Source organism: Eptatretus burgeri, chromosome 2 (assembly GCF_056783735.1).
Source record: "Eptatretus burgeri isolate ZD-2024b chromosome 2, Ebu_testis_v1, whole genome shotgun sequence".
Taxonomy (NCBI): Eukaryota; Metazoa; Chordata; class Myxini; order Myxiniformes; family Myxinidae; genus Eptatretus; species Eptatretus burgeri.
This window is the reverse complement of record NC_140962.1, coordinates 128,637,428-128,709,516: the sequence shown is the minus strand read 5'-3', so window position 1 is coordinate 128,709,516 and position 72,089 is coordinate 128,637,428. Positions and strand designations below refer to the sequence as shown.

Here is a 72,089-nt window from a genome sequence, read left to right as displayed (position 1 = left end):
TCCTTCCTGTCTTGATCCTTTTTTTGAAATTCAAAATCAAGTAATTGTAAACAAAACAAATATAATTAATCAAAATTGAAAATATTAAATATTCATTTGCGAGAATGTATAATCTTTCCCAGCAATCTTCTTCAGATGTCTTGTGATTTCAAAACTCAGACACCATATTCTGTTTTGAAACAAAAAGTGGATAATAATTAGGTTTTATAAAGATAATTACATGGTAATATGAGTAAGCCTGGTGTTGGTTCTAAGTTCAAGCCTCGTTGACCACTGAATTAACACACCAGGAGGCCGACTCAGCCTGTCATCCTTCCAAGGTCAATAAAATGAATTCCAGTGTACTGGCAAAACCGCGTCCAAACTAATGATGCAACCAACATAAGGCGACATTCCAAAGAGAGAGTGATATTAATAAAAGAATAAATAAACAAATAACTAAATAATAATTCAGAAACATTTACCTCCAGAAAATCATGTGTTGTACCAGATTGCTTCAACAGCTTATGTTGTGTGATCAAGCTGAAAAAAAATTAATAATAATGAGTCAAGGGTATAGATGGAGAGACAGACAGAGAGAGGTAGGTAGAAAGACAGACAGAGAGATATACAAAGAGACAGACAGGGAGAGATAGAGAGAGACAAACAGACAGGGAAAGAGACACACACACACACACACACACACACACACACACACACACACACACACACACACACACACACACACACACACACACACACACACACACACACACACACACACACGTCTCACCATTGGTTTAATTCATTCGAGATCAGAGGCCGTGATAAGACTTCGTACCAGTCATTATAAATGTTTTTCAATTCTCTTCTAAAATCATTGACCTCTTCAATAAGACCATTCATTTGATGCACCTCATCGTGATATGTAAACTCCACTTCTTCCAAGGACCTGCCAGGAAAAAATATATATTTTCGCATTATCACGATTTAATTTATAATCAATTGCTTCATCGTTCAAAGAGGAAACCATACACAAACTTACCAACTTTGTAGGGAGCTGTTATCTTCATCGGAAGAGAGTGAGTCCATGTCTCAGTTTTTTTTTACCATTGGTACAAGATGGCAAAAAGATCAGAGGCCGTGATAAGACGTCGTGTCAGTCATTAAAAATGTTTTTCAATTCTCTTCTAAGATGAGTGACCTCTTCAATAAGAGCATTAATTTCATGCACCTCGTCATGATATGTAAACTGCTCTTCTTCCAAGGACCTGCCAAGAAAAAAAAAATCAGAATTATCACGATTTAATTTATAATCAATTGCTTCATCGTTCAAAGAGGAACCTATACACAGGCTTACCAACTTTGTGTTGAGCTGTTTTGTTCGCGGAAGAAAGATCGCTCATGTCTCAGTTGTAAAAATGAAAATCCCGTCTGGCAGAAACTTTGTCTGGCGAATCACTTATAAGGCAACGATGAGGAGATTGCTTAATCATTGGGTGTGGCCACAGGAAATGACGCTTTGAGCGAGACAGCTTGGAAAATAACTGGGCGATATATTCTCAAATTGTATGAATCATTTTTAAAACATACTTAAAATGCCCTAAAATGATTTTGATTAAACTTATGTTGAAAAACCTGTTCTTGTTCTGAGATAAAATATAAACACGAGACCTTGTCTCACAGAATAGTTCCTATTTTTTCACAGCATGACTGTCCAAAAACACTTCCTCATTCACACAGCACGACCGTGTCAAAAAAAACACTTCCTCATTTTCATGGCACGAACTGAAAACATTTGAAACAAAACTTTTTTATGGCGTGGTTTATTTTATGGCGTGGTTTTATGGCGTGGTTTATTTGCAACTCGGGCGGTGGCCAGATGAGATCATTAAGAGAAGTTTATCATTTCGTAATGGCACAAAAGGGGTATCTTAAAAAATATAAAGATTCAAATGTTTTGTTTTTCAATATTTTAGATGGGGATTATTGTGTAAAGAAAATTAAACTATTGAAGGAATTTGAGAAGGAACAAATCTTTATAGGTTCAATAAGTGAGCTAAACAATATGCATCGGTTATTTGATAAAGAGTGTCCCGAGGCTTAGACGTTTCAGATATTTCTTTCGAATCACCTTTAACAAATCACATTACCACTTTAGTACTTGAACAAATCTTTATCTTATTGCATGGATTATTTGAAAAAGAAAAAGTGTCCCCAGGTTAAAAGGGGAGACAAATAAATATACCTTGGGATAAAAAGGGGGTTTATTTTTAGGGAAAAAGAAATATGAATCGCTGAAAATCCCCCATTCATTTACATGGGGAAAAGTGAGCCAGAACCAGTATATTCACCCTACTGTCTTGAATGGAATGTTGCTCTTTGTCACTGCAAATTCTGCAGATACTAACCTACCCCATATATTAGGATGCATTTCTCCTGACGCATATGCTTGTGCCAGAAACTCCATGATATTCTGCGCATAGTCCATGCGATTATATGCGAAGAAATATGTAGCCATATCTTCAAGGGATGCCAAGTAGAGGACGAAATTGGGCTCACGTATGGATCGGTGGAATTGGAGCAGAGTCTCAACCTGTTGCATATAAATACGGAACCATCTAGAAAAAGGGAATTGAATGTGGCTCTCATGATGCACCTTGAATTGCATCTCAAGATTCATGCTCTTAAGCTGTAGAAGAAGCTCTTGATGAGCTTCCTTGATAAGTATATTGTTCTGCTGATGTTGTATATATCAGAAACTTTGCTGATACTGTCAGTTTGAATGTTCAAAACATCGGGGTGCTCTGCAAAAAAAAAGAGTCAAACCAAAGATCTAACAACACTTGAAGTGTGATCTCATGTGCTTCGACTGCACGCCTATAGTGACTACCATTTATTATTTGATTGACTACAACTAAACTGTACAGCTTGGCATCAATTCATACACTTGGAAGACCACTGTTTTCAATAGTCTTTCCAAGACATCTTATTCCACAGAGGCTTGTATGAAATGCTCCTGGAACTAACCACCACTTTCCTTTGTATTCAGTATCAAGAAACTCTAGCTTAAGAGCCCTCTTGTACAAATCCATGTCATTGGTCATAAGTACTGGATCAGCACTGTCAGGACAAGCTAGCCTATTTATCTTGTATGCACCATCCATTGCTGTTACGATTGTCTGCCACTCGTGGGCTGGTGCATTAATGATGGGTATTGTATGTGGCTTCTCTAGTGGCTTCCAATGAATGATTGCAGATGATATTGCCGAATTATAGGGTCGCCAAACTGGTATGGTTTGAGACTGATCATTTGAGCTTGTTGAAGCCACTCTTTCTGGTTCCTGTCGCTGTATGTAACGTGCAAGTAACCATGCTGTATCAGTTTGATGAGCATGGTCAACCTCGTGCCTGTATTTGACCAGCTTAAAATTTTTCCTAGTGAGGACTTGAGGAAGGCTTGAGTGTTCCAGTAATTCTACATGGATTCATCTTCACAACTGTTGCAGGTGCATACTTGATATTTACTGGTGTATTTCAGTTCTGGTGTTAAATCATAATTTAACAAAACTCTTAAAATAACATTATATTATCAAAATGGTAGCCATTTTGGATTTTTAGTGCCCTGCTATAATGTAATGATTCGGAAATCATGTTTAACATTATATAGATTTTATTTCTAACTGATGTCAGGTGCATTTTTAATCTAATGTAAGTTTTTAATGTCAAGAAACATTTAATATTAGTGAGGATATTGAAAAAAAATGGTGGCCATTTTGAAATTGCTGGTGACCACTCTTGTGCATGAAAAAAAAAAGATGTAGCAAATACTTTTCTGATTCTCCTGTGTCGACTCTACATCATATCAAATTTTTCCAAATCTAGCAAAAAAAAATGCAACCTTCCAAATAGCTACATAATGTCGAGACTATAATATCCTTTCATTTCATGGAAAAGCACATTGATTTATTTTAATGTTGTTGTTATAATGATTATTGCAAGATATATGATTGCCCTGAGATGGCACTATAAAATATTCTCACCTTCGGTTTGCTCCACAATAAATGCTTACAAACTCCATAAATATTCTTATGTTAGTGTTAAAGCTTGACATTTGTATTATTATACAAATGAGTTCAGGATATTAAAATATTCATCGTAATTCTTGTTTATAGTCATCATAATCTATATATTACTATAACTCTCATCTTGTATATATATATATATATATATATATATATATATATATATATATATATATGTATGTTCCCAAAATACAGTCAAAACGTTACACGATAGCACAAAAATTTTAGGGCCACCTTACTTACCATTCGCCTGCGGTGTGCAGTATCAAGTTTCGTTCAAATCGGGCAATGAAAAAACTCATTCAAAAATCAATTCCCTATTCAGTCAAGTACTCTTTGGGAGTATAGTTCGCGGTACATCCTCAGCGGTTTAGTTCGCTGGAGCTATCTTTTTTTGTTTCAAGAAGTCTTGGAAGATCAAGAGCCTGAACCTCATCTCCAATAGCTGACTTTGGAAATACATAATGTATGTGTGTTCATTTGACAATCCTTCCGGAATAGAAGACATGTTCCATTTGTCAGATCGGCATCTATGCAATTCCATGAGATCAGCAAAGTGCAGCTTCTGTTTTCATGTTGATAGGATGGAGACTAAATCAACTACTGAGGTTCACATCACCTTCAGGATGACCTTTGGAATGCAGCCACCATCAAGAAAAACGATTTGAGAGTGGCACAAAAAACGATTTGAGAGAGAGAGAGACTGATAGCATCCTGCAGGGAAATGGAACAGGACAGCCAAGCACAACTTTATCTTTTAATCGAAATCGCCCTACACAAGACATAAAGCCACTTTTTGTGAAAGGCTAAAAGTGGGTGGTGAGGATGTTGAACACATTTGTGTGAGTCGTTTGAGTGCAATCCCCATAATTCCATTCGGATTTGGACAATGACCTTGCCAAATCTTAATAATAAAACTTTGGGAAATGTTCTTTCACATGCATTCTTCAACAAGCTGCACCATTGTGTCCCAGTTCATTATTTTTTTATGATTTCAAATTGGAATGGTAATTTGCAGACATCCTGCTTTGAGGAATAAGACTGGGTTTCCAACAAGACACTGCCTTTGGGCACTGCAGCCTCAAATGCACAGGAGTGCATGTAATAGATTGCAATGCTTGGACTGGAAGAATTGAGGAATTCAGAAATCCAGGCATAAGGCATCTTTTATGTCACATTGAACAAGCTTGGTAAGCATGTCAGGATGCCAGTCTGCATTGAATGCCTCATTTGTATCCAGAGAGACTATTGTGTGCTTTCGTTTGAGATTAATGGCATTCAACCACTGATGAGAAAGAAGCAGCAAGATGTCTGCAGTTGACCGACTCTGGCGAAAGACCAACCGATGTACAGTGATCAGGATATTTGAAAGGAGGAAAGGCTGTCAGCAGTGGTGACGGATTGTACGACTTTGCATTTAATGAAATTAAGCTTACTACACAAGACTTGAGAAGGCTTTTTATACCCTCCATAAGAATCGGAGTGACGGCAGCTGATTTCAAATGATTGCAACAACCAAAGATTTTGATTCATAGCAATATATTGATCATGCTAAAGAATTTGAGATAAATAATTCAAGTTGAGCTAAAGAATTGGAATGTTTATATACTGTGTAATGTTTCATTAAAAGGCAATTCTCATAAATGCCGGTTCATATTACTCAGTGTTAAACAGTCAAAAGATCTCCCAAAACAGCTCTTAGACAACAGTTACAACTCAAAGCAAATCAAATGGAAAGGCACATCCAAAACAATAGTCAACAAAAGAACATCGAGCAATCAAGACATTGGGTCTCATAATGGAAACATTCAGCCTTTGTTGGATACCTTTTTCCTGTGTCATTTTAGTTCAGGTGTTTTGCAATTACTGTGCTTCAGATGATGTATATGTTACAACACTGGCTTTCATTTGGCAATTCCACACTCAATCCAATCCTCTACTCTCAGAGTCCTAATTTTCTTGCCGCATACAAGCAGGTGCTGTGCTTTCAACGACGTGTGCAGAAGGGAAAACCCCAAATATGAATCGGTTTTTTTCGTTGAATACAATCTATTCCAGATTTATTGGTTTGGCTTCATAACAGTCATAAATGCTCTTGTGTTGAAATACTTTCAGGTGTTCAATTCTTGAAAGGTATTTTTGTGAAATAAAAATCTATTTGATGACGTGCAATCATTTTCGGCATTGCATTTTACCATTTTACTCACTTTATTTGAGTAATTATGAAATTTAGAATTGCTGGACAAAATTAAATTTTGCAATGTGGTATTCATGATGATGTATAGATTTCCCATGCATCATGCGAGGTTGGAGATTACTTGAATAATGCACAGGAAAACGAGCTGCTCAACCCCAGTTGAATGATTTATAAATTATCTCAAATTTGAAAACACAAGAATAATTCGAACTTAAAAATATTCATCCAGAAAGTTAAGGTGATGATTTCCGTGGATCCTGAATCTCCCTCATATATTTTTTTGCATACCGTGTCGAGGAGGAGCAAGAATACAGAACATGTCATAAAGTAACAAAAAGATCGGGAAGGATCAGAAAGATCAGAAATTAGAAAGGGTGGGGTGTGGGGTGGACCAACAGCAGAGTTGAGGGACAAATAAGAGGGAGACTTGGAGAGATAAAAAATGTGGGGGAGAATGAGGGCTAGGGAAGAACATGGGGTGAACAAGTTGAATGCAGCCACAAACTCTCAATCACAGAAGTGGAAGGAAAAACTGGAAACTCAGAAGTAGGTGGGGCTTGGGGTGAGGGGGAGGGGGTTGTTGAGGGTAATACAGACTATGGTTGTGGATGTGGGTTGTGTATGGTCTATATTACCTGACATTGTTAATGAAGAGATGTATTGAGATTCTAGACTAACTAGAGGGCAGAAGGGACACACCTGAAGGGACACCATTGAAAAACTGAGTAAGTTGGTTGGAGGTGGGCATTAAGTCTGGATTTTGGGCATTGCACCAGAAGGGGTTACTGATGGACCACATAAACAATTTCTTTCACTATCATCACACGCAATTAATTTGGATCCACATTCACCCAATCACATCCACCACTCATTCCTCCACCCATCCCTAATCTCAATGGGATGAGAGAAGGAAGGAGGTGGAACACACTCTTCTATCCAAGTCATCAAATTGAAATCCAAATTCATTCATCCATAATTTGAGCTTTATAATTATCCAATTATCTGTTAACACTCAATTTTAAAACGTCAATTTAAAGGAAAGGGAGACATCTCTTCTTCTTCTTTCGGCTGCTCCCGTTAGGGGTCGCTACAGCGGATCATCCGTATGATCCGCATAGTGATTTGGCACATGTTTTACGCCGGATGCCCTTTCTGACGCAACCCTGGTCGCCTCTTACGACACAGGGATATGGTACACCTATTTTAACCAGGGTATACACCAGCCCAGTACACTGGTACTCACTTTGCCGACCTCGGAAGGATGACAGGCTGAGTCAACCCCCTGGTGTATTAATTCAGTGGCCCAACGGGACTTGAACTCAGGACCTTTTGGATCCCAAGCCACTGCCCTAACCACTGCGCCAACACCAGGCTTTGAAAGGGAGACATCCAACAATGCAAAAACTACTGAGGAGTTAAACTCCCAACACATACTACTAATATATGGGAGAGAGAGTTATAGATCAGTGATCGAGAAAAATCGTGTAAATCCCTTAAGGTCATTTCGGATGAATGCCTGGAAGAAGGACCACGGATGCCATTTTTGGTTTGAGACATCTTCGTTTATATGCAGCACAAGGCTGTGGGGTAGCATCATTCGCTGAGGGTGTGGCTATGCTGCTGATGCAATGCCCTCTGCTGGTTAGGGCAGGAATTTGGAATTTGGCCATGATGCTGGCAATAACTCACCTAATCTTCACAAAGGACAGCGTGGGATCTTTATCATCCACAACTAATGCTGGCAGAAGGGACACCCATTTAACATCCATCTAAGATTTTATCCTAAGGGATGGTGCACATATTGATGAATCAACCTGCCTGTGAAACGCCGGGATGATACTTTATAGCTGGGTCGGGATTCAAACCCAGGTTAGACAATTTAGAAGCTAATTTGCACACCGGTAGGCCAGGGGTTCCAAACCTGGAGTCCTTCGACCCATAGGGGTCCATGGAAAATTAAATATATGTTTTAATTGAAAGTATCTCCTGAAAAACATAACTTGTAATCACACACATTCGTCACACAAACAAATTGGTAGCTGTGGTGTACTGTACTTCATTCATTACTTTGTTGCGGTCAAGACAATGTAAGCTTGTCTTCTCGGCTCTCCGCCAGATGTCAACACCGATAATGCGGTAGCGAGTCAGTTTCAGTTACCATCTGGATGCCGACCAGAGAATATTGCATTCACCCTGCTCCATTGCTCCATGTATGGAATTATTGTTAATTCAAGTCACTAATACGTGTAACCTGTTCGGCAAGTGAAGCTCATGAAGTCATTGAGTGTGACACATGGAAGTCGAGATAGATTTCAGCCCTTGGCAGCCCTCAGCTACTGGGCAACCGGCAATTTTGGAAGAAAAATTCAAATATGAAAAGCAATAAAAAAAAAATTGTGAATTAGACATTCCAAAAACTTGTTATTCATATTACATGCCTAAATTTATTCCGATTTTTGTAAATGTTGCCAAAATTTGCCATGATTTGCAATTGTAATTATAGATTCACTTATTTGACTTAATATATTCACCATATTTCGTATACCCCACTCTATAAATGTGTATAAGATGACTTGTTCGATGTATTGTAAAAAGTGAAATTTCATTCCGGGAAAATAACCAGTTTGTAGCAATCAAGAATTCAAAATAAATTTTCACTTCAGATCCTGACAGATGATTGAACTCGTAAAATATATCAAAGAAGTGGGATCTGACCATGAAAGGTAAGGTTGTGAAAATCTTGTGATGTTGCGCACGGCTCCAGTGACTTTGCCGACGCTCCACTGCATTGGTTGTGCTTGATGCCATAATTTAGCGACAGGATTTCAGCCTTCTCGCTGCTGCCCGTACACCGTGCTCATGAGTCTAGTTTTGGTGTACTATTTATCTTATCTCAATGAGCTATAAAACTCAGCTGTAATTCATCTCAGCAGGAAAAAAAGGTATCATAAGAAGAAATTATGCTCGCGATTTGGTGATTCACAGGTTCAAAAAAATTAAAAACCACTGCTCTAGGCCATCCTGTCAGCCCTGGAGGCAAGTGATGGAGAAATACCAGTCATGTCAAAGTCACATCAAGTTTGTATTCATTAAAATCGAGAAAGCTTTTGACCGAGTGCCTCGGGAGGAGGTTTGGGGATGTAAAAGGATTTGTGGAGTCCCTGAGAAGTTTGCATGGCAACAAAAGGACACTCTGACAACTAAAGGACAAAGGTTGATCACTCTTCTCTTCAATATAGGCCAAACGTCAGCAACTTCGGTGAGATTTCTAAAATTGTCAATTTTCATCCGATTGACTTGAAATTTGAAGAGGATTTATATTTCTGATGACTGAATTCAAGGAGACAATTATTTTCGAGATCAACATCGGCCAAAAGGACAACATAGGCCGAATTTCTAAAATTGTCAATTTTCATCCAATTGAATTGAAATTTGAATAGGAGTTGTGTATTTGGTCATTGAATTCAACCCCCAATTATTTTTGAGGTCAAACTTTTTTCAATGGATTTTGGAAGTGTCGTGCTCTGCACGAGGTCTTCTTCTTTTTTTGTTTGGCAATCTCCTACAGGTCACAATTCTAAACTGATCGTCATGAAACTTTTCTAAGTTGTGGAGGTAGTCTCAACTGAGAAGCTATTCATTCTAAGGTCAAAGGTCAAAGGTCATCTTCAGGTCAAATTTCTAAAAGCGCCATTTTTCATCCAATTGACTTGAGAGTTGAAAAGTATTTGCATGTTGTGTCACTGAATTGGGAAACCATCTATTTTTGGGATCAAAAGGTAAAAAGTCATCTCAAGGGCAAACATCTAAAATCATCAATTTTCAACTGAAAAATCATCAATTTACATCCTATTTACTTGAAAATGAAGCAGCAATTGCACAGTGCATCACTGAATTTGGAAACTAACTATATTTGAGCTCAAAAGGTCCAAGGTCAACTCAAGGTCAAATTTCTAAAATCATACATGTCAATCTGAAAAAAGAATAAATTCTTATCTGATTGGCCTGAGCCTGCATTAAGATTGTTAATTTTCATCTTAATAAAATGGACAATTTGATGTATTCATGGCAACCTTTGGAGAGAGGGTGGGGGAGTGGATTTTGCAAGTATCGTGCCTGGCATGACATCTTTTTCTTGATATTCTGTCTGCTTGTCTGCACAGAACTTTGGTGTTTTTCTCCACAAACGCTTGTGAGAACGAGAAGAAATTTTCATCATCAGAGCGCCGACTCAAGCAGAATGTTTAATTAGTATTTATGACGTCATAGGTCATGTGGTGTGGCAGCCATTTTGGAAACACGGAAATCTTTGAACCGCTATCTCTGAAACCGCAATACAAAAAATTGGTACTTGGCACATGGCAAATACTCCTCATGGGGAATAAGTGATTATTGATGACATCATAGGTGCCTTCATTATGACGTCATAATTGGATATGGAGAACGATTCATCTTATCAGTGTGAAAATTTTTGAAGGTCATCTAGGGACAAAATGGTCCACAGAAGAAGAAGAAAAAAATGACATCATTTGTCATGTGATTCGGCAGCCATATTGTTGTTGTTTTTTAATCTTTAAAAAATCTTCTTCTCTGAAGTGGCACAACAGATCGAGGCGAAACTTTACACGTATAATAGCCTCTCCAAGTGGAACAAAAGATTCACTCATATGACATCATGGGTCACATGTTTTGGCAGCCATATTGGATTTACCCGAAAACCAATAAAAATTTTCTTCTCCAGAACAGCTGGACAGGTCGAGGGGAAATGTCACACAAATGCTCCCCAGCCTTTGGGATACCAGAGTATTCACGAATAATTGATGACACATGATCTGGTAGCCATATTGGATTGAGCAAAAATCTTAAAATATAATTATTTCTCTTGAATCGCTTGATCAATCGACGCGAATCTTCACATTTATGATCTCGTCCTGATGGGGAATATAAGTTTAAATTTCAACCTGATCGGACGTGTGGTCTGGCGGCCAGAATGCTTTAATTTTTCTTGATCCGGTATCTTTTTGATTTTTTTTTATTTTTCAACATGGCTCACTTGGTTGTGTCTGGAGGGTTTTGAGGGTAGAGGAGTACCAGCTGAAATGTGAATCTTATCCATGTTCCTCCTGATTAATTAATATTTGCTTTATCTTTGTTTGGGCTCCCACTGATTACTCCAATGCAGGACTGTACCTATTTCGTCTTCCATTTGATTTGAATTGAATCGATTTTAATCCCTTTCTAAATTAAATTGATTAAAAATAAACGTCATGGGTCAGCTGTCCGATTGAACTGGGTTGCATCAAAGGGGGATGACTTGGTACCCGGTCATCACTGCAGCATTTATAAAGTGGCAGTTCCAGTTATGTCTACTTTTATTTGCAGAACACACCAGCACACAAACTCCACACAAAATACACCACTCAAAACTACAGAAACACCTCACAAAAGAAGACCTGGCGAGGGTCTGCAATCTCTGATTGCTCTTTTTCTTGTTCTGGCGTATTTTAGGAATTGTTTGGCTGGAATTCTAGCAGATGGCTGGCAAAGTAACTTAGACATATATGCACTTACCATTGAGCTATCTAACTGTGGTTTGAATTTTCTTCCAGCTATAAACTGTCACCATTATATTTCACCGGCAGACTGCAACGTCAATGGGTGCACAATCCATCTTCAGGATTTTCAGTTGGAAATACCATTTGAGAGTCCCATTTTGCTGATGATAAATACCTCATGGTATATTTGACCAAGAGTAGGTGATTTTATTGCTTTTATGCTGGCCAAATTTTGAGTTGCTGTCACCTTTGGTCTCACATCAAGCAGATCGATTTGCTTCATTAATTACTTTGACAAAAAACTTCCAATAAGATGGTGGGAATAAATATTCCCACAAAAGATTGGAAATAATGGAGGCTGTTAAAAATGTAGCATTCCTCAGAGATAATAAGCAGCTCGACATCAGGTATATAAATTTAAAAAGTGAATTTCAGATGATTTCTTCCACCATTGCTTCAGGAAATTTCACATTTATAAACGGATTGACGACGCTTAGTTCATTGACTGTCGTTGTGATTCTTTCCATTTTGGCATTTATGACCACTATCGGTAATATAGTGGTACTTGGAGCTGCAGCAACTTCTGAGCATCTGAAGCAGAAGAAGAGCATGGCCTTCATCATCTCACTGGCATATACCGATCTGATGATGGGAGAGGGATAATGCCACTTTACATCTCGACACATCATGGGATTACATTTTTTTTATTATTATTACCACGATCAACCTTACTCGAGGTTTTAAACAGTCATTTTTTCACAATTCATAACTTATAAACACATAAACCACCATCTTTCACGGGGAAGGGCTGTTGGTCCAGAGGGAGGTGAGGTGGGAGGAGGGACCCGGCATTGCCCGGCAACACTCTGTAGATTTTCTGGTATATCGGTATATATTTATTTGTATATAGTATGTGTGTGAGAGAATTTATTGCAGTGTTACGGATCAACAAAGTTGTTATTGTAGTTCGTGTTTTCATGTTATAGATTCCAATAAATATTTCAAGGTTTTTGTGAATTTGGAGGAAAAATCAAACCAAGTGATTATGATAATAGTAAATACATAAAAGCAAATGTTGAAGCAATGGCTTTGGGAAACCAAACAGTGGATCCTTCTGGCTGGTACGTTACTTCGTATAATATCATATTATCGCTCATCGTCACTCTCACCATTGGTGGAAATTTTCTCGTTCTAGTCACTATAGTTTGCTACCAACAGCTCATGCATGGCGTGATGAGCATTTTTATTTCCTCGCTCGTTTGCTCCGACTTGCTCATCGGGACAGTGGTTATGCCTTTAACAAGAATAGATAAGTGGCCCTTCGGACGTCAGGTTTGCAACTTTAGGATCATAATGGATGTCACAAGTGTAACTGCGAGCATCAACAGTCTGTGTGTGATCGCCATCGACCGTTACATCGCCATCACGAGGCCACTGAGATACCCTTCCCTCGTTACACGCTGTCGGGCAACATGCGCCGTACTTGCTGTTTGGATCCTATCCATCACGATGACCTTCTTTCCTGTTCAATTCAACTGGTACCGCTCAAAAAGTCCTGAAGCCTTGGTTTGCTACGAAAACCCAAACTGCTGTAGTTTTGAACCTTCTAAAGAGTATGCTGTAATCTCGAGCATTATCTCCTTCCACCTGCCGGCTGCATTGATGATCTTCGTCTACTCACAGGTGTTGAAAGAAGCCACTCGGCAGGTAAGAATGTGTTTTGGTTTTCCATACTTTCATTGTAATCGCGATTTTATCAAAAGAATAAACCTGGTGTTGGCTTATCGGTTAAGGTGGCTGGTTTAAAATCTTAAGGTCTTGAGTTGGAGCTCCTGTCGTTCTGTTGAAACAACACCAGGTGGGTTGACTCAGCCTGTCATCCTTCCGAGGTGGGAAAAATGAATACCAGCTTATTGGTAACAGGGGCACTGCATCAGCGGTTTCAGCTCTGCTTCCAGAAATGATGCAGCCAGCAGCCACAGGCTGCAGATGAAAACAATTACGTCAAAATCAATTGTCGAGATGAAAAAAATAATCGGTGTTTGTGTGTCCACGTCTGTGCATTTCCTCAATGTTATAACTTGCACTATTGTTGTTATTATTATCATCCTTTTTATAATTCAACGGCCACAATTATTTCCACCTTGTTGTGGGGTGGGCCCCAGAAAAATTCAACGAATGAAGCATTCAAACAATATTGCCCAATTAGCAGATGTTAAAAATTTAAATGTGCATTAATCTTTTTCAGATTTGATAAAGCCTCATGAACATGGGTTTTGGCATCTTAATTGAATCCAAAGCCCATGGTGCTTGGGTGTAGATCATTAATTTTGCTCATTCACAATAGTCAATTCAATATGTAATTCCTAAATTGCATCTCCCTTTGAGAGGATTTTCAGAAGAACTTCAGGTTGCTATAGTTGGACTTAAATGAATGCTTCAGAATCTGCTGACTGTTGTGAGTTTTTTGAAAGGTACCGTGGATGGAACATCTGATAAGAAGGGGGTGCCCTGCATGCAAAGTCTGCGAGATATAACGGAGAGTGTGACATCAGTGATTTTAGTTGAAGTGTATGGTGTGCTCAGACCAGCTGGCTGGGAGAAAGTTGTCTGTCTTTGGTGTTAACGCTAACACATCAAAGGAAGGTGGAAGTTGCATGCCTGAGTTTTGTTTGGCGTTTAAAATTATGTTTTGATAACATGTTTTCATGGGAATTGAATAAAGAAAGTAAATATGCTTATTACTGTTGAAGGAAAAGGTTATCATGTGCTGGATTTAATGTCATGATCCAGAGAGCTTGACACCTTTTGCCATAATTTGCTTTTGTAAGTTCTGGAAGTGCTGTCGAGTTTAAAAAGAAAAAGAAAAAAAATAGAAAAGCAAATCAAAAACTAATGCACAGAAGTCAGTTTTAAACTGCCAAAGTTGGATTCCTCTTTATTTTATTTTAACTAAGTTGGATTCCTGAACTGATGATAAAATGTCATCTTGATGCTTATCCAAGGTCTTTCGAAAGTGACGTTCAGCCATATGTCAGGCATTCATTCACTGGTGAATGTGAAAATTATACATTGCCTGTCAAAATGGGTTGTGCAGGTATCCTTGCCAAATTTTAAACATGTTTATTGAGACAGTCAGAAAAACAACAGTTTCTATGTCTGCACAGTATATCTATCGTTAATCCAGTTTCAAAAGTGTGAAATGTGGAGGTGTTTTATGGTTCGTTATTTTAACTTGAGGTGTTACTCTTCAGAAGACTCAATAATGACTGATATAATTAGTTTAAGTTTCATGATTGTTGTGATTGAGGATTTTAAGATGAGTATTATCCACTATAATAAATAGAAGTTGTGTCACCATATTCACTCATCACTGATGCAGCACTGTCCAATTTGTTGTGCCTGTTGTTCCCTTCACTCGCCGATTGGTCACGGAACTGACCAAATGGATGTGACCGTTTTCCTCAGCATCATTGTTCACTCGTTGAATGGTCGCAGCACTGACCAAATGGGTGTGACCATTTTTCCCTTCAATCATCGATTGGCCGCGACATTGACCAATTGGGTGTGACCTTTTTTTCCCAGCATCGTTATTACCTCCGCCACTGAAGGTGAAGGAGGTTATGTTTTCACCCCTTTCTGTTTGTTTGTGTGCAAGATATTTCAAAAACTTGTAATCGGATCCAGCCGAAATTTTGTGGACAGGTTGGGTGTGTGACAGGGAAGAATTGCTTCAATTTTGGTGAAGAACCGAATCCGGATTCGGATCCGGATCTGATCATCTTTGTAAGTGATTCTTCAACATTGAGAGATAGGGCCAAAAACGATACCTTGCACGATATTTCAAAAATGGCTTGGGCCAGATATGTTCTCATGGATCTGGCATTATGTAGCGGAGGCATGTGCCCTACCGAGTGCTCTTCTAGTGCTTTTCTATTGTTATCGCGTCGATCCTCCTCAGCAAACAACGTTGGCAAATAAAGGTCCATCTAAGTGTTGCAGCAAATCACACACATTCCTCACCTCGTGTTACCCCACCTCTCACAGTGGTGATCACAGTATTGGTGATTATGGTGCTATATTGGTGAATGCGGTATGGCGTCTTCATCACGTGCTTTCCTCACCTCATGACTAATCCTGGTGATTACTATTTTGATTATGTTGCTGTCCTTGATAATTTTATGTTTCTTTGACTCCCTGGACACTAAGCGGTCATTCTTGTCACCAACAAAAATTTTGCTTTGTTGCGATCAACAAAATTTTTTTTAACATGTTGTGATGTGATCAATATAATAATAATACATTGTGATCAATAAAAAGCAATTAAATTACATTTGTGATCAATAAAATTCCTTTCAAAAACTATCAAGTGCATTTCCAAGACTGCCACAGCATATTGCTCACTGAAGGTGGACCGACACGGGTACTCCTACCTGGAAGGCAGGGATGCTCTCTCGTAATAATAATAATAATAACAACAACAATAATATATTTTTATCTTCGTTAAATTATTGTTTTAATTTAATTTAAATTTATTTATTTCTTCATCTGATATTGTCTAGTTTATTGAAAAAAGAATATTAAATAATTATTTCTGCTAAGTCAACTGAAGAAACGTATCAACTGGTATTTATCATCATGGTGTACCTTCTTACATTTGAAGGAAGGCTGTCATGACCTACTTTGGCATCCTTATTTATTAATTGAGGGCAAGGTGTTGTGTTAAACCACCAGAACTACAACAAGTCATAGTATGCATGAATTGTGTGGCGTAATTTTTGTTCAAAAGGAATGACTACTGGTAGATGGGTCCCCAGATTAATGTCCAGTCTGAAGGACAGCACACATTTTGAGACAATACTCTGACAATTTATCGTCAGGTTGAGAATCAAATTTGGATTTGTCAGTTCAAAGGAAAGTGGGCTACCTTAGCATCTTCCTATGAGATCACTGTCATTTGCAATTGTCAAAAGGGTTTTCTCAATGTTATGACTTGATGACAGCTTGAGTTTATACACTAGCTGATGCAGACCTGCCGATGAGTAAGATTGTGTTGCTTTTTCGATACTCTCAGAAAAGACGTCACCTGTTGTTTCCTTTTCAGGCACAAAAGATGAATTTGAATGAGTTGGGGGAGGAAAGAGTTGGTGGAGGTGTGCGAGGTGCAGAGAAGAACCAGATCAGACACATAATATCTGCAAAAGAGAGAAGAGCTTTGAAAACCCTAAGTCTCATTATGGGTGTATTTTTGTTCTGCTGGTTACCTTTCTTCATTATCAATCCCACACAGGCATTATGTGGATTCTGTTTGGATGGTTTTTATAATCTTGTCTTTTTATGGTTGGGTTATATTAATTCAATATTTAACCCCCTTCTCTATTCCCGAAATCCAGAGTTCATGGCGGCATACAGACGTCTGCTTTGCTGTGACGCTGGAAAATTGCGGTTGTTGAGAAAATCGAGACCAGCTTTGTAGTGAAGTTCAACTGCTCTTTTCTGTTCATACATGTAAATACAATTCGAATATTATCCTTCGTAAAGCAAGGAATCCATTAAAACTGGTGTAAATATTAATTGCAAAACAAGTCTTCAGGGCCAGGCCAACTGCAACGGAATTGCAAAAGCAAAAAAAAGGATAATTTCAATATTAATGTGTAAATGTAACCAAATGACTAATCCTGTGGAAGTGAGCACCTCAAAATTCCATGTGGGAATGCAGCCACCACTGTAATTCAGTGAAGGATTTGGCTGCTCATCCTTAATCAAAACTTCACAACTTCAAAATAGGACTGATGTGTTTAAAGTTGAAGCAACTCTCACAGCTCTTGACTCACAAGCCACGAGATCCATCACGTACGATTTCCACTTGCTATTACAGTGCAATCAGTCTCTGATTTTTGGATATTGGCATAAAATTGCCTCTCCAACACTCACTTCAGCACACGAATTGAACAGCCTCCATAATCAAGGAGCTCAATCCACCATCAACAATGAACCCTGAGCTCCCACTCAATGACATGACACATGCAACCCTATTCTCATATATGGCAAGCTGACAGTCACCAGCATGACTAGATTAGAGAGAGTAGGGATTGGAGGAATAGTATGATACTGAGAGGGTGTTGCTATAGGTTTCTTGATATAGGGAAGAGCAGGATAGAGGGGTTCATGAAGAATTCATAAAGGCATGTGATAAGGGAGCAGTAATTATGAGTAGGAATTTAAATTTTCCTGAGATAGATTACATCCAGTTGATCCTACTTGCAGGCCACACTCATGGAGTCTATATAATTTCTCTTGCATACTTTGCTTGGTGTCTGATATGAAACAGATGTCATCTGCAAAGCTGAGCAACTCCAAATGGTGATCTTGAGCTTAGTCTATTTTATATCTGGCATGCTGTGTCGTCTTCCTTAATACTCAGTCCAATACAAGTAGAAACAGTAGTGGAGACATCAGGCATCGCTGTCTGACTCCTGTTGTGACTTAAAATTCTGTCGACCTCTTTCCATTGAAAACAAAATGCCAAAAAAGAATAAAAAAAGATAAGTGATTAAGTCTTGGGCTTGGTAATCCTCCAAAAAAGTAAACTCTAGTGATGTCATTGATGCAAATGCTAAGAATTAGGAGCAAACAAAAATACACTTAGCTGATGAATTACTTAACCAACTATAACGGCACTCAGTCGAGTGCATACCTCCACCAGGCTGAACAGTTTACATTTAGTATCCCACTGATAGGCCAGATCTACATTCGGACTTTAACTAAAATGCAATTGGTTTATTGTTGTAACCCACCCAACTCATCCACCAAGTTTTGTCGTAAACCGTTCACAACTTTTTGAAATACAGTGCTGTATATCATTTTCTCCCAATCTCCCAATTGTGAGGAATCACTTAAAAAAAAAAATTAAATCTTCTTATCCGGATCTGGATCTTCTCCCAAATCAAATCAATTTGTCCTTGAAAAACATTCAACCTGTCCACCAAGTTTTTCATTTAATTTCATTTATTATTTTGCAGGTATTATTATGCGCTTTCTCCAAACACCAATGCAAGTGCACCAATTACCCAGAGGGGGTAGCATGGCAGCAAAGCTTATATCTATTGTTTAACAGGTGAAACCAATGCATGACATGAAACAGAACCAACCAACCAACCAACCATTGGGACCACACTCTGTGCAGAGTGTTGGTGCTGCTTAAGCAGTCTCCTTGGCTATTTGACACAATCCTGAACAGGTCGCTACTCCGACACAGGATACCAGCAAGCTGGCACTCATTTTGCCAACCTCAGAAGGATGACAGGCAGAGTCATCCCCACCTGGTATTAACTCAACAGCTAAGCAGGATTTGAACTCAGGACTCGAGGATCCCAAGCCCACCATACCAGGCATATGAAACAGAAATATATTTAATAAGTAATTTATTATTCCCTACTGTCTACCTTTCAAACACTAATATCATTGAATAGCTTCCCATAACAATTATTTTTAAGAGAAACACTCAATGCTTTTAAAGCTCCCCAAAGTTACACACATAACAGGCTTCAATGCAGTTTTGAATCAAGTCATGACTTTCAAGTCGGCAACTTATCTCATTTACCCAGTTCTTAATAAAAACCCCAGAAGGATACGAATTGATGTCAAAGTCACTTGTGGTCACGTTCAAAGCGAAGCAGACTTGCCCCGTTGAGTGTGCACAGGTTGAAGACTGACCGGCCAGTCGCGCTGCAAGTCCCCAGAGGGTAATCTTCACATCACCGATGCAAACAGATAAATCTGAGTCCACTACTTGCATTTACGGACCACAATGTAGACCGACAGTGCTGTGGAGTGAGAGGGAGAACACAGGCCCTTTGCGTTTTCTGTAATGACCAGAGAGGAATTGCCTGCTTGGATGTTGTCTCCAAGACACCAGCAAAGCGGTGGGTTCATCGAGAACCCAACCGGCCAGCAGATAAGATCGACCAGCATCTGCAGCGATGCAGCTGATTCTTGAGTCAGGGATTGGGAGTTGCAGCACCAGTCGTGGTGAGCATGCAACACTCTAAATACCCTCTTTTCTGTTTGAGCCGTTTTGTAAAATGAACTTGGCCACAGGACATGCTGCAGCTGTTCCTTCTCTCACAGGTCACATCGTGTCCTCCCCAAAATTTTGACACTTGGTTGGCTATTTTATGGTCGTGTGATACATGGTCACTCAGAGTTGAGGTATCTGCATGCCATTGTGTCTTCAAAGACTCTCCATAATAACTCTTTCTCTCAGTCTGTTTCTCTTTCAAATGGGAGTATGCATTGGACAGTACTCGGATGAATTAGCCTAAACACAGCTTTGTACAGAGTGATTTCTTCAGCTCCTCCTTCTTATCAGTAACCTTGACAGTCCATTACTTCTACACTCTTTAGTGCCCAGCCTGACAGCCTGCAGCTGCACGAGTGCCTTCACACAGTAACCACAATACTTATTTAATTTGAGTTGCCTTTTAACATAGTATATACCTTTACACCGTTTCCAAATATGTGGTATATATTATTGATCTGTAACAGTACACCAAGGCATACAATGCACCCCTTCAGGATTGCCCACCCCCCCTCCCCAACACCTCTCCCCTCATAACATATAACCCATCCAGTTGTTGCTGACTTTAAGTCCAGCTTGCAGTCATCCAAATCCATCCATAACTTTTTCTAGATATTGTGCCCTGCATCATTTTTGGCTAGGCTATCTCTGAATAGTGAAGACTCACTATAAAAATTCCAGTGTCTGGATCCAGATTCGGATCTTCCCCCAAATCTAAACAATTCATCCTTCTCCCACACCCAACCTGTCCACCAAATTTTGGCCAAATCCATCCTTAACTTTTCGAGATATCCTGCTCACACACAGACAGACAAACAAACATGTGAAAAACATAACCTCTGCCCACCTTCAGTGGTGAAGGTAATAATTACAAAGTGGAAAAGAAAGGAGGTTTATTCAAAAGTAGTTAATAAGATGTGGTCAAGCAACATAATTAAACTAAAAAACTTATGAACTCATGCTCTAACCATGATCAATTTAAATCCAGATATATGCATAGGTGGTTATTTTGAAAAACAAAGAAAGTGTTAGTCTTATGGATGCTTTTATAAAAAAAAAATTTAAGAAAAGCAAAAGGAAGCAAAATGAACGATGGAATGATGAAGTAACAGAGTTTTATTTCAGTATATTTATCAATTTTTCTTTGAGATAATACTCTTACATTATACAGTACTTATAATGAAGGAAAGGCAGTTTCAACTGAGCATTTTAATTGTACTTTGAGAGAAAGACTTTTTAATAACATCCCCTGAATTAGGACATCAGAAATGGGTTTATATTATTCCAGGATGTGTACACACTCACAATGTCATGTACATTCCTCAACAAAAGTAAAACGATCAAAACAATTTACAATATTCGAATATGAAAAAGATTAACCTGAGAAAGCCAAAATTTAAAGTGGGTGATATTCTTAAAATTCATAAATGGAAATCTCATTTAAAAAAAGATTTTACAAAAAGATAGACAAGTGAGTCTTTTAGAATTGATGTTATTTTTGATACAGTTTCCTGGACTTATAAATAATATGACTTGAACAGAGAGGAGATTTTAAGGTTATTTTATGCACAATTACTGGGGTACCCAGCATTGTGTGTTGCTGTTCTAATCCTATTGGCATATTGAAGAAATCAATTTTTGATTTTTTTTCTTTTTTTTTGTGGTGAGACAAAAACACTTCACTACATCCACGAAGGAATGGGGCTGGGGATCATTTATTATTACCTTTCACGTTAGGCTTAGGAAACAAAGGCTTAGGCACTATTTTTTTTCCAAATTACATTTTTTTCCCTAAAACTCCCTGACACTCACTGATGAACCTCTGAAAGTTAACAAAGTTCTGTTTGGTCATCTCTGAGAAAAATGGCAAAGAAAAAACTTTGTGAGAAAAAGAAATGTGGACAGCTTTTATAGTTATAGGTAATTACTGACATCAACTAGATGGTATTCAGAGAATACATACCCACCCAGTCCTATGAAGGACTCGGTGTGAGCCAACTCTTGTTTGTTAAGGATTTTTTTCTTTGATCCAATTTGGCTGCCAGACCATGTGACCGATGATGTCACCTTTATCAAACCACATTTCCAATGGGTAGTTGATCAATTGGTTAAATTTTGCATTTATCGCTGAAGCCTTGTCAGCTTCCAGTTCTGGGTTTGTATCAACGGCAACTTCTCTCAGGGGTCTCTGCCGACTTTCTCAAAGTTAAGTTTCCGGTTGTTATTTGTCACATTTTAACTGTTTATTATCTCACCTACATGTTTACTGTGTGTTCCTAGTTCGGTTTTATTTTCAAAAATTGTGCTATTTTGTGAGTTTGCGTCGACCTTGTGTTATTGGGCTCCTTGGGGTTTACCTGTCCTTCCCATCTTGGTATACAATCGTTTTATTTGCATTCTCTCCATATTACCATCAATTCCTATTTTCCCCACTTTTCCCAACACCCCCCGTTTATCCCTCCCAAATACACACTCTGTTTCTTGTCTTTAATAAAAAAAAACAAAAAAACAACAACAACCCTTTCTCCCTGCATATCCACGAGTACCTATCCTTCTTCATCTTTCTGCCAGCACACCATCTTTCTTCTATTTGAGCTGAACCACTCTCACCATTTCCTTCACAATTTCTTCCTACATCCTTCCATTCTCCAATCTTATGTAATCTTCAAAAATCCATTAAAAACTAAATAAATATAATTATTTCCATTGTATCCTTCCTAACTATACACCTCCTGATACCACGTGTCTCTCTCTACCGTCTTCCTGGTACTTTTCTTTGATCCATCAGCTTCACTCTGTGTTTACCGATTCAAATTCACCATACACCTGCGCGATTTTACTTCAACCTTTCCTTTTCCGAATCTTACACAATCCTTAATTTTAAGAATAATAATAATAATAATAATAATAATAATAATAATAATAATAATAAATAAATTCACTTTTACCTCTATATCTCTGTTGAAGCAGACTTCTTTTTAATATGGTAGTTCGATGATTAATCTGCTTACTCAATGCATACAAATTGTAGTCAATTACAATTACACCTGTTTCCCTTAATTATTGCACCTGTCAATTACTGTTTCAATTACTGACATGTATTCATTTCTCTGTAACTCATCAATTGGAACCTATAAATCAAACATATTTTAATCAAATGTATTTTATTGGAACTTGTATCTTCTCTTGCTTTGCTCTTCCTTCCTGCTGCTGCTTTTGTCCCCTGTCTTCCCTCCCGTTTCCTCTTCTCTCTCTGTTAGATTTCTAATTGAGGTACCTGCCATCCCTTGACAGGGCTTTTTAAAGATCTGTGTAATGTGAACAGCCTGAATCTGTCCAGAATTGTTTTGCTTACAGTTGTACCCTTGCCTTGCTTTTCTCATGTGAAAACTGGCCAGGTCAAGGTCAGATATGGGTCGTTATGACCCAACTCTCCTCCTCCTCTTGTTTTCTCTGTTCTTCTCCTCAGCCCCCTTAACTTTCCCCCACTTTCCCTTCGGCATTATATATATATATATATATATATATATATATATATATATATATATATATATATATATATATATATATATATATATATATATATATATATATATATATATATACAGTATAGATGATTTCTGTAACTCTGATTTTGTGGAGACAATTGTATGTTATATATCGATACTCCTTTGCTCCGTGGTATCACGCGCAATAAATATTCTCTGATTGAATTGTACTTTACCTTGAGTGGACGTTGAATATTAAGACCTACATTGAATAATAAGAGTTACCTTGAATACTAAGAGTTCCACATCACCTCCCATAACCACGTGATCTGTTTCCACCCTTTGCGTTTGCCGACCCAAATTCACCATTCACGATCTTTTCTTCATGTATGATCTTATCTGTAAAGATCTTCACGATCTTATCCACTCTCTTAAAAACCCCCCCACCCCCCCAGGAAACTTTACTTCACCTAATCTTATGCAATCTCCATTAAAAAAATAATAATAAAAACCATCTCTTATAATGCTTCATCTTACTCTTTCACATGTGTGGTTCTCATTAATGTATCATAATTCACGACTCTTCTTCTATTTCAACAAACTGCTCTCAATTAGATCTTTCCTTCATACCTTGTCTAAAAAAATCCAAATGTAAAAAGTTTCTTCTCTCCATTCTCTTAATTTGCCCTCATTGCATCCCTCAAGAAATGTCTTTAGTCACATTTCTGAATTAAAAAAATATATATTTTGCTTTGCATGTTCACTTTTTCTTCAATCATCATTTTCTTCTTACTTCAGTGCCAATTCACCATTTTCACCCTCACTATCAAAGCAACCATCACATTCTTCCCCCTCCAAGTTTCCCTCTCACCTTTCTCAAAAACTACCCCTCACCTTTCTCCCTCAACTCTCCCCAGTAGCCCTTCTCCCACCATTCACCCCTCTCACTCACCTTTGTCAAAGTTGCCCCCCCACAAAGCTACCTCCTTCCCCTGCCCTCTAGACTCCATCTCATCACTCGACCTCCTAAAATCCTCAACTGCCTTCTGCTCCTTCTCTTATTACTCTCCACTCTACCTCAACCTAGCACCACAGAGCTAGTTAACTAGCTAGTCAACCTAGCACCACCACCACCACAGATTTCTCCTCCTCATCCAGTCACCACCCCAAGCTATTCTGCAATCCCCCACACTCTTTCAACAACTCTCCTTATCTACCCTCCTCCCTTGTCCTACCCACCCCCTACCCTCTCCTCCCCTGCACCCAAAGCCTCTTCTCCTCCCTCTTCATTAACAGTGCGGACCTCAAATATCCGGGGCCTTTGCACAAACCTGACAGATCTTTCCATACAGGTTACAACTGACAAACGAGACATAATCTGCCTAAAATAAGCTTTCCTCCCTCAAGACATTGGAGACTCCCTAGTATCTCTCCCTGGTTACTCCCTCCTCCGGAATGACAAACCTGAGCCTCAACCTGGTGGAGGAGTTGCTCTCTTAATCAAAGACTCTATTCCTCACTCTACATGCACTGCCCTCACTCCCCCACACCCCCAGGAATACCTCTGTCTTCAGCTTCCCCTCCACTCCCACCTCATGTTTATATGTGTGCTGCTCCGTCCACCAAACAGTGATGACTCAATTTACACCTCACTATCCGAAAACATGGACGAACTTCTATCCTCTCATCCAAACTCACTCTTCCTCATATGTGGTGACTTCAATTGTTATCATGCCAGTTGTCTGGGTGTGGGTACCTCTCTCACCTGTCATGGCACCTCAGCAAAAGACTTCTGCGATTCATTGGGACTGACTCAATCGGTCAACTTCCCGACCCGGATCTCAATCAATGGTCCTCCGTTGCTTCTGGATCTGATTTTTACAAATTTCCCTGAAAATATATGCTGTTCTTTCTCCGCACCAATCGGTTCTTCTGACCATGTGCTTGTCAAAGTAAACATCTCTCTGGCTGTTATGAGAGAACCACCTCAGTGCTGTCGAGTCTGACATTTCACTCAGGCCAACTGGCAGGGTCCTCAAGCAGCCTTCAAACTTATAGACTGGTCTCCCATCTCTACTTTCTCCAACATCGACTCATCCTAGGATTTCTTTCAAAGAAACTCGCTCTCCCTCATGCACAGATTTATCCCCTCTCGTCTTCAGTTGTCCTACCCTACCTCCCGCCCTTGGTTGAAGCTTGTGGTGAGGCAGTTGTCCTGAAACAACTTGCCTTTGCCTCATGGAAAGTAAACCCAACTGAGGGTAATCTCAGTTCCTTCCATAATGCTCAGAAAAAGTGTGTGTCTACCCTCAGGAGAGCCAGAAAACAACATCTTTCTCATCTCAAGTCTGAACTCTCAAACCTTTCTCCCTCCTCCAAATCCTGGTGGCATCTAATCAAATCTGTTTCTGGTGTATGTTCCCCCTCCATCCCTCCCTTAACTCAAATGACCTTACTGCTGACACCGCATGTGAAAAGGCTGAATGCCTAAACTCGGTGTTTGCTTCGAAATATTCTATCCGAAACCCATCGCTTTCTGGACCCACCTTACCCAGTCGCACCCAACTGTCCCTGGACTCTGTGTCCTTTTCTTCTGACAAAGTGGAGAGTTTGCTGTTAAACCTCGACTCGGATTCTGCAACCGGTCCAGACGGCATCAGCCCACGTGTCCTAAAAACCTGCTCCTCTGCTCTTGCTCACCCTCTCTCTGTTCTATTCACCCTATCATTTGCTCAAGGTCATCTGCCATCTGCTTGGAAATCAGCAAACATTACCGCCCTGCATAAAAAGGTGCAAAAATAGATCCCTGCAACTACAGACCAATCAGCCTTCTCCCAATCATCAGCGAGATTATGGAACCCATCATCACTTCAGACATCAAATCCTTCCTCTTCTCCAATGGCTTGTTTTCCAACCATCAATTTGGTTTCAGACCAGATCACTCTACCATGGATATGCTGCTTCTGCTCTCCCAACAATGGATGGAGTTACTCAATGCAAAACATGAGATCAGAGCCATATTCCTAGACATATCGCATGCTTTTGACACAGTCTGGCACCCTGCCCTGCTCACCAAACTCTCTTCCTATGTTAAGCAAGGCCATATACACTCTTGGCTCACAGGCTTCATCTCCTGCACAGCCAATATGTGGTCCTAAATGGAGTTCTCTCATCCCCTCTTCCTGTTCAGGCTGGAGTTTCTCAAGGCAGCGTTCTTGGCCCTGTTCATTTTCTGTTTTTCATCAATGATCTCTCCAACTCTCTAGAAAATCCTCTTTATCTTTTTGCTGATGACTCTCCCCTCTGTTGTCATCTGTCATCATGTTGTCTGTCATCCCTCAGACTGGCAAGCCACAGCTTCTTCACTCTTTGCAGATCAGGATAAAATCACAAGCTGGTCCAACACGTGGAACATGTCTTTCAATGCTGACAGATCTATCTCACACACTCACGATGTCTCTTCGAAAGCACTGTTTACAATACCCCCCCCACCCCCATATACTCTATCTACAATCCTCTGGAAGAAGTCATTTTTTCAAGCTTCTGGGTCTCACTATCGACCATGATCTTTCCTGGGAAAACAAGATTTCCAACCTGGCCTCCAAAGCCATTCGCCGACTGGGAATCCTCCATCGGGCAAAGTCCTTCCTCGGCCCACCTGAGCTTCTGACCACTTACAAATCTTTCGTCTGCAGCCTGATAGAGTACTGCTCTTCCCACTGGGCTGGTGTTCCTGCCTCTCACCTTTCTCGGCTTCACGCTGTGGAAACCAAGGCGTTTTGGATTATTGGTATCTCCCGCAGTGAGGCTGAGTCTTTGGGCCTCTCACTTTCTCACCGCAGGCAGGTTGGTGGCCTTTCTGTCTTCTACAGTCTCCTCTCTGGTCTCGCCTCCTCTACTCTATCTGTGATATGTCCCCACCATATTTCCCCAGGGCGCTCAAGGTCCGTTAACAACCCCCTTCTGGTAAAACTACCAAAATCACGAATCACTGCTCACCTTCACTCTTTCATTCCTCTTTTTTCCTGCCTTTGGAATCATCTCCCACACTCTGTTCAATCCCATTTTTCCCTCCAGGCCTTCAAAACAGTTGTTCACCACCAACCCTTATCTTCGCCCATCGAAAACCTCGACCTTTTCTACCCCCGTTAATGCACCCCAAACCTACCTCCTTCAAATTCCCTGCTTTCCTTCCTGAATGTCCATGTAATATCCATCTTGTATACACCGTGTTCCCTGCCACATTCCTCTCCCTTCCACAGATCTCCTAATGGCTCTGTTCCTCACTGTTTTGTCCTTCATTCTCCCAGCCCTCTTGTCTCATGCCCCCCTTGCTGCATATTGTATGTTCACTCTCATATGATCCTCGACAATGTATACAAAAAGAAAGAACAAAAAAAAGTGGTTTCTCTTCTGAGTATTTTCAAAGTTTTTTTCCCTTCGTTCCAATGTAGCTGCCAGACCACGTGACACATGATGGCCATTTTAATGAAAATCCAGTTCAAATTTCAAGGCAATCGGATGAAAATTGAGGATTTCAGAAATTTGGCTAATGTTGACTTTTTAGATTTTGTTGATCTCAAAAAAATGGTGCTTGAATTCAGTGAGGTGACATGAAAATACTGTTCAAATTTCGAGTCCATTGAATGAAAATTGACAATTTTAGAAATTTGGGCTATGTTGACCTTTTAGGCTATGTTGACATCAAAAAGAATTGGTGGTTGAATTCAGTGTCCTGATCTGAAATTCCTGTTCAAATTTAAAGTCAATCGGAAGAAAAGTGACAATTTTAGAAATTTCGGCCTATGCTGACCTTTTGGCCGATATTGGCCTCAAAAATAATTTGTAGTTGAATTCAATGACCAAATTTACAAATCTTCTTCAAATTTCAAGCCAATCAGATGAAAATTGACAATTTTAGAAATTCCGTCTATGTTGACATTTTGGCTTTTGTTGACCTCAAAAATAATTGGTCGTTGAAGTCAATGTCCAAATGTGCAAATCCTCTACAAACTTCAAGACAATCAGATGAAGATTGAGGCTTTCAGAAATTTGGCCTATTTGACCTTTTGGCTTAGGTTGACCTCAAAAATAATTGGTGCTTAAATTCAGTGAGCTGATATGAAAATCCTGTTCAAATTTCAAGTTGGCGGACCAACCCTCATTAGGACACAAAATATGATATGTACAGAGTGTTCCAAAAAGACCCGGACAACTTTGGTTGTTGATATATTTAGAACCACAAATGATACAACGATGCACTTTGGTTTATATGTTGGGGAATCAACCTCTGCAAGTAAATAATATAGCCATATGTCCTTTTACCTTTTAATGACATTTTGTCGTTTCACCTTTTGATGGGGCAAGGGTAAGATTGGGCCAGAGGCCAGAACTGAGATTTTTAGTCTGTGGGAGTTGTATGAACATCTAACTTCTGGACTACGAAGGCGAATGGAGCACAACGGAGCAAATAGCAAAGGTATGAGTGTCGCGAATGCGGAATGAGGCAGAGCAAATACTATAGCTATGAGCGTGGCATATTGGAGTGGTCTGGAAATGAGATATTCATGCTGTCTTTCGCAAAATAGTTGGCAACTTATTGCTGCACCCTGCCTAAAATCCAAATGCCTGTCATGATTGCCTGGCAGCAATTGGTCTAGTCTTATTGAATGTTCCTTGACACCAGGTTATATTGCTTCCTATTTTAGTGTGGTTGCAATCTGGGCAGCAGTTTCTACACTATATACAAGCTGACCAGGTGGTTCCCATATCTTATGTGAATAGCAACCAATTCTTCAGATACGAGGAGCAATCAATCTTAATTGTATGGAGAACATCTCCTCACACTGACGCATGACTTCATCTGCCACTGAAAATCTCTTCATTCTGTCTGGATTAACCATTCTATCTATATATTACTAAAACTCACATCTTGTATGTATGTATGTATGTATGTTCCCAAAATACAGCCAAAACAGTACACGATAGCGCAAAAATTTTAGGGCCACCTTACTCACCATTCTCATGCAGTGTGCAGTATCAAGTTTCGTTCAAATTGGGCAATGAAAAAAATCATGAAAAAATAAATTCCCGATTCAGTCAAGTCCTCTTCGGGAGAATTTAATCAATGCAAACAACCTCAGTGGTATAGTTCACTGGAGCTATCTGTTTTTTTTGTTGAAATGGTTTTTTTTCATCAACCACTGTCACAACAGGAACCCAACGGGTTCACGGGTCATCTAGTATATTACTAAAACTCTCATCTTGTATGTATGTTCCCGAAATACAGCCAAAACGGTACACGATAGCGCAAACATTTTGGGGCCACCTTACTCACCATTCCCCTGCGGTGTGCAGTATCAAGTTTCATTCAAATCGGGCAACGAAAAAATTATTAAATAATCAATTCCCGATTCAGTCAAGTACTCTTCTGGAGTATTTGATCAATGTAAACAACCTCAGTGGTATAGTTCGCTGGAGCTATCTTTTTATTTTCTTGAAATGATTTATTTCATCAACTGCTGTGACAACAGAAACCCAAAGGGTTCACAGGTTATCTAGTTACTTATACTTTTTTCCACAAGCACAAGGCTCATGGAAGAGCAAGATTAATTTTACAGTGGGTGAGCGAGGCAACTATTGGGCACAACTGGCAAGGGGACAACAAACAGGAAAGTAAGAGTTGGGTTAAGAAAGGTTAATGAAGATCATGTGTCAGGATTGGGGGGGTGGGGGGGTGGCATGAGGTGGCAGTGCACTGCCTGCTTCAAACCTTGGATCGAAGAGTAAGCTGGAACACTCTCTGCAAGCTGGTTCCATAGACTGGAGAAGTGAGGAATAAAAAGGTCGAGGTGTGCAGTCACCCTGGATTTTATAAGTTTACGTGGGAGGGGGTTACTGGAATAACACGTGCATCCTGGAGATGCTGGGGAGGATAAGGGAACTGAGACAGTGGAGCGAGCAATGTTGGGGAATCGGCGGCAGAAATTCCAAATGGACATTTGTATTTTCATGGTGTGTCATTCCAAATGGACATTTGTATTTTTGTGGTGTATTGTAATTCTAAATGGACATTTGCATTTCTATGGTTATCTTTAACTGCACATCGAATCATCTATGGTGACCATACAATTACAATGAACTACCTCAAATTTCCATTATGTAATGCTAATTTATAGATACGAAAAACATGAAGGGGAGGCTTTCTTTTGTGGAAATAAAATGTCCCATCATTGTAATCCCTTTGTTTTGTTTAATCCCCACTTTTGAGGCTTTCCTTTTAGGTGTTCCTTGCCAAAGTGACACGGAATAAACGTGTGTAAGCTGCCATAAAATCTGGACTCCGAGTATAGAGTAAGGGATTACAGGCAGAATTGATATAACCAACCCAGATGATAATATAGAACTGGTTGTCTGTGATGCATTTTTGACAAAAGCTTAGGATGGGATATATGGTGAAGAAAGGAAACCAACAAATGATGAAAACACCCAAAATGAGAGCGAGGGTCTTCAATGCCCTCCGGTCATTGCTTGATATTGATTTGGAGGCATGTTTGTTTAGTTTCTCCACCTGAAAAATATCCACCATTAAAAAAGAACATTTTCAGTCATTTTTGTTCAGGCAATTGCTATTGATAATGAAACATATTTACATGAAAGTAATCTTTAAATGAGACACCTTGCCAAATGACAATGATAAACAAAAACAAGGAGCGGTACATTCAAAGTACACCATCTTATTGCAAAATAAATAAATAAGTCCTCCAGTGCATGACATTGTCGGGGTGCCAAAGGCACGGGGCAATGCTGCGGTGTACTTCGGTGTACACACCAAAGCGGTGTACTTGTGAGTGAATGTGTACAAATGATACTTAGTTTATAATATGTACAAATGTACTTCTGAGGTAAATAGGTACAAATGATAAATCAAAAATACTCTTTATAGCCAAATCACTTGGTGACTGTCATGTCCAAATATCAGGTTCCAAGCTCAAAAGGTGCTTGAGATATTGTCAGGATGAAAAACAAAATAATTAAGTAATTAATAAATCGATAATAATTAAGTAATTGAGCAATTAATTGATTCATAAAAAAATTTAAAATAACATTTTTTCAAAGGAAATCTTAACTTTTGCCTCCAAATTTCAGCTTCCTTGATCAAAGGATAGCTGAGATATCGCCGGGACAAACAAGAAAACAAACAGGAAGCGGTACATTCAAAGTACACCACCCTCATGCCAAATAAACAAGAAAAAGAGCAATCAGAGATTTGCAGACCCTTGCCAGGACTTCTTTTCAGTGGTGTATTTTTTATAGGTTTGAGGGTAAATCCAATATGGCTGCCAAACCATGTGACCTATGATGTTATATGTGTGAATATTTTGTTCCTCATGACAGGCGGTCATATGTGTAAAGTTTCGCCTCGATTTGTTCAGCCACTTTAGAGAAGAAGATTTTTGAAGGTGGTTTTTTTAAAACACAATATGGATGCCGAATGATGTGACCGATGACGTCATGATTTTTTCTTCTGTGGACCATTTTATCCCTAGATGACCCTCAAAAATGTTGATATTGATCGGATGTGGCATTCTACATATGCAATTATGACGTTATAATGAGGGCCCCTATGACGTCATTAAAAGCACACTCATTCCCCATGAGGAGTACTTGCGTGTGCCAACTTTCAATTTTTTCCTTGGTGCAATTTCAGAGATTCAGAGGTCTAAAGTTTTTCCATTGTTAGCCGCATCTCGAGTAGCGAACACTGGCTCTGAGAGAGCTCCGCGGCGTTCTTCTTCTTCTTCTTCTTCTTCTTCTTCTTCTTCTTCTTCTTCTTCTTCTTCTTCTTCTTCTTCTTCTTCTTCTTCTTCTTCCAAAACCTTTCGGACTCGGCTCTTTTATATACAGGATCCCTATCTCCTTAAATACTAAACACCTGGACACATCCTCGCATTGAGGGTGCCTTTTGAGAGCGTCTATCATCAACTTTCAAATATATTCGGACATTTGCTTTAAAGTTTCAAAAATTTCACGTTACTATTTTAAGATTATTCCATTTTATGTGTTGTAATTTCGTAAATACACGACTTTCTCATCATGAACAGGAGCCTCCATGACGAGTCTCGCTATTGGCTCCATCAAGGCACTGATGAAATATCGGAAGTTGTTGTTATTGCCTTTAGGACGCGGCTCTTGGACACATTTGTCCTCATTCTTCTTGTTGTTGTTGTTGTTGTTGTTGTTGTTCTGGTGAAGACAAAATCTTTCTGGGGGTGAGAATAGGGAGTGAAGCAGGCAGGGAGGCTACATGGAGGTACCTGATGCCCGAAACGCACTTGACGTCCGAAAGGCACTTGATGCCCTGGAGGCACCCGATGCCCTGGGGCACTTGATGCCCTGGAGGCACTGGATGCCCTGAGGGCACCTGATGCCCTGGGACCACCTGATGCCCTGGAGGCACTCGATGCCCTGGAAGCTAGCTCGCATAGCAAGGAGATTGACTGGTGGAATGACGCGGCTCTTGGAAACATTTGTCCTTGTTCTAATATGGCTGCCACACCACGTGACCTATGACATCATAATTATCATTGAAACATTCTACATGAGTAGTTGCACCAATGGTGAAAACCTCGTCTCAATCCGACAAGCGGTTGCACAGAAAAAACACGAAAGTTCTGTGTGGACAAACAGACAGACAAACAAGCAGACAAACAGACAAATAAATGGACCCAAATGCAATACCCTCCCCTTTGGCGAGGGTAGTAAATAAATCTTCTAGTGCGCGACATTGATAGTGTGTCAAAGGTGCCCTGGCAAAGCTGCTGTGCAGCACGTGGAGACAGAATTGGGAGGGAGCGGTATACTTCTGAGGTGAATGTGCACAAATGATACGTAGTTTATTTGTACAAATCTACTTCTGAAGTAAATGTGTACAAATGATACTTTCTCGCCATGCAGCATATGGAGACGGATTTGGAGTGATCGGTGTGCAATAAATGATTGATTCAGTGATTAATTCCAGAATTAAAATAAATAATACTCATAAAATAATTGATTTCTCAATAAATTGCCGAATAGCATACCGAAACCACCGCTTTTTCATCCGAAACTGTAACTTTTTGAAAATTAACTAATTAATCGAAAAATGAATAATTAATCGATTGATTGATTAATCAATAAATATAAATGAGCCTTTATAGCCAAATCACTTGGTCACTGTCATGTCCAAATATCAGCTTCCTTGCTCAAAATGTGCCTGAGATATTGCCAGGATGAGAAATAAATAATTAAGTAATTAATAAATCCATAGTAATTAAGTAATTAATTGATTAATAAAAAAAAATGTTTTTTCCCAAAGAAAATCTTCACTTTTGTCCCCAAATTTCAGCTTCCTCGTTCAAAGGATGGCCGAGATATCGCCCGGACAAGCAAGGAAGAAAATATTAAATCGATAAATTGATGAATCAATAAATCAAAAATACCCTTCAATCACTTGGTCACTGTCATGTCCAAATATCAGCTTCCTAGCTCAAAAGGTGCCTGCGATATTGCCAGAATGAGAAATAAAATAATTAAGTAATTAATTGATTAATCAAAAAAAATATAAAATAACCTTTTTCCCAAAGCCCATCTTCACTTTTGTCCCCAAATTTCAGCTTTCGAGCTCAAAGGATGGCTGAGATATTGCCTGACAAACTAAGAAGAAAATGAAAAATCACTCATAGAGCATCACTTAGCGAAACAGAACGGCATTCGGTGAAGCACGTACCTCCGCCAGGCTGAACAGTTTAAATTTTGTATCCCACTGACAGGCCAGATCTGAATCCGGAGCTGAACCAAAATCGAATCTGCTTGTTCTTTTTGCCTAACCAACTCATCCACCTAGTTTTGTCACAAGTCGTCCACAACTTTTAGAGATATCATGCTATACATCGTTTTTGGTCCCATCTCTTTTTGAAAATTAACTCGACGGTGAAGAAAAAAATTTCTCAATGGTGAAGAAGTTCTTGAAAAACTCTCGGATTCGTATCCGAATACGGATCTTCGCAAAAATCGAATCAATTTGTCGTTGGCACACACCCAACATGTCCACCAGGTTTAATCCGAATCTGTCCACGACTTTTTGAGGTATCATGCAATATCGTTTTAGCCACATCTCTCAATGGTGAAGAATCACTTAAAAATTAAATAATTCTCATTTACGGATCAAGATTCAGATCTTCACCAAAATTGAATCACTCACTTTAAAAATTCTCAGATCCAGATCCGGATTCGGATCTTCACGAAAATTAAGCATTGCTGTGCTTGGTCAGTCACCTACACACACACACACACACACACACACACACACACACACACACACACACACACACACACACACACACACACACACACACACACACACACACACACACACACACACACACACACACACACACACTTTCAGAACAATTGCTTAACAACTGTGGCCAATATCGTGTGACAAACAAACAGACAAATAGACAAACAGACACAGGCAAACACTACAGACCAACATACTTGGCGAAACTTTTTTTTCGCCAAGTAACAAGAAAACAAACAAACAATAAAACGGAGTGAAAACTGAGTACTCCCTTCCTTCAGTGCCCGAGGATGACCTCATGCATCTCCTGGATATGGCATTGAGAAGAAGTGGTGTACAATATAATGCTTTTGAAACTAGACATTATACTGTTGCAGGTGCCGGGTATCGGCGGCGAGCACGAAAACAAGGTGGAGTAGTAGAGTCGTCTCCACCGAACACCCTGAATTTAGGTTGTGACCCTCGGATAAGTCCGAAAGGCACGGGTCCCTTAATGGACCATGAATCGCCAATAATTCCACCATGTGGGGTAGGTAGGGTTAATTGCCAAACTTCAATATACCTAAGTACCCACGCGGCAAAGCTTGCGGCGAATTCACACCCTCGACAGACCTCGAAGGGGACGAGCCATTACCGTGCCCGAACCGTGTGTAACCTGAGCGGATGGTTACCGAGGCTTGTCGGTCCAAATGAACAATTGACTGCCTGCTATTTCTCAACACACACCCTGCTAAATAAATGAAAGAAATGACAGGGAACGAGCTGGGACATTCAACAATAGGGAAATTTATTTACAATAATCGGGGGATGAGGGGAGCAAGTAAGGACAGAATTATCCGAATAAAGAAGGGAATGAAATGTACAAGCAATTCCTTTTAAAAAATCCACTTAGAGACAGGGCCCACGGACACACACGCACACACAAATACCCCAGAAAGAGATGGACCTCGAGGTCATCATTGCCCCTTCAGCTCGGGAGGGAAGACAAGCTGAGGGAAGAGAACATGGCTGGCAACCTGGCCACGTTTGCGCAGCTGGACCACCGCACCTTCCAGGATCACCATGCGCCAAAGAACGGACCAGGGGAGCCTAACCCAGAGGAGTGAGACAAGATGATCTCCCGTGATGAGATGGTCGACTGCTTGTTGTAATGCGCCAGACGAGATGCCTCGGATGCGCGGGATGCAGTCAGCCGCAGACCCAGACTGAAGAGCGCTCGAGCAGACGGGACGCAATCACCAATGTTTTTTCGTCGTTTTGGGGGGCGGGTCCGCTCCCCGTCACCTGCTCCCATTGGGTGGACGGCATGTCGTGGCTCCGCCTTCTTGAAAAGGACCGTTCCGGCTTGGTCCGCGCGTTGCCCACTGGGTGGAAAATGACGCATAGCCTTATTTGGCACAAAGCCAGAACGAAGCGCTCTGTGACCATATTTGGGGTGAAATCCACACCGCCTGGGGCATGGAATTCCGCCCATGCACACGCCCGCATGCCGGCGAGCGTGCAAAGAGCGCGGACAATGCGAAGTGATGTCACTGGGGTGATGTGATGTCACTGGGGTCACTGGGGTGTCGCTGGGGTGCGAGTGATGTCACTGGGGACCTCGCGGCGCGAGTTACGTGCGCGTGAGCACGTTGGCTCACATGGCGGACCCCTCGGACGCGAGCGCTGATTGCGATGCGCATGGCGACGACAAGGCCTCGTTTACCGGCCATCAGAAGGGACGAGCGAGTGAGCTGTAGACCGCCGCCTTGGCAATGCAAGAGAGAGAAAAAAAAAGCCTCGCTCCAAGTACATGGTGCCACAGGATGTGGAAAGCATCCTGCTTGGGCATAGGAGCATTAGTTAGCGAGATGGGTTTAGCTTAGTTAGACCAGCCTCATGGGGAATGAGCGCGAAGAGCGTGGATAGAAGAGAGGGACAAAGCAGAGGGTTGTTGTTGGAGTAAAAATCCTATCTATAAAATAACTTCGCAGCGCACGTGCACTTAATTCCCATTAGACATAGGGGAAAGGGAGCTATCTTTCCACATTTACTTAACAAAAATAACTGAGCTACGGGGACCTGAATGTTGAGTGCTCATGGCTGCCAGATTCGTAGCAATACAAGGGGAATAACATATATATATATATATATATATATATATATATATATATATATATATATATATATATATATATATATATATACATATATACAGAGCTCGGACTCAGCATGCGTCCGTCCATCCTTCCTTCCATCCCTCCCTCCCTCCCTCTGTCCATTCGTCTGTCCGTCCAGCCATGTGACTATATGTCTATTATTTACGTAATATTGGAACGTACCTTTCAACTGCTGAGACTCCTTTGACCTTTGAAGACCCAGAAGATCCTAAAGACCCCAAAGACCTTGAAGACCCAAAATATTCCGAAGACACAAAAGACCCCAAGGCCCGAAAAGACCCAAAAGACCCCGAAGACACAAAATACCCAAAATACCCAGAAGACCTCCAAGACCCAAAATATCCCAAAGACACCAAAGACTCCAAAAGTCCCCGAATACCCAAAATACCCCAAATACTCAAAAGATACAAAAAACCAAAAAATATCCAAAAGACTCAGTAGACCCCAAATACCCAAAAGACCCAAAACACCCCAAAGACCCCAAAGACCAAAGCGACCTTGAAGACCCAAAATACCCCAAAGGCATAAAAAACCCAAATGACTTATAAGACCCAAAAGACCCTGAAGAACCAAAAGACCTAAAACAGCTAAAATACCCCAAAGACATGAAAGACCCTGGAGACCCTTAAATACTCAAAAGACCCTGGAGACCCTTATATATGAATAAGACACAGAAGACCCCAAAATACTCAAAAGACCAAAAATACATCAAAGACCCAAAAGACTGAAAATACCCTGAAGACCCAAAACACCAAAAAGACCTGAAGATCCACAAGACACAAAAGACCCCAAGGACCCAAAATATCCTAAAGACCACAAGTATGAAAAAGTTCCTGAGGACCCCCGCCCCCCCCCAAAAAAACAAAAATACCCAAAGAACCCAGAGGACTCAAAATACCACAAGGACCCAAAGCACCCAGAGGACATAAAAGACCCCAAAGATTCAGGGCATCCAAAAGACCCCAAGGCCCGAAAAGACCATGAGAACCCAACATACCTGGAGAACCCAAAATATTTGGAGGATCCAAAAGACCCAATGGACCCAAAAAGACACAACGCGACTATCACGGACCCATGAAAATTCTGCATAATGTAAAATGTGACTTCAGGTCCCTAACCCCCCCCTCCAACACCCACACACAATCCCCATGTCCTTAACCCCCCTTCCAACCACACCCAAACTGTGCTAACCTCCCCATTTCTTCAAATGCTCAAACCCCTCCCAACCCAATGTCCTCAACTACAACCCCCACCCCCTCAACCACCTGAAACCCCTCGATCCCAACTCTGTCCCCTCTCTGCCCTCGCTCCACCAAGCCAACTCAGTCATCCCCTTCCCCTTTCTTCTTCAAGTCCTCAACTGCCCCACACCCCAAGTACTCAATCCCCCTTCCAACCCCAAGTCCACCCCTCCCCCTTTTCCAACGTCTCAATCTCCCTCTTCCAACTCCATGCACCCTCACCCCCAACTCTCTGTCCTCCCCTCCCCACTTCTTCCTGTTCTTAACGTTTCACAAATATACACAAGGAACTTTGGCGCATGAGAAGGCCATTTGGTCTGTCATACCTGCATTGTTCTTGTTTCCGTTTGTTAAGAACAATGTTTAAAGTAAATAAATGTGGAACGTAAAATTCAAAATTTCTTCCCCCTTTCTTCCCTTATCCTTACAAAAATTAATGGACCAGTGTTTGTATGTTTGTTTGTTTGTTGTGCTACTCCTACAGTTGTGGGCCGATTCCATCCAGACTTGTTACTTGGATCAGCATGACCCCAATTAATGTATAGGGTGTTTTTATCTTTTCCAGTGGTCTTGGGGAGAGGGGGAGGGAAACAACTTCTCTATGAAAATGTGTATCATGTGGCACCACCTCAAGGTGGGGGAGGGTATTACAAGTCTCCACCATTTACAGTGCAGGTTCCAGTATTCCCATCCCCACGTTTTCCAGTGCAGTGAGGTGTTTTAAATTGTAAGCAGCAGGTATGCTTTTGGTTCATGCACATAACTTTATGGGGGGGGCGGGTTTCCCCCTACGCAAAAAGGTATGCGTCAGAAGAACGTGTTACATGCTTGGGACAAGATCGCCCATAGGGTGGGTACTTTGCACATATTTCTATATAAGGGCTAATTAAAAGATTTGATATTACAATATATGATGTTCAATCGTTTCAGTCAACAAATATATTAAGGAAGAGTGTTTTATTAAAATATGTCAAACTTTATCATCAGCTCATTTGAGAAGACCTTGTGTGTGGTGTGTGGGGAGGGTAGACCCACATCTACTCCTGACAGAGAATGGGGGTACATGGACAAGTTGTGAACATTTTGATGGCAGAACACCAACCCTGGAGAGGTTTCCACGCTGTCCTTTGGCTTGCACCATAATTAGGAATTTAGTCAGGGTATCAGCACCTGCACAATATGGCTTCTTTTCTTCTCTCTTCTCAGCCCACACCCATTGGGCTGCATGGTCAAAAAATGACATTATTAGTTAGGTAAGGCCAAGTACAAAGGCTGGGTTGCCACACTGCTGTCTGTGAGGTTATGGCAAGAATTTGTAATTTGCTTAGGGTGCCAGAAATACTTCCCTTACAAGTTGTCGAAATATACTACAGCACCTTTAACAGATATCCCAAAGCAGATGGTGCAGCAAACTTAAGTACATTTGAGCTACAGAGCACTTTGTGATGCAACCCCTGCCTGCAACAGTTCATAGCGGGGTCATCAATCAAATCCAGACTTAAGAGCCCAATGTTAAGTGCACAATCCGCAGGACTTTGTATTTTCCACCCACCCCATTAACCTTCCCCAAGTTCACCTCTTTCTCGGTTTCCAGTTTTATCCTTCCACTTCTGTGATTGAGAGTTTACGGCTGTACCTATCTTGTTCACCCCTTGTGTTCCCCCCCTTGCTCTCATTCTTCCTTATCTCTCCAAGTCTCCCTCCATTTTGTCCCTCAACCCTGCTTAGTGAGTTGTGCCCTAACCTCTCTTTCAACTGTTCTTCTCATTCTGTTACATCCTGGTCCATCCTGGATTCTAACTCCTCCATGAGCCTCGACACTGCAAACAAAAATATCTTATCTTGGAGAACATCACTTCCTTCCTTCCTTTGCAGCACATGACTGCCACTAGCATAATTTCCTAGGAGTGCAGCTTTGGTGCTGATACAGTACCCCTTGTATATTATAGCAGGAATTTTGAATTAAGCCAAGCTGATGGTGATTGCTCACCTACTCTTCATGAAGTACAACGTTGGATCTTTGATGTCCACCAAGTAATGCTGGTAGACAGCACACCCAGATTAATGTCCATCCAAGGGTCGGCACACAAATTGATGAATCTCCTCTGTGAAATACTGGTAACACTAAAATGGCACTCGGTAGAGTGCAGACCTCTGCCAGGCTGAACAGTTTACGTTTTTCATCCCACTGATAGGTCGGATCTGCATCCAGAGCTTCACCAAAATGTAATCGCCTTGTTCTTGTTACCTAACCCACTCATTCACCAAGTATTGTCATTATTTGTCCTAAACTTGAAAAATCATGATGAAAATCATTTCGGCCCCATCTCTCAATAGTGAAGAATGACTTAAAAATTATAGTATCCAGATCTGGATCTTCACCAAAACCGAAACAATTTGTCCTTGTCACACACCCAACGTGTCCACAAAGTTTAGTCCGAATGCGTCCACAACGTTTTGAGATATCCTGCTCACAGACAGACAAACAAACAGACAAACATACAGACAGGCAGGAGTGAAAACGTAACCTCTGTCCACCTTCAGTGGTGGATGTAGTAACCTCTGTGAAATACCAGGATGACAGTTTATAGCTGGGTCAAGATTCAATCCCAGGATAGGCAACTCAGGGGTGAGTGTAAATCCATAAACTCTCCTGAAAGACCCCTGCCTTACTGCCATCCCCCCTTCACTCTCAAATTGTGACACCTGGTCCTCTCACTGTCCATTCTGCTGAAAAACTCTTCTTCACTTATTTTTTTCTGTAACCTTCTTTATCTTAAACATCTCTATTAGATCCCCTCATAATCGTCTCTTTTCTAATGTTAAAATTCCCGTCTCCAGCCATTCATAATTTAGTCTGGCTACCCCTGGAAACAATATAGTTTCTCAATGCTGAACTCTCTTGATGGAAACTCTGTCATTCCTCAGATGGAGTGACCAAAACTGCACACATTATTTTACATGGTGTTTCAAAAGAAACAGTGCCATAAATACTTAACACCGCTTGTGCAAAAAGAAGTCTTTCAGAAAGAAGTATTTATTGTCAAATCCAATAAAGATTACACATCAGATATTTTACGTGAGCCAGTCAATGATACCTGCAAGTAAACAAGCATACATTTTGATTTTAAGATAAATAATAATATTTCATAAGCAACCTGTGGCTGCTGGTTGCATCATTGCTGGGAGTACAGGTGTGCCGCTGATGCAGTGCCCCCTGTTCCCCATTAGCTGGTTCTCATTTTGTTGACCTCAGCGGAATAGACAAACTGAGTGAACCCACCTGGTGTTACTTAATTGCACGACCGGAAGACTTGAACTCAAGACCCTAACATCTAAACCAGAAACTTTAACCATTAAGCCAACACCAGGCTTTTAATTGCAATATGAACATGAACAAACACACGAAACATAAGTATTTCGTTAAAGTACTCTGTTAATTTTGAAACACCCTGTATTTGAGGTCTGACAAACTAAATTCCTGAACAGTGTTAACACAACCTCTTTTGACTTCTAATTTATCTTTCTGCAATGACAACATTAAGAAACCCGATTAGCATTACCTATTGTAAGATGAATCCTGCATAGACTCATAGCATGTACAGTATTGTTTCAGGCTCAAAATAATGGGTTTTATGTTTTTAAGGTGATGCTGATAGATATTCCACAAGAAGCACCCGCTCCCTAAGGGAGCTGTCAAGGGGGTCGTGTTAATGCCAATTTTACTCCAAGGGGTCCCAGGATTATGCACACAAATATGGTTGCCATCGGTTGAGCCGTTTTTGCGGTACCAATAAAAACGTATTTTTTTTTTTGGCGGTTTTTGCGGTTCAGCTGTTTTGCCAACATACGGACGGATGGATGGGGAATTATAGTAAGATGGTGTCAGTAGGGTTGGAGTATAAAGGCCTTGTGTGAATCACACAATTTGGCATGTATGTATATATGTATACGTTTTTTAAGTATAAACAAAAAAGTTTGAAAGCCACACAATCCTTGTTTAAAAATATGAACTTAATTTTAAACTCAATCTTTTTACAGCAATTTTAGCCTTTGAAATGGACAGTGAACCTTTCTATTTTCTCCTCGAATTAAAAGTCAAACTCGGAACTTTCTGATCAACTGGTGCGATAAAAAGTTTTTACCGTCGCTACCGAAGGTGGAAGGATGTTATGTTTACACCCCTCTCTGTTTGTTTGTCTGTTAGTGGGGCAACTTAGCATAACAATTGTGCATTTTGTGAGGAAAGCACCAAAATTTGGCACACGAGTAGCCTAACATATTATGAACAGATTTGGATATTGGGCCATCTCAAAATTTTTGATGGCAGTGGAAAATGGCTGCCACAGTCATCAGCGGCTGAATTTGAGATGGCCCAAGATCCAAATCTGTTCATAATATGTTAGGCTACTAGTGTGCCAAATTTTGGTGCTTTCCTCACAAAATGCACAATTCTTATGCTATATTTAGCTAAGTTGCCCCACTATGTTTGTGTGCAGGATCTCTCAAAAAAAGTTGTGGACGGATTCTGATGAAATTTGGTGGGCAAGTTGGTTGTGTGACAGGGACGAAATGATTAGATTTGGTGAAGATCTGGATCTGGATCTGAGAATATTTAAAGTGATTCTTCACCATTGAGAGATAGGGCCAAAAACGATATACAATACAATATCTCAAAAAGTTATGGACGGATTCAGACAGAACTTGGTGGACATGTTGTGTATGTGCAAAGACAAACTGCTTCAGTTTGTTGGAGATCCAAATCCATATCCGGATACGAGGATTTTTAAATTTTTAAAGTGATTCATAACCATTGAGAGATAGGGCGAAAAACGATATTTTGCATGATATTTCAAAAAATTATTAGTCCCATTGTGTTGGACTGGATCAGGCGTTGCGTGATGGAGGTATGCGCTCTACCGAGTGCACTTCTCGTCTTTTTTATTGTGATCCCAAGCGGCCTAGAGTTGAGATAGACATAGATGTAACTCCTGAGATGTACACCCTGATGTAAGTTATTCAGCCATATAGTTGCCTCATGCTAAAAAAAAAAACAAGTTTCACCTACCTGTGTATTTGCTTCCTTCAGAATTCGTGCATACAAAAAAATCATGATGATGAGTGGTAAGTAAAAGGCAAATAAAGAGGACAAAACTGCAAAGGTTTTTGTTGCTTGAACAGTACAGCATTGAGGATTATCCAAACAATGTCGGTGCACACCATCTCCAGAGCGATTCCAGCCCAGATAAACGAGAGAGATTGCGACTCCAATGGCGATGATCCAGACGGTGATGGTGAAAACACGGGCGCGGCTCCGCGTCAGAAGGCTCGAGTACCGCAGTGGACTGGTGACGGCCAAGTAACGGTCAATGGAAATGGCACAAAGGCTGTTGATGCTGGCTGTGACACTGGCTGCGTCAATCGTGTATCTGAAATCGCACATTTGTCTCCCGAAGAGCCAAGTTCCTTTGAGGATTTGCATGGAGGTGAGAGGCATCACCACCAAGCCGATTAACAGGTCTGCACAGGCGAGGGAGCAGACGAAGTAACTGGTGACACTCTGCATCAGACGTTGAGAGCGAAGCACTGCGACCAAAACCAAGACATTGCCACTGATGGTGAAAAGTATTACGAGAGTGAACAGAACTCCAAAAATCGTGTATGATGGTTCAGTAAAACCAAACAGGATCGTGGTGTTGTTGGAATACATATAGCTCATCTACATATGCAAAAATAGAATTAAAGTCAATTGCTCTCTTTGATTCAATATACCTTTTATGCGAGCTGCTCTTGCTGCACCCTTCTGAACCTTCTGAAGGTAGTCCAATTGCGTCCTGTTTTTGTGCATTCTCCTTAATCCAATGTTACAAGCGGGGAGCATGAATGAGTATATGAAATTCCAAAACTCATCCCAAGAGAGAAGCAATTTCTGCAATTTTGCATTGAGGGGAAAATAATACAGCTAATCAAGAATTCCCAAGTTTCTTCCATTTTTGCACCTTCAGTTTGGGTGGTGTGATTGGAGAAATTAATTATCTGTGCCTTTTCAAATCCACGATCAGAGACAGCTTTGTTTCATAATGCAATTGCATAGTCTAAGGAGATGATCGAAAATTTAACTCAGAATTCCCCTTTATAAGCAACTGATGGGTGGTCAGAGTAACAAATGTTTTGGAAATAGAGTAACACTTAAATTATTTGCTTGCTGGGTTTGCTCGAAACAGGTTTTTTAACCCATTGTTGCTTTCATAGTCATTTAGATGTACAGTCATGCGTCGCTTAAGTCCCTGTCACACCTTGACGATTTAGCCAGCGTATGGCAACGTATCAAAATTGTTCTAAAATGCTGGCGTACGCTGAACTATTGATGCTTTTTTCAGTTTTGGGCGTATATTAACGAGTTGGACATATGCATAACGTATTAGTAATGTACACAGAACGTTTCGATAACTTATAGATAACTTATACCAACGAATGCTTAGCGTGTTGTCGGCATTCAAAACTTATGCCCAATGATAGTCTAACTTATGCATAGCGCACGGCAGCATATCGCTGACGATCACGTGGCGTAGCCTATTAAAAGGCTGCCGCTCGACGATTTAAATCATAACCGCCTCCCAATCCATGTTCTCACCCAGTTCCTTCTCCTCCGTTCACCTCTTCTTCTCCTGGCTCTAGTAGCATGCAACTGGTACAGTGTCAAATTTATGAGGTCATGTTGATGTTGGAGGACAGCTAGTAGGTATTGTCGTCTCTGCCTTGCCGGATCCTCCATCTCTTGGATGACATGGACATCTACTCACCATGGAGACTGAAACACTGACAGGTTCCTCCTGTGAACCCCATTGTTATATACCAATTCCCCAAAACGCTTCCAATACGCCATTATACGGGAGCTGTAAGTTAGAAACACGTTCAGTAAGTTATGTGGTCGTCCGGAAGACGTCAAATACGTCTACATATGTCAATATACGATGGAGATACGTTACACATAGGTTCAAAGCACGTTACTCATAGGTTAGAAATAAGTTTCGGGTACGCTAGACATTACCTCAACGTATTTCGACTAATGAGTAACTTAACGTTTTGTCAACGATCGCATAACGTGCCTACAACTTATGGCCAGCGTATGCGGAATGTGTGAGTCATACGCTGGCATACGTCGAAAATTTTTGAGCATGCTTAAAATTTGTCGACCAGCTCGGTGTACTACGACGTATGCCAGCGTGCTCTTAACGTATACAAAACTTACCCATAACATATTCCACGTGTGCCAGCGTATTCGCCAAATTTTTCATACGTCGGCATAAGCTGGCTAAAACGTCAAGGTGTGACAGGGGCTTTAATGACGGAGTTCTGAGAAATGTCGTATCGCGATTTCGTCATTGTGCGAACATCATAGAGTGTACTTACACAAACATAGATGGTATAGCCTACTCCACATCTCGGCTATATGGTATAGCCTATTGCTCCTAGGCTACAAACCTTAACAGCATGTTACTGTACTGAATACTGTAGGCAATTGTAGCACAATGGTAAGTATTTGTGTATCTAAACATATCTAAACATGGAAAAGGTACAGTAAAATTTGGTATAAAAGATTTAAAAAAAAAGGTAAACCTGTATAGGGAAATTACCATGAATGGAGCTTGCAGGACTGGAAGTTGCTCTGGGTGAGTCAGTGAGTGAATGGGAAGACCTAGGACATTACTGTACACTACTGTAGATTTTATAAACACTGTACACTTAGGCTACACTAAATTTAGAAAAAATACATTTTTCTTTCTTCAATAATAAATTAACCTGAGCTTGCTGTAACTTTTTTACTTTATAAACTTTTTGATTTTTGTAATAACCCTAAAACACAAACACATTGTACAGCTGTACAAACATTATATTGGTTTGCGGGCGCCAGCAGTGACCAATATTTTCGTTGTGTCTGTGCGTCTGTGTGTCTGTGTGTCTGTCTGTCTGTGACTCTCTCCAGAGCATAGCTCCGTGACGTTTGATGCGATCTTGATGAAACTTGGATACAAGCTAGATATCATGGTCTGGTTGTGTCATTTTGTATGAGGGTCGTCCCACGCCCACTTTAACTTTTTATTTATTTTAATTTTTTTTCTCGATTTTTTTTTCTTGCAATTTCATTTCCTAGACGCTGTGCATAATGTCTATAAGTACAACATATAAAAAAAATCCTATTTGATTTGGTCAATTTTGACGGAAGAGATAGGTTTTTACGCTAGGACTTCCTCAATAATGCCCGCAAACCATCGTCGCCTCACGGCTTGTTATTTTATTTTTATTTTTAAACTTTTTTGTTAAAAACTAAGACAAAAACACACATTAGCCTAGGCCTATACAGGGTCAGAATCATCAATATCACTGTCTTCCACTTCCACATCTTGTCCCACTGTCCCGCATCCAAGATAGACGGAAGACGCGTTCGTTTTACCTTTGTGCTGTTTATGACTTATATGTGTGTTGTTAGCTGTTACTTACAATCTCCTCTCACATCGATTATGGAAAGGTGAATAAATAGCGTTTGGATTTTATAAATAACACTGGTCAACAATTTTTTACTTTCTGAATGTTGTCTAGATTTCTACAAGTGAATTAGGGTATTCTGGCACTGCTGAATCAGGAAATGGCATCCATTTCTCTCCATCAGGTCAGGTTTTTGTGCTAAGTTGATTTGAAAAAATCAGATCTTGTGACAAAATCAATTACATTTTTGTGGCATTATCAGCTGATTTTTGTCAACACATATCATCCTAAACATGTTTTTAAGAAAAAAAATGTTTTGCCAACAACATTTATTGATTACATTATAGAAACATCGATGACTGTCATCTGAATGGTGGGCATTGATAAAGGTAAGTACAAGTAAATTGCATGTTGCGTCACCACTGTTCAAACTTCAGGGCTTGAACTTCTGTTTCTTCGAACTCCTGGAATGTTCAGCAGCAGGGAGGTCTCTCTTCAGATTCCAACAGTAGTCAGCCATCATGACTGCGTCCCAGCGACCCTGATACCTGGTCTCCATCTCCTTCATGTCCTGATGGAATCTCTCCCCCTGCTCGTCACTCAGTGAACCCAGGTTCTCAGGAAACCGGTTCATATGTGAAAATAGGTAGTGCATCTTGATGCTCATGTTGCAGCCCAGGTTTCTGAAAGCAGTCAGCATGTTGTTGACAAGTTCTGCGTAGTTTCTGGCCTTATTGTTGCCAAGAAAGTTCTTCACTACCAAAACAAATGTCTTCCACGCTTCCAGTTCCACTTCGTTCATTGAGTTTTTGAACTCTGGATCTCTGATGAGCTGACGGATCTGAGAACCATCAAAGATGCCAGCTTTCAACTTCTCCATGGTCAATCCTGGAAAAGCCTGGCACAAGTAAGTGAAGCAGTCACCATCTTTGTCCAGAGCCTTGGTGAACTGCTTGATTAAGCCGAGCTTGATGTGCAGCAGTGGGAAGAGTATTCTGTCTCTGTCCACCAGAGGGTCGTTGATGACGTTGCTTTCTTTGCATGGCACAAATTCCTCCCGCACAGGCCAGTCCTTCTTCGTGTAATGCTGAGCACGGTCCCTACTATCCCACATGCACAGAAAACATGGGTACTTGGTGAAGCCAGACTGTTGTCCCAACAAAAAGTTCACCATCTTCAGGTCAACACAAATAAACCACTTATGCTGATCATAACCAATTTTCTCCAGCACGTACTTCACCGCTTCATACTTCTCCTTCAGTGTAGTCGAGTGAGCGATGGGTACAGAGGCAAACTGGTTGCCGTTGTGTAGCAGAACACATTTCAGTGATCGCTTGCTGCTGTCAATGAACAGTCTCCAATCTTTGGGTTCGTACTGTGGGACTCCAAGCTTGAGCAGAAGCGCATGTCATAAATTGGCGCATGTAGGTATTGTACATTCTTCAGAGTTCGTTATTTCAAGAAATACAACTTTTTTGTATCACATTATTACAAAATCTGCCCCATTAACTTTAGTTTTGATCCACGAACTTTATGCTTTGCCTCACCAATTTTTGGAAGATTTTGAGGTTTTATGACTTCAAACTGATCCCTTTTCGACATAATCACCCAGAACTATCATACCTGAATACTTCTTGTCATTAAAATAATTATTTCCAATCAAAACAATTATTTGACATGACATTTTACCCCCACCAACTTCTTCTAAAATGCTCCACACATGCGTACATGTGAACAAAAATGTAAAAAACGACATGTGGCCATATCTCAAAAACTTGACCTGATTGAACAAAACTAATGTGAGTTTTGGATTCAGCGCATAAGATTCGTCCTAAATCAGCTTAAAAAATGCAGACAACAAATTTGTTGTTGACCAGTGTAATCATTTCATCGAAGTTATAATTTACAAAAGAAGAAACGAGCACCTGTCAGTTGTGTGATATATTTTCGGGAACAGTGCGAATGTTTTAACGCCATAAAACTTCACTAAAAAGTAATTTGTGTTTTAATTACTACTGTAACAACAATGATTTATTCACGGAATTCTTTAATTCACAGGTAATTTACTTGCTCGAAGGTAAACGTGCAAAAAAATGGGTCAAATAGGGTGAAAATAGGGGTGTTTTAGGATGTTCGGTCAACATTAGGTCAGTTTGAACGATGATTTCCTTGAATCCCGATTTAGAGTGACCCCTGTTTTTTCGCGATGACATTTTATGGACCTCAATGATCGCGTTATAACGAGGCCACACTGTAGTTGTTTATTATCATTATCAAGTATTATGTACTGTACATAATTGTATGTGCTATACTGTACTTTTATATGACTGGCAGCGCTACGACGGCTACGACATCACTAGGTGATCGGAATTTTTCAGCCCCATTATAATCCTGTGGGACCACCGTCGTATATGCGGTCCGTCATTGACCGAAACGTCGTAATGCGGCGCATGACTGTATAAGATTGAGAATATGTGTGCAGTTTAATGTTAAGACAAAGTTTTGCATCAGGTTATAATTGACCAACGACACAGTGATGCCAAAGCTGATTGAGTGCAAACAGGAATTCATATTGAAACAAGCATCTACCACACTTAGCTCCATTTGTGTCCATGGTGAGCTCATTCCTAGGGCATAGTGTAAGAGAGGTAAATTTGCAAAGTCTCCTGCTCAGACCACATCTTCAAGGATCATTGTAAGAAACCATACACCGGATCAGGAGACAAAATGGACAATGACAAATTGGATTGGGACCCAGAAAGTTTTGGAAACAAGGTGTGTTTGTGGTATTGGAGCATAAAAACTGATGAAACAAAGTGCAGTTGATGGGTTGGTCAGATCGTTCAGGACAGACAGTTTACAACAGAGAGAGAGAGAGAGAGAGAGAGAGAGAGAGAGAGAGAGAGAGAGAGAGAGAGAGAGAGAGAGAGAGAGAGAGAGAGAGAGAGAGAGAGAGAGAGAGAGAGAGAGAGAGAGAGAGAGAGAGAGAGAGAGAGAGAGAGAGAGAGAGAGAGAGAGAGAGAGAGAGAGAGAGAGAGAGAGAGAGAGAGAGAGAGAGAGAGAGAGAGAGAGAGAGAGAGAGAGAGAGAGAGAGAGAGAGAGAGAGAGAGAGAGAGAGAGAGAGAGAGAGAGAGAGAGAGAGAGAGAGAGAGAGAGAGAGAGAGAGAGAGAGAGAGAGAGAGAGAGAGAGAGAGAGAGAGAGAGAGAGAGAGAGAGAGAGAGAGAGAGAGAGAGAGAGAGAGAGAGAGAGAGAGAGAGAGAGAGAGAGAGAGAGAGAGAGAGAGAGAGAGAGAGAGAGAGAGAGAGAGAGAGAGAGAGAGAGAGAGAGAGAGAGAGAGAGAGAGAGAGAGAGAGAGAGAGAGAGAGAGAGAGAGAGAGAGAGAGAGAGAGAGAGAGAGAGAGAGAGAGAGAGAGAGAGAGAGAGAGAGAGAGAGAGAGAGAGAGAGAGAGAGAGAGAGAGAGAGAGAGAGAGAGAGAGAGAGAGAGAGAGAGAGAGAGAGAGAGAGAGAGAGAGAGAGAGAGAGAGAGAGAGAGAGAGAGAGAGAGAGAGAGAGAGAGAGAGAGAGAGAGAGAGAGAGAGAGAGAGAGAGAGAGAGAGAGAGAGAGAGAGAGAGAGAGAGAGAGAGAGAGAGAGAGAGAGAGAGAGAGAGAGAGAGAGAGAGAGAGAGAGAGAGAGAGAGAGAGAGAGAGAGAGAGAGAGAGAGAGAGAGAGAGAGAGAGAGAGAGAGAGAGAGAGAGAGAGAGAGAGAGAGAGAGAGAGAGAGAGAGAGAGAGAGAGAGAGAGAGAGAGAGAGAGAGAGACTTGACTTGCTATACATTTATTATATAATAAAGTACAAATAGGAGTTACAACAGTGTAAGTTAAACTTGAATGAAAAAACCCAACAGTTACAAACGGTTATATGTGAAGAGTTACCAGACTTGGTGACTTGGTTTGAGTGTACTATCTCACCATCATGGCTTAAAGTGTTTGGAGTCTGAGAGGTCTGTGGTTCAAACCCAAGCCAAGTCATACCAAAGACTTAAAAAAAGAGGTACATGCTGCTTCCTTGCTTGAAGTTCAGCATTTAAAAGGATAAGAATATGGGCAATCCCCATAGGTGGCATTCATTTGAAGGAAGATTTTCCTCCTTAGGAAATCACCCCATGAGTGTGGTGAGAAAGGAGGCACCATTGTTGTGGTGTCGTTGGAACCCATAGTGCCCTGGGAAGTGACGGCTCTTCTCCCAAGCTCAGTGGCTGTGTTTGTCTCATTTAAAAGTCCTGTGTTGTCTCGTGTATTTGTCTGTATCTCCGTGTGTATGAGTTGGCTCTGTGGCAGTTCAGTTATGAGCCTTAGACCAATAAAAAAAAATGTGTTAACTATAGTTTTAAGAGAAATCACAGTAAGATACAAAGAAAACACATTGAACATACTACAGACTAGAAAGTAAACACCAACGGATCCCATCAGAAAATTTACCAGAAACATCATTAATGCACCAAAATTATTCAAAAGGCTACAACTGACTGGTTGGGGGTGACAGCAGAATTCCAGTTTGATCTAGATCAGGCAAAGAGCTTTAAAAAACACGAAAGCATCAGTGCTGTAGATGTCATTCTGTTCAATATAATCATGGAACAAAGTTTCATTTTGTCCACACAAGGGAAATGACATTTTGTAATTGCGGAGACTTGTGTGGGCGGATGTCACTAACACTGAAAGGTATTTAGGAAGGGTGACACTGTTCAATTACGAAAAGTGGTGTAGAGGAGAATTTGTGGGTAATATAAAATGAGCAATTATCCATTGAAGATCACCGATGTATTTTGGCACAGGTAGTTTATAATAATATCCCCAATTTGGGTAGAAGGTGGAGGTATGTGGAAGAACTTCAGACCACTTATAAGGTGCAGGGGTGCACAAAGAAGGAAAATGTACTTTTAAACATTATTATGTATAAAGTTTTATGGTTCCCAGAAAGAGAAAGAGAGCAGCTGAATCTCACAGATAGTTGAAGCTTGGGGAGGGATGTAGGACTGGAAAGTGAAGGTAACTCAGAGGGAGGTACAGGAGGGTTTCACCTAAAGGCCCAGTCACACCTTGACGTTTTAGCCAGCGATGGCAACGTATTAAAATTTATGTAAAACGCTGGCTTACGTTGAACTTTTGATGTTTTTTTTTTTAAGATTCGGACATATTCATAGCGACTTGGTCTTATGTATAACGCATTGGTAACGGACACAGAACGTTTCGTTGTGTTATAGATAACTTATACCAACGAATGCTGAACCTGTTGTCGGCCTACACAACCGATGCCCAGCGATAGTCTAACTTAGGCATAGCGCGTTGCACGCATCGCCGACGATGTCGTGACGTAGCCTATTAAAAGGCTGATGCACAACGATTCGAATCATAACTGCCGTAGAAATGGAAGTGTCAACATTGCGGTCACACCTTGATGATCTTGCCAGCGTATGCCGACCTAAGAAAAATGTGTCTAAAACGTTGGGGCACGTCAAATACGGTATGAGTAAGTTTGGTATACGTGAGTAGAACGCTAAAGTATGCTATCATATGTCGTAGTAAGTAGAGTACGTCAAGAAATTTTAAACATGTTCAAAATGTTACGACGTACTCGGCGTATGACACACGTTCCACATGCAATGGGGATAAGTTTTACACACGATATGTGGACGCTTACACACGTCCACAAAGGCTACTGATAAGCTACTCATAAGTCGAAACACGTCGCGGTAATGTCTTTTTTACGCGAAACTTATTTCTAACTTATGTTTGACGTGCTTTGAACCAATTCTTTACGTAGTCCCAACACACATCGACGTATGTAGACGTATTCCAATGACGTCTTCCGGTCGACAAAAAAAAAAAATGAACGTGTTTCTAGCTTACAACTGCCATATAAAGACGTGTTCCCAGCGGTTTTGGGAATTGGTATATAAAAGGGGAACCCAACAGTGTTTTCGAGTCCTTTTTGAGTCGATGTCCATGTCAGCAGTAACAGTATCAGTATCAGTATCAGTATTAGTATTAGTATTAGTAGTAGTTTGTTCATGTTGGCAGTAGTAGGTGAGTGTGAGGGGGAGGGTGTGGGTTATGATGGATCGTCCTTGCGTCCGCGTGTCCAAGGGTAGGAGACATCTTTTCACCATTGTTCGAAGTTCTTCGTGGCTAATTTTTTATGGGTCTTTTTCAACAATGAGCTATAGCTTGTTTTTACGATTTCGGTCTATTCATAACTGGTTGGACAAATGCACAATGAACTAATAATGTGCATAGAGCGCTTCGATAACTTATAGATACGATATACCAACGAATAATTATCCTGAAGCCGGCGTTCACAAACTATGCCCAACGATAGCCTAACTTATCCATATCGTGCGGCAGTTTATCTTTGCCGGTGACGTAGGGTTTGCTATTCATAGGCTGCCACTCAACGATTTAAATGGCTGCATCTCCACTATTGAAAGTAGACGCTTGCGCTCAACAATTCGATTTTTTTTACACTCAACGACTTTAAAACGGTACCACTCAGCTATTTTCATTGTTTACAATGAACGATTTAAATTGCTGTCACCCGCCTTTGTTTTTTGACGCTGGGGTTTGGAAATTTGAAGCGTTTCTTCTGGATGTGTTAAAACGCTCAAACTCGACTATTTTAAATAGACGCTGCAGATGGACAATTGGAATCATAGCCAAGCTAGACATCGAAGTGTGAACATCCTCGTCATGCCGAAGAAAAGTTTGAAGAATGCTGCAAATAAGTGTCCTGGCCGTGGACGCTGACGCAAGGACGATCCATTATACCGATGTCTTTCAGCCTATGAGTAACTTAAAAGTAACATCTGTCGATGTGTGGCAACGATTGCGTAACGTGCCAACAAAACGTTAATCATAGGTTAGAAATAAGTTTTGGGTACGCTAAACATTACCTCGGCGTGTCTCAACTTAACTTACAAGTAGCATGTGTTGACGTCTGTCAACGATCGCAGACCGTGCATACAACTTGTGGCCAGCGTAGCGGAACGTGTGAGTCATACGCCGGCATACGTCGTGAAATTTCAAGCATGAAAAAATTTGAGGACAACCAAAAAGTACAACGTTTAAAGCCAACGTACAACGACGTATGGCAGTGTTTTTCAGCGTGCTCTCAATGTTATCAAAACTTACCCATAACGTATTCAACGTGTGCCAGCGTTTTAGAAAAAAAATTCAAAAATCGGCATACGTTGGCTAAAACGTCAAGGTGTGACCGGGCCTTAACTTGGGAAGTGTGGGAAGTACTGTTACATTGGAAGGGATACATATGAGGTAGATGATAAGTTTTGTGGACCAGGCACTCGAGTTGGTTCAAACATTCTTCTGTAACAGAGATGTCCTTCATGGGAAGTTGTCTTGCTAATATGTCTGCCATGGGATGGGCAGTGTTGCCATTCACATTCGTTAGAAAGCGTTCGTTTTCATTTGCTCTGTAAACCAGGCGAGTCTCTGGGCGAGGTAAGAAGAAAGGGGATAATTTTGGATGTTTCTATCCCATGTGGGATGATAAAACCTCCCTCCACGACCAGCAATGGTTTAAGCCATGATGGTGAGATGGTGATGACACAACATTCATGTGATGTCACCCTGCAGGTGGCTTGTCTGAGACAATGAGCAAGACACATGTGGATATGGTCACGGGGAAGGTGATAAAGGTACCACCTGCAGGGGTGAATCAGGTGGAGCTGAGGAGAGTTGGAGTTGCCCAGTTGGATTGAGGACCAAGCGAGTTCCGCTTGTCTGTTGGAGGGAGGAGATGGCATCTCGTTGGAGTTGGGGGTCATGAGCTGGGCTTTTCACATGTGCAGTTCTTTTCTTTTCTTCAGTGTTTCACTCTTGGGGATTGTCTCTCATTGTCTGGGCTTCACTTACCACACATGCAGGCAGCTGTTTTCCCTGACCACTCAACATGCAAGCCTTCCTGCGACTTCACTCTACCCACGGATGCTTCACCTGTTCACTGGTCTATGCCATGGCTGGAGACCTCATGGTCGAGCTCCATTACGATATTGGTACCAGTGTCGTTTTTAAAATACCTCACCTGTTTCACCTCATTATGTATGAATGAATGAATGTGCTCATGGCCATTTATATTTTAGTCCTTGTATTAAGTGCTTTAGTTTTGCAGTGTGTGCATTTTATTTGTTGATATACTTGTAGAGGTTTCTGTCAATCTATTGTATCAGTATTCTCCATCTTGATGATCTTGTGCCTTTTATGTAAATAAACCTGTTATTCCTTAATAAGCAAAGCCGGTGCAACTAGAGGGCAAACTACATGGTCACTAAGAGCGACAATATTTGGGGGTGGCAAAAAATGAATGAAAGAAGGATTCATGAGATTACATAAATAAACAAGCCATCTGTTTATGTGTGTTTCCTTCAATATGAACTTTTTATTGTTGATGGCTAACACCAGATGTCACCTGAAACTGTTCTACCCCCCCCCTCCTTTCCAGGGACACCAGAAGAACGCCCCAAGATCATGTGTTGAATTAAGAACCACGAACGCCACCTGAAAACTGCTGGTGGCGGTGGACATGTCACAGGCTCTAGCAGCCAGGGGGGAACCACACCTGTCAACTCTCACGTTTTTGCTGTGAGACACAACTTTCTGTTGAAAGTCACGTTCTTACGATAAATTGTCGCACTTTTTAAAAAAAATCTCTCGGCAACAAAAAATATTTCCAACATTACTGCATTGCGACTGGTTTAACTGATGTTATAACCTCGAATACCGACTTAAATCCGATTGCTTCGCGTAGTTCCGCACATCCTATATGAGAGATGGAATATTATTGATCAATTCATTATCGACGACCCCATCCTGATCCAATGAAATGTCTTGTTACTGGGGGAGGGGGGTTCATTTTTCATGTGAAATCGCCGCAAAATACTATGAAATACTATCAATATTCTGAAATAATACATCTTTATTCCAAGGATGATGAGTGTTCTAATTCCTGGATAGCATTTGATCTGTTAATGAAAATAAAATATGTCTGTTTGTTCATGTTGGTTCATTTCTTTTAGTCCATACAATGGACTAAACAGTAAGTAACAACATAACATAAAAACCTACCTTCTGACTGAAAAAAATATGGACGAATTTGGTAAAATAATTCAGAAATTGCATCTTAGACACACCAGAAAGCAAACATTTTCTGGGGGGCATGCCCCCAGACCCACCCATATTTTTTGGGCGCTTCACGCCTTCAATCCTCGATTGCTTCACGACCTCACGGGACAAATTTTACATTCTCACGTTTTTTCATAATTTGGGGTTGACAGGTATGGAAAACCAACGGCGCACAATCACATTGTAAAAATACCGAAGGGGCAGAGTTATGGAGCCAAGAGGTGGAGCAAGCTCAGCAGTCAGCACGTTCGATGTAAGAGTTCATTGAAGACGGTGAGTGAATTGCCAGCCATTGCAAGATGAGTCCAAGTTGGCATGACAACAAGATGTTTTGTTGAATTTCGTTTGTAAATTGAAACAAAAGCCAACTTGAATAGGACAATGGAAACGAGAATACAATCCAAACAAGCAGCAGAAATTGATTGAGGAATTGTATCTGACCAGAAAGTTCAAACAGGTATTAAACTATGAAGCCTGGTGTTGGCTGAGTGGTTAGAGTAGTGGTCTTGGTGTCTTAGGGTCCTGAGTTCAAAAGTCCCGTCAGCTGCTGAATTAACCTCAGTTGGGGTGGACTCAGCCTGTCATCCTTCGGAGGTTGGCGAAATGAGTATCGGTGAACTTGTAATCGGGGCATTTTATCAGTGGTGCCCCCATACTCGGAAGCATGGGCGATGCACCGTTGATCATCGTCATTTGAAAGCATAAAATCATACCACCACAATAAGTGGAAGTATTAAAAAAAAATTTCAAATAAACTGTGCACACATTCAAGGTAAAGTAGGATGACCCTAATTGTAGGATTTAGGAACAAGAGATATACAAACTGTTGCATTTTACCTGTTACAGTAAGTGCATTGTGGAAACGAAATCGATCAAACAAATCATTTACCATCGGCAAACTGAGCATGTATTTTTCAGCACAGACATAAATACAGCACACAGATTGTGACCTTGAGTCAACTAAAAGTAAACTGTGTAATGCAGATCACATAAACAGTCAGAAGACAGCATAGTGATGAGAAGTTCGACTTCTTTATTTGTTTACAAAGAAGGTGAAAATGGGACACAGCATCATGCAATTTATATTGAGTTGTTCAAAATGTGTCAGTACAAGCTTCCTCTCAGGAAGGAAGCAAATCTGGGATATGGCCGCTCAAGTTACATTCAGGGTAATCACTTCATATATTTTAAATATTTTTTATTTCTAAAGTGTAAACGACAGCTCATTTATATATTTTAATGCAATTAAACTGAAATTGAAGATGTGATGGATTATTTAATAAATGGGTTTCAAGGATGGTCGAAGGTAGCAACTGAATGTCCTAGATTAGTACAAGGAATTTTACTTCATGGATAACTCTCCAAATCCATTGGGAGCATACTCCGTACAGAGCATTGGTGCTGCTGAAGCAGTCTCCTGGGCTATTGGGCACAATCCTGGATGGGTCACCACTCCAACGCAGGACACTCGAATGGCTCAATCATCCCAGCAAGCTGCTACTCATTTTGCCGACCACGAAAGGATGACAGGCTGAGTCAATCCCACCTGGTATTAATTCAACAGCCAAACAGGATTTGAACTCAGGACCTATTAATTCAACAGCCGAGCAGGATTTGAACTCAGGACCCTATGATCCCAAGCCTGCCACCCGAACCATTAACACAACACCAGTTATATGGATAACTCTGAAAGTGATTATAAAGGAATTTTTTTTTATTCAAATTCATCAAATTGAATGACATGTTTGAATTGAGTAAACTGCTCAAAATATACAACCAACATATTATTATGAATACAATCTTATTAGGAATAACAAAATAAAACCAAAAATACCGAAACCATCTTGTGCCATGAATTCACTTGCAGGAGAAAGGTTTTCGATCAATGTTATGCTATAATTAGAATATTTATACTACAAACGATTAACTTTATAAACCACCACCACCATAATTGTCATTTAGTTTACCTCTATATAGTCGACTTCAATTCACTTTTTTTTTCTCAACATTTTGACATTTATTTCAGGTGACCAACAAACTTTTATACCAGCACCAATCCAGAAATCAAAAGTGAAATGGTTTCATATTTGAAGCATTAAGAGAAATGAAATTATTTTACAATCGTTTCTGGTGTTGTATCATGCTAAAACTGAAAGGTGGGTTGAGATTTAAAAATCATGTAATTCTGAACTTGCGTTATTTCATTGCGAAAATATTTGCAGACAGTTATTTATTTCATCGGCATTTACGTCAGATTTATTCGACACTTTAGGTAGTTTGGGATGAGTATTTTCAACAGCTGCATTTTTGTAGTTCCACCACAGATCAGTCGTTTGTAAGCTGCCATGAATTCAGGGTTTCGTGAATATAGGACTGGGTTACACATGGAATTGATGTAACCAACCCAAATCCAAATATAAAACTGCTTGTCACTTATGCATGAGCGACAAAATGCTTGAAGAGGTTGGAGAATGGAAAAAGGAAGCCAGCAGAGAATAAAAACTCCCATTATTATGCTTAGAGTTTTCAATGCACGTCGCTCACTCTTTGAAATTCCAACGACATTCCTGCCATTTTCAGAGGTGTGTAATTTTACATCAGTTTTGTTGAAAGATGTTCCACTTTGGTTCAGCTTTTGTGCCTGAAGAAAACCATGCATTAAATTTGATGTGACAATTGTTATGCACACCATACAAATAAATTACATTGTGTGATACTGTATGTATGTATGTATGTGTGCATGTTTTTACATATATTATAGGACAATTACATGCCCAGCCCAGGAATCAAACCCAGGTCATCTGGTGCTCTGATACAGTTCACCAGAGGACCTGAGTTTGATTCCTGGGCTGGATGCATCACATACACATATATTTGTTTGCCTGTTCATTTATAATTATTATTAAAAAATTTCATCTCATCAAGTCAACTCAGGTACACCTTTTGATCACCCAGCACTCAATTTTACTGAAGTTGCAACATCAACAGTCACAACTCCTGCAAATGTGGTGCCCTCACCAGGAATCAAACCCAGGCCACCTGGGTGTAAACCAGGTATCCTCACCACTAGACCATGTGAGATAGATAGATAGATAGATAGCCTCCCAAAACAGACATGTGCAGATGACCTCTCATTATTATACTACATAATTATATATATATATATATATATATATATATATATATATATATATATATATATATATAGGATAATTACACTATACTGTATGTTGATTTCCATATCTATATATATTGATATATATATATATATATATATATATATATATATATATATATATATATATATATATATATATATATATAGGATAATTACACTATACTGTATGTTGATTTCCATCTATATATATATATATATATATATATATATATTGATATATATATATATATATATATATATATATATATATATATATATATATATATATATATTGATCGATACCCATTTATCTATTGATTTAGTTCAAAAAGGTACAAAGTATGATGATTTACCCTCTTACCTGTCGATTGGCTTCCTTCAACACACGTGAGTACACAAAGATCATCCCTGCAGCAGGCAAGTAAAAAGCAAGAACGACCGAAGCCACCGCATAGGTCTTTGTCGCAAGGAAACTGCAGCACTTGGGATTTTCAAAGCAAGCTTGAGCTTCCGTGGTCTTGGACCGGCCCCAGCCAAGGTTTATTGGAAAGACAGAAATAATTGCGGAAGCCATCCATATAGTAATAATGAAAATAATAGCGCGACTCTGATTCAGTCGATTTTGGTAATGTAACGGCATTGTGATTGCTATGTAACGATCTACTGCGATTGCAAACAGGCTGTTGATGCTCGCAGTGACACTAGTCACGTCAATGCTGTACCTGAAATTACACACATGACGCCCATAATGCCAAGTTCCTTCAACTAGTTGCACAGCCGTGAAAGGCATCACCACTAATCCGATCAGCAAATCTGCACAAGCAAGTGAGCAGATGAAGGTGTTTGTAACTCCTTTCATGAGATGCCGAGAGTAAGTTAGAGCAGCGATTACCAAAATGTTACCCCCGATGGTGATTATTGTGAAAAATGAAAAGATAACAGTGAAGAATGTATACCAAGGTTCTTGAACGGTGGTTACAATTGTTTGGTTGCTCCAGGACATATCGTTCGAGATAAGGCGAGACTGTGTCTATTCACAAAATATTATTTTAATTGCTTGTCCTGTATAATATTCTCGAAAATGTGTCAGTTTGAAAGAAAAAGATTACTATTGAGTGATTTTATATTATTGCTTGGTCAAGTCGATTTTGAGATGCAACATTCTGCCCATGCACGGATGTTGAGAATAAACCTGTCACCAATATACGATTTGGACCATACATTGCGAACATTGCATTATATAATGGTACAAACGACGCAGCAGGACGAGTTGGATCTCTCTTGAGAAATAAGGAGAATCGCTGTGAGACACGAATTAAACATTTTCGTATTTCTTGTTGTTTGACAGAAAAATGATCACTTTATTCCCTTAATTGTCTTCTTAATGAGTAGTGCTAATTCGACTGAATTTAATTTGCATACACACTATCATCCACTATAAATGTGTGAGTGTGTGTGCGTGTGTGTGTGTGTGTGTGTGTGTGTGTGATACTTTTTGTCTATTAATTATGTCCACCTATACATTTATTTCACACGATTGGAATGTTCCTTTTGACCGTTTAGACTGCTGAGACCCCTTCAAACTTTGAAGACCCCAAGGACCCAAAAGACCCAGATGATGCAAAAGTCCCCAAGGATCCAAAAGGCCCTTTCGACCCCGAGAACTCCATTTATACCCATTACACTATTCAGACAGCTTTGACTCTTTATCATTTATCCCACTTGGACATTTTTATATTCCAAATATATTTCAAATAAATATAATATTGTTACGAATTTCGGTCCGCCCGGCGTGCGATCGGCCACGTAACTCAAACCGCGACCGCGTCGCCCACCGGAATGGACAATTCAGTCGTGAACCTCCTTGGAACTACCGCCAGGAGATAGTCACGGGTGGGTCTTTCGACCCCACCACAATCGTGCCAATCGGCCACCCGCGCAGGATAGGGTTGTTCGCCAAACTCGACTTACCTAAGTACCTGCGCGGGTAGTTAACCGGGCGATCGTACCTCGCCGCTGGCCGGCATAGGACACGAACCGCTAAAGCGGGCCGTTCCGTGCTTCAGTAATAACCGAGCGGTGTTATCGCTGGCCCCGATGGACGTGATTATTTACCGGGTGCTTACACCCCTCCTACCAATTCCTTCCGTGATGCAAGATGGAACTTTCAAACCAGGGAAAGGACGCTACGAAATGGGGAACAGTTCAACAAGCACATTTATTGCACACTCAGACAAGCATGTATTTTACAGCCATACAGTGAAAGCAAGCAAAGGCAGAGTTACAACCGAATAAAGTCTTTATTTCACACGCACACTTAGACAATTCTACTTATAAGACCGCGCCAGCACATGCATTTACACAAAAGCAAAGGAAAAAGCCACCCTCAAAGGCAAGGGTGGCAGACAGGTTCGTGGACCAAATGCGCATGGAACCTGGATGAGTGGCCAGGTCCACGGGACTGAAGGATCTTACCCGCGCCCTCGTGGCACGATGGCGGGCAAGCCACGATGTCAGCGTAGCTGAACCTGGCTTCGTACCCCTGGCGTGGCCGGCGAGCTCTCTCCGTCGATCAGCCCCCGTCTACCTTTGCTCTGCCGACACACACTGCTAATGCCACACTCTGCCGACACTGCACTCAACTTGACTGCCGCTCTCCAGACTCGACTTGACTGCCGCTCTCCAGACTCGACTTGACTGCCGACGCTTCTCTGCCGACACGCACTGCTACTGCCACTCTCTGCGCCGCGAGCTGCATTGTGCTCGCGCTTATATAGGCCGAGAGAGGAGCGTATATGCAAATTTGTGGATCACAGCGGGTTCGGAGGCGGGGCTACACCACCTGATGCTCAGTCATTGGATGGAAGAAAAGTGGGCGTGAATCATTCCTGATCCGTTTTTCGAGGCGAAAGGAACCCATTCACAACCCATGGCCCGACGTGTGGTAGAAAGGCGGAGGTGGTGGGAGTTTGCTGCGGTAGTTTGGGAAGCAATTTGGTTGTTGGTGGGCGTCGTTTGAGAATGGCGGTGAAGCGATGTTTGCGGGGTGGAGTTGTGGAGGTAAAGAGGCGAAGGTGGTGGTGGTGTTTGAATTGTAGTTGTTTGGGAATGATGTTGGTGGTGGCGATTTGGTTGTTGGTGGATGATTGGTCCAAAATAATGACAGCAAAAGAAAAATGGCTATCTCAAAGGATCGCAGCCCTGTGAACATGGAAATTCCGCCTAAACAACGGTGGGGAGATCTAACTTCACAATTACTTATCGTCATAACTGATCTAAGGTCCTTTATGGTGGTCTGCGAATTTCCACAGCCGTAACACTACCCCCTCCCCTATTTACAGACTCGTCCCGAGTCGCCGTATTTTCGTGTGCCATCATGTGTAAGTTCTCCCCTAGTACGTTTTACCTTCGGATCCCTGAGTGCGACGTTCATGGTATTCGTGTCCCCAAAATAAATAACCTACGGGCTGAGTAACTAACTAAACAAACCCACTTATACAGACGACTTAAATAAAATGCTGGGGCTATGTCGGGGCACGGTAATTTGGTCACAGGAAATTTGGTCATGGGAAACTTGGTCACGGCAAAACGGTCGCAAGGTAATTTCGTCATGGTAAAATGGTCAGAAGGTAATTTGGTCACGAGGTAATTCAGTCACGAAAGCCTGGTGTTGGTGCAGTGGTAAGGGCAGTGGCTTGGGACCCAAGAGGTCCTGAGTTCAAGCCCCGTTGGGACACTGAATTAATATATGTATGTATATGTATATATATATAATGTGTATATATACATATATATATATATATATATATATGTATCTATATATATATATATATATATATATATATATGTATTTATATATATATATATGTATGTATATGTATATATATAATGTGTATATATGTATATATATAATGTGTATATATATATATATATGTATATGTATATATATATATATATATGTATATATATAATGTGTATATATATATATATATATATATATATATATATATATATATATGTGTATATATATGTAATGTGTATGTATATATATAAATATATATAAACCAAGTCGAAAACACCAGGGGGTTGACTCAGCCTGCCATCCTTCCGAGGTCGGCGAAATGAGCACCAGTTGTACTGGGCCCGGTGTATGCCCCGGTTAGAATAGGTGTACCATATCCCTGTGTGTCGTAAGAGGCGACCAGGGTTGCGTCAGGAAGGGCATCCGGCGTAAAAACCTATGCCAAATCATTATGCGGACAACAAAACGAATTTCCATCCCGGATCGGTCGAGGCCCGGGTTACCAACGACCGCCACCGGTACCGGTGGTCAGCAGGGTACCAGTGGAAATTGTGCTACTGCTGGGCGAAGGAGGAGAAGGAGACGGGGAAGGCGAGTCCGGAGGCAGTGGGAGAGGGGGAAGGGTAGAAGTGTGGAGGTGAGAGTTGGAACTCTGAATGTTGGGACGATGACTGGCAAAGGGCGAGAGTTGGCTGATATGATGGAGAGAAGAAAGGTGGACATACTGTGTGTACAAGAGACCAAGTGGATGGGGAGTAAGGCGAGGAGCATTGGAGGTGGTTTCAAACTGTTCTACCATGGTGTGGATGGGAGGAGAAATGGTGTCGGGATAATCCTGAAGGAAGATCATGTCAAGAGGGTATTGGAGGTGAGGAGGGTGTCTGACCGAGTGATGAGTGTGAAGTTGGAAATTGAAGGGGTGATGATGAATGTCATCAGTGCATATGCCCCACATATGGGGTGTGAGATGGAATATAAAGAAGATTTCTGGAGTGAGTTAGATGAAGTGGTGGAGAGTGTATCCAAGGATGAAAGAGTGGTGATTGGAGCAGATTTCAATGGACATGTTGGGGAAGGGAATAAAGAGGATGAGGAGGTGATGGGGAGGTACGGTCTCAACAAGAGAAATGTGGAAGGGCAAATGGTGGTAGAGTTTGCAAAAAGAATGGAAATGGCAGTGGTAAACACGTATTTCAAGAAGAAGGAGGAACACAGGGTGACATACAAGAGTGGAGGAAAGTGCACACAGGTGGATTACATCTTAAGTAGGAGATGCAACCTGAAAGAGATTAGTGACTGTAAGGTTGTGGCAGGGGAGAGTGTTGCTCGATAGCATCGATTGGTGGTCTGTTGGATGACTTTAGAGGTGAGGTTGAGGAAGAGAGTGAGGGCTGAACCAAGGACCAGATGGTGGAAGCTGAAGGAGGAAGACTGTTGCGTGAAATTTAGGGAGGAGGTGAGACAGGTGTTGGATGGTGGTAAAGATGGGTGGGATGATTGGGCAACGACAGCAGAAGTTGTGAGGGAGATAGCTAGGAAGGTACTTGGTGTGACATCTGGACAGAGGAAGGAAGATAAGGAGACTTGGTGGTGGAATGAGGAAGTACAGGAAAGTATAAGGAAGAAGGGGTTGGCGAAAAAGAAGTGGGATAGTCAGAGAGATGAAGAAAGTCGGCAGGAGTACAAGGAGTGGCATCAAAAAGCAAAAAGAGAGGTGGCAAAGGCCAAGGAAAAGGCATATGACGAGCTGTATGAGAAGTTGGATACAAAAGAAGGGGAAAAGGATTTATACTGATTGGCAAGACAGAGGGACCGAGCTGGGAAGGATGTGCTGCAGGTTAGGGTGATAAAGGAAGCAAATGGGAATGTGCTGATGAGCGAGGAGAGTGTGTTGAGAAGGTGGATGGAGTACTTTGAGGAGCTGATGAATGAAGAAAATGAGAGAGAGAGAAGGTTGGAAGAGGTGGAGATCGTGAATCTGGAAGTGGGGTGGATCAGTAAGGATGAAGTGAGGACTGCTATGAAGAAGATGAAAAGTGGAAAGGCGGTTGGCCCAGATGGTATACCAGTGGAGGCATGGAAGTGCTTAGGAGAGATGGCAGTGGGGTTGTTAACCAGATTGTTTAATAAAGTCTTGGAAAGTGAGAGGATGCCGGAGGAGTGGAGATTAAGTGTACTGGTTCCGATTTTCAAGAATAAGGGTGATGTGCAGAGCTGTGGAAATTACAGAGGGATAAAGTTGTTAAGCCACACCATGAAGTTGTGGGAAAGAGTAGTGGAAGCTCGGTTGAGAGGAGAGGTGACGATCTGTGAGCAGCAATATGGGTTTATGCCAGGAAAGAGCACCACTGATGCGATGTTTGCTTTGAGAATGTTGATGGAGAAGTTTTGGGAAGGCCAGAAAGAGTTACATTGTGTGTTTGTGGATTTAGAGAAAGCTTATGATAGGGTGCCAAGAGAGGAGTTGTGGTATTGTATGAGGAAGTCGGGAGTGTTGGAGAAGTATGTGAGGATCGTGCAGGATATGTATGAGGACAGTGTGACAGCGGTGAGGTGTGCGGTAGGAATGACGGACCGGTTTAAGGTTAAAGTGGGATTGCACCAAGGATCGACTCTGAGCCCTTTCCTGTTTGCAATGGTGATGGACAGGTTGACGGACGAGATCAGACTGGAGTCTCCATGGACCATGATGTTCGCGGATGACATCATGATCTGTAGGGAGAGTAGGGAGCAGGCTGAATCGAGCCTTGAGAGGTGGAGGTACGCACTGGAGAGAAGGGGAATGTTAGTCAGTAGGAGTAAGACGAAGTACATGTGCGTAAATGAGAGGGAGGGTGGTGGTATGGTGCAGTTGCAAGGAGTTGAGGTGGGGAAGGTGGATTGGTTTAAATACTTGGGATCAACTGTCCAAAGTAACGGAGAGTGTGGGAGAGAAGTGAAAAAGAGAGTGCAGGCAGGATGGAGTGGGTGGAGAAGAGTTGCAGGAGTGATTTGTGACAGAAGGGTAGCTGCAAGAGTGAAGGGGAAAGTATACAAGACGGTAGTGAGACCAGCTATGTTTTATGGTTTGGAGGCCGTGGCGCTAACAAAAAGACAGGAAGCAGAGCTGGAGGTGGCAGAGTTAAAGATGCTGCGATTCTCGTTGGGAGTGACGAGGATGGACAGGATAAGAAATGAGTGTATTAGAGGGACAGCCCAGGTAGGACGGTTTGGAGACAAAGTGAGAGAGGCGAGATTGAGATGGTTTGGACATGTGCACAGGAGGGAAGCGGAGTATATCGGGAGAAGGATGTTGAAGATGGAGCCGCCAGGCAGGAGGAGAAGAGGAAGGCCAAAGAAGAGGTTCATGGATGCGGTGAGGGCGGACATGCGGGTGGTTGGAGTGTCAATGGAAGATGTGGAGGATAGAGCAAAATGGAGACAGTTGGTCCGCTGTGGCGACCCCTAACGGGAGCAAGCCGAAAGAGGAAGAAGAAGTAATTCAGTCACGAGGTAATTTGGTCACGGTATTCTTCTTCTTCTTCTTCTTCTTATTTATTCACTGCATTTAAGGCCATTAAGGCCCAAGAGCAGTAATAAACATTTTCATTTCATGGCCGGCGAATCTTGTTGGCATAATGACATATTGACCAAGTTTACTGACTACTATAATGGAATCGATTGGCTCCCTCAACTTTTAAATTCCGATTCCATTATAGTAGTCAGTAAACTTGGTCAATACGTCATTATGCCAACAAGATTCGCCGGCCATGAAATGAAAATGTTTATTACTGCTCTTGGGCCTGACTGGCCTTAAATGCAGTGAATAATAATTAATAATAATAATACCGTGACCAAATTACCTTGTGACCGAATTACTGTGACCGAATTACCGTGACCAAATTACCTCGTGACCAAATTACTGTGAGCAAATTACCTTGTGACCGTTTTACCATGACCAAATTACCTTGTGACCATTTTACCGTGACCAAGTTTCCCGTGACCAAATTGCCTACATTCGCTTTGTCATACATGCCGGGGGCACACTCATATACAATACACAACTTAACAACTTAACCTTATAGTTTACACTATTCCATGGCCCAGGATCGATGGACTCTGCAAAGAGAAAAGTTAGCAGGGAGCCAGGCTGCTCGCACGCAGTCTCTGACTCATGCAATGCAGGTGACAGGGAACGTGGCCGGCTGCTCACACGCAGTCCAGGACCTCCCTTTTTTTAAATAGTGGGGGTGAACACAACAGCGCATGAGCTGCGCAATGCAGTCTCCGTGCTAGCTCAAGCAGCACACACCATGAACGATGCACAGGCCGCTGGTGCAGTCCCGTGTTGCAGCTGCCATCAGGGCAGTCCCTGCAAATTTGCGCAGTTGATCCTGGCGCACATGGCATTGAACAAAAATGGGGGGGGATGCTAAACAGAACGGGCCCCGCGTTTCGAGGGGTTCCCCACATGAACACATGTGCTCTGCCCGTCGGAGCTTCACACATACGCTCGCGTGGAGAACCCATCCGGTCAAAATCCGTTATCCAGCCTACCTTTTGTCCGTCCGCAGGATCGGCTGCATCCACCGCTGGCGTTTAAGGACCGCGTTTCACTCCCATAGGCATGCACATGGCGGTTCCGTGCGAAGCACTGCACGAACCTCGCGCTCGCCGCCGTGTAAACCTGGCGCGGTTCCCAATCCAGCTCTGGCCGCTGCCCGGCCCTTGTCCATCTGTCGCCGTCGTCTCCGTCACACTCTCGCGCTCAAGCTCCATTCCACACACGCACTCCTGTGTGTCACGAGACTCACACACCGTGCCATTACACTCACACCGGTAGACGCGGCTGCATGTTCGCGCATGCCCAACGTCATCTCCCTTACACACAGCGACCTCACACACGCTGTCCTTCTCACACTCCGCCGTTCACTCACGCATGCCCTTTCACTCGCAAACGTGGTTCCACTCACACACAGTGTGTTGGGAGGCAAGCACTCCAGCACACTCGCAACCATACCACTCACACACGGGGTCGCACTCACACCTTTCACCACACACCGGGACAATCACGCTGGGGATTCGCGTCACCTTCCGGGGTCTCCAAACCCCCCAAGCTCCGTGTGCACCCGTCCACAACACTCGCCCTCTCAACTCCGCGAAGCTCGACCGGACCCACCTGGTCACGATCCGCTTCGAGGGGGCATACTCCCTCCCCTCGTTCCTGGAGGAGGCCATCCAGCCGCTCACACCGGGTCTCGAGACATTCCCCGAGCTCGCCCCCATTATCCTCCACTACCTCAATGTGTGTGTGCTCATCCTTAACCCAGTCTTTATCGTGCAGTCTCTCCTCTATTTTTTTTTTATCTCCCGCTTCTCTATACATTTTCTCTCCTTGTTCCTTATTTCTGTTTCTTCCTGGTTCCTTTTTCCTTCCCATTTGAGTCGTTCTTCCTCTCGGAGCTTTTTGAGCTATTCGTTCTCTTTCCGGAGTTTTTCGATCTCCGTGGACTCAAATGTTGCTCTCCCCTCGAGCTGGTTAATTTCAAACTCGTATAGTTTTTGTTTTCTCTCCCACTGTTCCTCATGCTTTTCATCCTCCAATCTCATCGTTTCTTTCAATTGGCTTAGTTCTTTTTCCTGTTTCGTTCGCTGTTCTTTCATTATCTCTGCGTACTTCAACCTTGCTTTCTTTTTAAATTGTTCCTGTCTTTCTTTTTTAATTTCTTTCACCGCCCCTGTCCCTCATTCTCCAACCTCATAGTTTCCTTCAATTGGTTGATTTCTTTTTCCTGTTTCAGTCGTTGCTCTTTCACTATCTCTGCATACTTCAACCTTGCTTTCTTTTTTAATTGTTCTTGTCTTTCTTTTTTAATTTCTTTCATCCCCCCGTCCCTCATTGTACAATCTCATCGTTTCCTTCAATTGGTTAACCTCAAATTCATGTTCTTTTTGTTTTCCATTCCACTGTTCCTCTCGTTCTTCCCTCTCCAATCTTGGTATCTCCTTCAATTGACTGATTTATCCTTCCTGCTTCATTCATTGCTCCTTCACTTTCTCCTCGTACTCCAACCTATTTTTTTCATTTTCTCGTTCAGTTTCAAATTCATACTCTTTCAATTTTCTATTCCACTGTATTTCTTGCTCCTCATTCTGCAATCTCGTTATTTCCTTCAATTTCCTGATTTCTTTCTCCTGTCTCATTCCTTGTTCTTTGTGTTCTTTATTCCACTGTCTTTCTTGTTCCTCATTCTGAAATCTCATGGTTCCCTTCAATTGGCTAATTTCCTTCTCCTGTCTCATTCGTTCTTCTTTCATTACTCTTTCTTGTATCTCATTCTTTCGTCTGGCCTTGGCTTCCAGCTGTTCGATCTGCACAGTGTGGTTCCTTAACGTTTCATTCTCCGTTCTCCTTCTTTCCTCTCTCAACATCCTCAGCTCGTTTTGTCATCCCATTTCTTTGTTTTGGTGTTTCCGTAACTCAAAAGCTTTTCCCCATAATTCCTCTCTCAATTTGCATGCTTCTTCCCTCCTTTCCGCACAACTTTCCCATCTTCCCTCCTCATTTCGTCCATTTTCTTCCCGTATTCATCTAGTTCTTCCTGATATTCCTTTCCTATTTCTATCGTCCCTTCCAGGGTTTCTCTTTTAATCTGGCCTGCCCTTAACTCTCGCGCCAGTAGCACCAATTCCCCATCTTGTTTGCGTTTTTCCTTTTCTATCTTTGTTTTCCTTTCTCCTTCTTCCCTCATTTTTCCCTGCAGTTCTTCGAACTCTTCTGACTTTTCCAGAAATTCCTCCGTCCTTTCCTCCAGATGTTCCTCTCCTCTTTTTATCTTCCATTTTATGCTTTCTCTTTCCTGATTGCCTGATCTCACCTCTTCCTTCCGTTGTTCCAATTCTCCGTCGTGTTCCCATTTTTCCTCCTCCAGCTTCGTTTTCCATTCCTCTTCCAAGTTCTCTCTATCCCGGGAATTACCAATTCGCTCCTCCTCCATTCTCTCGCTCAGCTCGCTCGTCTCTTGTTCCCACTTATGGATACTCAACTCTATTTTCCTCACTTTTCTCTTTAGTTCTTCGAACTGTCTTGACTTTTCCAACCATTCTTCTTCCCTCTGCTACAGATGTTTCTCTCCTCTTTTCATCTCCTGTTCCAGGATTTCTTTTATCTGTTTGCCCGATCCTACCTCTTCCTTTAGTTGTATTAATTCCAAATCGTGTTCGCATTTTTCTTTTCTAGCTTTGTTTGCGTTTGTTCTTCCTCCCTCCTTTCTTCCTGTACATCGGTCCATCGTTGTGATTCCATTCACACGTAATCCTCATGAAACCTCTCTATGTGCCGCCATGCCTTGTCCAATTCAAAGGAAAACGAATGCAATTCCCCTATACAGTTGTCACCATTCCTCCACCGCTGCAAGGACTTTGACACTCGTCTCCGAAGCCCAGCAATGCATGCTCCGGCATCCTGCCACACCTGCCATGGCGCCTGCCGCGACCACGTGGTCTGAAGCGGTGGCTGAAAGCACTCGCCTCGTGTCATGCCGTTCGTTGTGCCAATAACAGCGGCCCGCTCAAGCCTCGAGCCACGATAAAGTGTGGCCGCGCCGCCATCTTGCGACTCCGTTTGCCGGCAAAGTTCGTGCTCAGAATATGAGGGTGAGCTCCCCCATGGATTAAAATTACAAGTACTGTCCCGGGCCATGGATTCCACATTACTACACATATTCATTTCTACCCCCGGCACCCGCTCGCCTTGAAACTCCATCTTATTTCTCGGAAGGGATTAATTTTTTTTTTAAACTCGCTCGTAATTTGGGGGAACGGGGGGGTGGGGGGGATCACTTCACACACCCCTGGTCCGACTCCCGTGAATTTAGTTGGAGATCGAGGTGGATTTGAATCCCACGCTCCTGTACACCAGTGTTACGAATTTCAGTCCGCCCGGCCTGCGATCGGCCATGTAACTCAAATCGCGAACAAGTCGCCCACCGGAACGGACAATTCAGTCGTGACCCTCCTTGGAACTACCGCCAGGAGCTAGTCACGGGTGGGTCTTTCGACCCCACCACAATTGTGCCAATCGGCCACCCGCGCAGGACAGGGTTGTTTGCCAAACTCGCCTACCTAAGTACCTGCGCGGGTAGTTAACCGGACGATCGTACCTCGCCGCTGGCCGGCCGAGGACACGAACCGCTGAAGCAGTCCGTTCCGTGCTTCAGTGATAACCGAGCGGTGTTATCGCCGGCCCCGATGGACGTGATTATTTACCGGGTGCTTACACCCCTCCTACCAATTCCTTCCGTGATGCAAGATGGAACTTTCAAACCAGGGAAAGGACGCAACGAAATGGGGAACAGTTCAACAAGCACATTTAATGTACACTCAGACAAGCATGTATTTTACAGCCATACAGTAATTCAGGCACGTAAACAGTGAAAGCAAGCAAATGCAGAGTTACAACCGAATAAAGTCTTTATTTTACACGCACACTTAGACAATTCTACTTATAAGACGGCGCCACCACATGCATTTACACAAAAGCAAAGGAAAAGCCACCCTCAAAGGCAAGGGTGGCAGACAGGTTCGTGGACCAAATGTGCCTGGAACCTGGATGAGCGGCCAGGTCCGCGAGACCGAAGGGTCTTACCTGCGCCCTCGTGGCGCGATGGCGGGCAATCCGCGATGTCAGCGTAGCTGCGCCTGGCTTCGTGCCCCTGGCGTGGCCGGTGAGCTCTCTCCATCAATTGGCCCCTGTCTGCCTTTCCCGTCTGCTTCGAGCTCTGTCTGTTACTCCACCGACTCCAGACTGCCACTCTCCAGACCCGACTTGACTGCCGACTCACTGCTCCACAGACACACACTGCTACTGCCACACTCTGCCCACACTGCACTCGACTTGACTGCCACTCTCGAGACCCGACTTGACTGCCGACGCTCCTCTGCCAACACACACTGCTACTGCCACACTCTGCCACTCCCCTGCTCCCACTTGACTGCCGCTCTCCAGACCCAACTTGACTGCCGACGCTCCTCTGTCGACACACACTGCTACTGCCACACTCTGCCGACACTGCACTCGACTTGACTGCCGCTCTCCAGACACGACTTGACTGCCGACGCTCCTCTGCCGACACTCACTGCTACTGCCACACTCTGCGCCGTGAGCTACGTTGTGCTCGCGCTTATATAGGCTGAGAGAGGAGCGTATATGCAAATTTGTGGATCATAGCGGGTTCGGAGGCGGGGCTACACCACCTGATGCTCAGTCATTGGATGGAAGAAAAGTGGGCGTGAATCATTCCTGATCCGTTTTTCGAGGTGAAAGGAACCCATTCACAACCCATGGCCCGACGTATGGTAG

The 72,089-nt window shown here is 41.7% G+C and overlaps 3 protein-coding genes across 3 annotated transcripts; 1 reads left to right on the top strand and 2 right to left on the bottom strand.

The window, feature by feature from the left end:
* The first annotated feature begins 12,764 nt into the window (after window positions 1–12,764).
* On the top strand, window positions 12,765–19,438 carry LOC147033087 (beta-2 adrenergic receptor-like). Its single transcript, XM_085859081.1, has 2 exons — window positions 12,765–13,523; window positions 16,921–19,438. The coding sequence occupies exons 1-2, from the start codon at window positions 12,900–12,902 to the stop codon at window positions 17,290–17,292; spliced, it is 996 nt and encodes a 331-aa protein (XP_085715207.1). The 5' UTR covers window positions 12,765–12,899; the 3' UTR covers window positions 17,293–19,438.
* A 15,564-nt stretch (window positions 19,439–35,002) lies between these two features.
* LOC147033086 (beta-1 adrenergic receptor-like) lies at window positions 35,003–43,835 on the bottom strand. Its single transcript, XM_085851210.1, has 2 exons — window positions 43,194–43,835; window positions 35,003–35,032 (listed from the first exon to the last, which is right to left on the bottom strand). Exons 1-2 carry the CDS (start codon window positions 43,833–43,835, stop codon window positions 35,003–35,005), a joined length of 672 nt encoding a protein of 223 aa, XP_085707336.1.
* Window positions 43,836–56,813: 12,978 nt separating this feature from the next.
* Window positions 56,814–60,136, bottom strand: LOC147033085 (beta-2 adrenergic receptor-like). The gene is made up of 2 exons (XM_085859069.1): window positions 59,309–60,136; window positions 56,814–58,431 (listed from the first exon to the last, which is right to left on the bottom strand). The coding sequence occupies exons 1-2, from the start codon at window positions 59,948–59,950 to the stop codon at window positions 58,036–58,038; spliced, it is 1,038 nt and encodes a 345-aa protein (XP_085715195.1). The 5' UTR covers window positions 59,951–60,136; the 3' UTR covers window positions 56,814–58,035.
* Window positions 60,137–72,089: the final 11,953 nt, after the last annotated feature.

Excerpts from the sequence above, each read along its gene's own strand:
- LOC147033087 (XM_085859081.1), top strand. The coding sequence starts at position 12,900 with ATGGCTTTGGGAAACCAAACAGTGGATCCTTCTGGCTGGTACGTTACT. Across the intron at positions 13,524-16,920 it reads TGAAAGAAGCCACTCGGCAG|GCACAAAAGATGAATTTGAA; the intron begins GTAAGAATGTGT and ends TTTCCTTTTCAG.
- LOC147033086 (XM_085851210.1), bottom strand. The coding sequence starts at position 43,835 with ATGTATTCCAACAACACCACGATCCTGTTTGGTTTTACTGAACCATCA. Across the intron at positions 35,033-43,193 it reads TGAAGGAAGCAAATACACAG|GAGATGCATGAGGTCATCCT; the intron begins GTAGGTGAAACT and ends TGCCATATCCAG.
- LOC147033085 (XM_085859069.1), bottom strand. The coding sequence starts at position 59,950 with ATGTCCTGGAGCAACCAAACAATTGTAACCACCGTTCAAGAACCTTGG. Across the intron at positions 58,432-59,308 it reads TGAAGGAAGCCAATCGACAG|GCACAAAAGCTGAACCAAAG; the intron begins GTAAGAGGGTAA and ends GGTTTTCTTCAG.